General features: G+C 52.0%; 1 protein-coding gene across 1 annotated transcript; it reads right to left on the reverse strand.

The window, feature by feature from the left end:
- Window positions 1-13,168: 13,168 nt before the first annotated feature.
- Window positions 13,169-48,901, reverse strand: LMO1 (LIM domain only 1). The gene is made up of 4 exons (XM_068555434.1): window positions 48,861-48,901; window positions 18,154-18,367; window positions 15,473-15,598; window positions 13,169-13,470 (listed from the first exon to the last, which is right to left on the reverse strand). The coding sequence occupies exons 1-4, from the start codon at window positions 48,883-48,885 to the stop codon at window positions 13,365-13,367; spliced, it is 471 nt and encodes a 156-aa protein (XP_068411535.1). The 5' UTR covers window positions 48,886-48,901; the 3' UTR covers window positions 13,169-13,364.
- Window positions 48,902-67,074: the final 18,173 nt, after the last annotated feature.

The following is a 67,074-nucleotide window of genomic DNA, read 5'->3' on the forward strand; positions in this document are numbered from 1 at the left end:
GACATGTGACGTAACCTAGGCAAGGTCACTGATGAAAGTAACAGCACCAGACACCAAACCCCACTTTGCCAGACACCACTTTTGACAACTCTACTCTCCAGACAGGAACACCATGGCCTGGAGGCTGTTCTTCTGTGGTTAACAAGCTCAGTTGCTGGGAATTCCCTGGCGGTCCAGTGGTTAGGACTCCGTGCTTCCACTGCAGGGGCTCAGGTTCGATACCTGGTCGGGGAACTGAGATCCTGCAAGCCGCTTGGTGCGGCAAAACAAACAAACAAACAAACAAACAAACAACCCCCCCCCCCCACAAAAACAAAACAAACAAACAAACGAAAAAACAAGCTCCGTTGCTGCAGATGCTCGTCATCTAGCAAGGTCTCCCTTCTCCCTGCTGTCCTGGACCTCCTTTCCGATGTCCAAAGCACAGAGGTGGTCTGGCCAGGAGAGAGCAGAGTGAACCCATCACCTTCCACATTTTAGACACTATATTGTGTTAATGCAGCCTAGCTGGCAGTAAGTTCTTAGCAAGGGGTCCCACTCCTCCCAACACCTCCTATCCTCCAAGGTTCAGATTCATTGTTTTGAAAAGGAGCCAAAAAGAATAAAGACACCAGAAATAGGGCGTGCCCCAAGTATGTACTTCCAGCAGCTTAATGAAGCCATCAAGGACATAGGGGTTTCCATTCCTCCATTCTGCCTTCCTGAGTGTCAGCTTCATTCTAAGGCTGGTTTCCTTTGCGGTCATAAGATGCTTCCAGTGGCAAACAGAGCTTCCTCAAGACATCTTGTATACCTACTCACTCTGGGCCAATAATAGGGGCCAGGTGTACTCTTTTGATTTAGACTGATCGCCTGTGGGACAGAGATTGGGAGTCAACCAGATGTCCACCATATAGGGTGTCTCAGGGAGCTGCTCCCTTGTTCCTGTGGCAGAGAAAAAGATGTTCAAGCTTTGGCTCCACCTCAGTCTCTCAACCAGACATACACTGCTTCTTCCTGGATTTACCTAAGAGAAATTCACCACTGCAACAAAGCTGATTCTCACCAGAGGAATGCATATTCCTCCTAATAACCTGATTTTTATTTCTCTCCAATAATTACGACCTGGAATTATTGTACTAAGGAAGTGTTTGACTCATTTCTGATCCTGCTTTCACAGGTTCCTCCATTCACAGAAAATGCTCCCCCCTGAGTCATTTGAGATATTGGCACCATTCTCAAGTCCTTTCTCTGTAAGCCCCAAATGTCTTCCCTGGTAATGGGGGGTTGTACTGAGGAGGTGGCCACAGTCCATCTCAACTCATAAAAAATTGTTTACCCAGTATGAACACCGTTCCTTTGGCTATCTTATTCTCTGTGCTTGCAGAAGCCCTAGGAGCAGAACATGGGTAAAAGTCCTTGGGAGGAGATACGGGAGGCTGGGTTTTCTGAAAAGGGAAAAAGCAGACCTGAGAGGCTATGGCAGGTAGAGCATTTCACCTCTGCATCCCCAGGAGGGTTCTAGTATATGGGTTTTGAATGGGTATAAAAATAAAGAATCCCAGCAGGGGCCCATGAGGAGCAAGTTATGCAAAACTCATTTCTCACCTGGGCAACTGAAACTGCAGGTGTCCCCACCCCTGGTGTCTGCTCCCTCTGATTCACCCTTTATATCACCCCAGAGTGATCTTTCACAGAGCACAAATCTGATCATGTCCTTGTTCCATTTACAAAGCTGTGACATTTCCCTGTTGCTTCGAGGATAAAGGCCCATCTCCCCTGCTTGGCATGAGGGCCCCTGCAAGCAGCCTGGCCACTCTCTCCTGAGGCCTCTGTGTTCTGTGTTGCAGGCACACCGAGCTCCCGGACGCCCTCCACCCAAGCGCACTCTCTCCCACTTCTGGGTCTTTACCAGTGCCTGCCATGCTCATCCTCCCTTGTCTGATGGTTCAAGTGTCCTTTCCTCAGAAACTCTCCTGCTTCCCAGGCTGAGTTAGTCACCTTCTCTCCCTTCTTTCTGAAGCTCTATCATGACACCGACAACTCTGAGTTATGACATTTTCACTGGCTGGCTCCTGACTCCCCTCTTTTCTGTGAGAGTTTCTGAGGGCAGGGACTTTGCTCCATTTCTTTTGTATCTCTCTTGCCTTATCCTATATTAGAAGCTCAACATGCACTGGATAGGTAGAAAAGTGGATGGGAGGAGGAATGGAAGGGGGAATGGAAAGAGGGAAGGATGGATGGAGGAATTAAACCAACCTCACTCTTTTCTGCCTGTGTCACTAGACAGCTATCAGGGATGATTTGCGATGTCTGCACTTCCGATAAATTCTTTCACAACCTCATCCGTGCCTGTGATGGAAAATTGTGTGACATGGTACTACTCAGCTCTTTGAGGAACTGCCCCCAGAGAGCACCAAATAATGGTAGCCTGATAGGAGGTGCCTAGTGACTAGCCACAGAGCTCTGTCCTAGGCCACGTCATGCCCAATCTTTAGCCAAGAGAGTGATCATCTCTGCTTGCAATTAGCATTATTACCCCTCGGGAGAGGCAGCGTTTAAAAATATCACCCCATGGTGCTGAACTCTGCCACCTGTTGAACACTTCTGGTCTATCAGACCTCAGAGTCCTCTGCAGTAAAGGGCACCCCCGATTTACCGAATCACGTGCCTTGTTCCCCAAGCCAGAGACCATCCAGGCTATCTCTGTGAACTGTAGCTCTCTACTTGTAGCCTACTTCCCTGTGTGCCATGTGTCCTGCTCAGGAACCTATTATAGCTCTCTATTGCCTTGTACATAAAGGCTTAAACTCTTCTTAATTTCTTGTCTCCCACGTCAACTCCAAACGCATTCTACCTCCCCATGTCCCGTCTTCGGTCTCAACCAGTCAACTTCCCCCGGTACCTGTAAGGGCTTCCCTCATATTTCTAGCTATTCTTTCTGTAAGAAGCAACTCTGTATCCACCTCCTCTCAGATATTTTTTTTACCACACCTCCTCTCCAGAGTTCTCACAACGTGATACTCATTCATTCATCCTCACTGTGGATGGCTTATACTGATGATGTATGCCTGAGGAAGCACAGAGCGGGCGTCCTGTCCCAAGATACAGAAGAGCTGACTTCTATTCCCTCCTCTGCACCACTTGGCCACATTACAATGTCTTTTATTTCCTCACCTGTAAAATGGGCATATGAACCTGTGCTCTCCCAGGGAGGTTGTGAGACAAATACAGCAATGGAGGGGACATGGATTTAATAAGCAGAGACATTTCCATTATGGGGAGTTGTCATTTGCGCTGTTGGGTGGATAAGTTCCCAGAGGGTACAGGCCTGTGACCTCAGGAATGTAGATGGTCCACAGGGAACAAGGGGCTCTTGACATCCTGCCTCTAAAGTCTCTTCAGGCCTAAGGGCATTATTTTGCTGGACGAAGGGGCTACTGATGAGCAGTGGGGGTAGGTAGAAATGTGAGCATTCCTTTAGGGAATAAAGGCAACCAGAAGTGTAATGGGGATCTGCTCATCACCCAGGTGGGGTCAGGAGCCCGGAATTTACATGTATTGTGGGACTCTGGGATCTGTGCCCCTTCCTCTGTGTGGAGCTTTGATCCTTGCCTGTTTTCCTGCAAAAATCAGAAGGTGAAGCTTGAAGGTGTACAGGACTGGTAGAGTAGAGGATGGGGGCTTAGGAATACGATGCTTCACTCTTCAAAGTGCTGCTGGTGGTGAGGGTCACAAGAGACAAAGCCAGTGGTGGAAGGTAGAGTCTGACCCCTGCTTGGCCTGAGTCAGGGCTTGCACTGTGGAGGCTTGGGGGTCCCCAGCAGGACAGGCCATGCCACTTTTTTTCTTATATTCCCACTTTAACAGGTTATGGGCTACACATTGGTGGACATCTACTGCTGGTGGGGCTGGGAAGAGAGCATGCAGTAACAGCGTACCACCACATGTCCTTTGACAGGGGACTCAAGGGCTCCCAGAATGTGGGAGGGGAGGGACCTCTAGGATTATGTAGCAAATCCCCCAGTGAACACAGGGGAACAGAGCCAGATCGGAGTTGGGAGCCCAAGTTAGAGGCCCTAAGTTAAGGAAACAATGTTAGGGCATCCCCCTGTATGATTTAAAATAAATATAATATCTAAAGTGCAAAAGAAAGTCGTGTTTTTGAAATGAAACAAACTTACACATATGACAAGATTAAGATTGCCCCTTGGGAATTCCCTGGCGGTCCAGTGGTTAGGACTCTGCGCTTCCACTGCAGGGGGCCCGGGTTTAATCCCTGGTCGGGGAACTAATCCCGCAAGCCACATGGCATGGCCAAAAAAAAAAAAAAGATTGCCCTTTTTTAGTTTGGTTTTTCCACCTTGCAGGTCCCAGACAGGAGGCAGAGGGGAAGAAGACAGGTCACAATGAAGGGCACTGTTGGCATCATTTCCCGGAGTTAGAGGGGCCTAAACAGGGGCATCCCTTAGAATCCAGCTGCTTCTGGAGGCGGTGAGCTCCTGTCTTCCAGGCGAAGCCCACATCATAATACTTGGAGGTGCTTTCCACCACGCCTTCCACTCTGCAGCTGATTGAGGACCAAAGGGCTCGGCCTCAAAAAGTTCAGGACCATGGAGAGCTCCAGGGAGCGCCACAGCCCTAATCCCCTTCTCTCTTCTACAGGGCCTGTTCAAGCCTTGCCTTTAAGCAGGGAAATTTTGAAGCTCCAGAGGGGACGATGGCCACAATTCAGCACTGGCTTTCCCTTTACCCCTCCTCCTCAACACTCTCTTCATCCAACCCTACCAGTTCGGGCCCATCCTGCCCGGTCTCCTCCAAGCTCAGCCTTCCTGAACTCACTGGGGCATCTGCCTGGAGGGAGAGGAGCCTCTGATGATGCTTCCACTGCTTCCTGCCCAACAGCCTGGAGGCTTCTGTAAAAAGCCACGGCCTGAGGCTGGGTGGGAGGACGAGGAGCATGGTCCCTCTTCAGATGGGGAGTGGTAGTAATTAGCCTTAACAGGGAGGGAAGGATAGCCCGTTTCATTACAGGGAAATGAGATTTTTAAATCCCATTTCAAGGGCCACGTCGGCTCTAAAATGGCCTGTGGCGGGGCCTCAGATCCGTTAGTAATTAGCTCTCTTGTTTCTAATGAAAGCAGAGGGGCGGGAGGGGGGGTCAGTTAATGAACACAGGGATTAGCTTCCAAACAGGCCCTAAACAAGAAGACAGGTGCAGGGGAGGGCGTGAAGGCCAGGCCAGGCCAGCTGAGCCCCAGGCTGAGGGGCGGCCAGCCCGTGGGAACTTGGAGAAGGGGGTCCAGGGTCTCCTGAGCCTCACGGAGCCAGTGTCCACCCCAGCCCTACTTTATGCCAAGTCCCCCGCAGTTCTTCACCGTGAGAGGGTAGGGGTGGATGGCCGCCTGGTGTCCCCAGCCTAGAAGCAAGGGGCTCTAGTGTTAGCTGGATTCTGGAAATCCGTGGCCCTGCATGAAAGGCCGGGATGAAGCAGGAGGGGTGTCCACAGGAGCCAGACAAAACAACCCTTCCTCCGGGGGGCACCTGATGGGGTGCATTGCTGGCAGCAGCAGGAGCCCCCAGCCTCAGCTCTGTGACGCACAGCTAAGAGAAACCCGCCTCCCTTGGCCCCTCTCTGCGCCAGGACAGTCCATTAGGAACCCTGAGGCTGAGTGAGCCTCAACCTGGACCTCCTCCCCTCAGAACAGCCCAGCCAGGCTGAGGGTGGTGAGGTCTGGAGAAGAGGAAAGGGAGGATTGGTCATGCTGCTCCCATTGTCCTGTGGCCCTCTGTGCATTGCCAATTCCTGCTTTTACAGCAAATCTTCTTTTTCCCTGGAAAACTGGTCATGCAGAGTCTGCAGAGAAACCTACTTTCTTGATGCCTCCTCTGTGGAGGGCAGTAACTCCAGGTGTTCAGAACAAGCAGGCTAGAATTCCCCAGAAGCCATGGATCCAGCCAACATGTCCCAAGTTAGTGGTATTATGGGGCAGGGAGACCTGTGATGGCAGCCAAGAACCCAAGCCCAGTTTCTTGGTATTTTAAGGAAAACTATTTCTTGTTAACCTGGAAAACAAAGGGAGAGAAGCAGCGAGCAGGCGTCAGGGCTGAGTGATGCTTTCTCTCCTCCATGCACTGTGTGCCCAAGTAGGACCCTTGGCTGGAATGCAGGTCTCAGGATGCAGGAGACAGAGCCCTGGGCCAGGCTGAGGGCCAGGAGGTCAGGCTTCCAGACCAGGCTGGCTACAGTGTGCCCTAGCCGTTGCTTCCTCTCTGGTCCTCAATTTCCCCAGAGTGAGCCCTTTGATTAAGATGGTCCATAAGAATGGGCCAGAAAAGGTCATTCCTTCCCACTCTGTCTAAAGTAGGCCTCCCTCTAGCCACTCAGAACTATATTTAGCTTGTTATTGATCTATTTGTTTATCATCTGTCTCCCCCACTAGGCTGTAAACTACACACAGAGAAGGACCCCTGTCTGCCTTCTCCACTGGCATTTCCATTCCTCTGCACCCAGCACCATGCCTGGCATGTAGCAGACACTTGATTCATGTCTGCTCACTGGCTGGCAGGCTGGTTCCCTGACTGAATGAATGATGATGCACTGGGGACTGCCTCCCTGAGAAACCTCCTGCTCAGGGATTGGATGACTGAGAAACCTCCAGCTCACGGATTGGATGACTGAGAAACCTCCTGCTCAGGGACTGGATGAGCTGCCTGGAGTCCCACCACTGCTCCACCCTGCACTGCCTCTGACTCCATCATCTGGAATTGCTCATCCCACTCAGCACCCAGCATAGGCCAGGACCAGTGACAGGCTCAGTTAAGATGTGCAATAAGGGACAGAAGTGCCCAAGGGCCCTCCTTACCCAAGAAACAAGTTCTCAGTTGGGGGATGGTTTGTAGTGAGAAACAGGGGTGGGGCAGGGGGTCCAGGGGCTCTGTCATGGGTAAAAGCTACCGTGCACTCCTAGACCCTTCCACTGCACAGGGCTGCCTCTAGGTGTCCATTTCACATGAGAATTACCTGTCTGGAATCTGGAGTCAGACCAGACCTGAATTCAGATCGAGGTTCTATTACTTTCTAGAATGGCTCTTTGCGCCTCAGTTTCTTCAACGGCGAAATGGGGATGATGATAATAATAGCACCCATAGCAACGGGGGTGATAAAAATAGCACTTCCCTAATGGAGTTACAGAGTGGCTCAAGTGGGTTAGGCGTGTTCTTACTTATGAAAGCCCACTGAGTTTGTCCCACACTGGTCCCAGGGTGCAGTGCCCTTTCCAGAAAGCACACACCGATGCCCAGGAACTGCCTGTGGGGTGCAGTTAGAGGCTGCTGTGGGGAGCCCAGGCCTCCTGTGGGAGGGTCCCAGGCCTCAGAACAAGTGGACCTAGAGCTGGCTGTATAGAGTGAGTGTTCCAGCAGTGACTACACGTTCTGGTGTTTACCACGAGCCAGTCGCAGTTGTGAGTATGTGCTGTCTGTGGGACGACTCAGCTGATGTTCAAGGCAGCCCTGAGAAGTAGGTACCATCAACACGCCCCTTGTAAGGATGAGAAAACTCCTCATCTGTAAGATGGGAGCTAAGTAAGCTGCCCAAGGCTGTACAGCTGCCAAGCACAGGAGCTATGATCAGAACCCACGTAATCTGGCTCCTGAGCCACATGCCACCACCATGCCACACCGTCCTTTGCCACCACGGTCGCCCTCACCCCACGCCTTCCCTGAAGTTAGAAGGTTCTTCCCAGACACTTTGCCCACTCTCTCTCCCTTCTCTCCTGCCCTCTGTCTCATCTCTCCCACGTCCCCTTTCTCCTCCCTTTCTTCACTCTCTCCTTTCCTCCCTCCCTGCCCCCTCTCTCATTCCCTCCCTCACCTCTCCCTGTCTCTGTGCCCCTCTGTCTCAGGTAAGTGGTCCCTGATCTGTGCTGGCAGATGGGGAGGGAGGCGGGAGAAGGGGAGCCTGGGTCATTTGTGGGAAGCCTTTGGCCCCCTGTGGGGAGAGCTCCCGTGGTCCCCAAGTGCAGCAGGAGACCAAGTAGAACGAGAGGTGTGGCCTGGGAACTGCCTCAGTCCCTTTAGCACCTCAGACTCTGGAAGACAACAGTGTACCTGCCGTCCAGAACCATAGGGAACTCTGGCCACCACAGGGCTTCCCACTGCTCACAGAGCAGACCCAGGAGGTGTGAGTCTGTAAGTCAAGCTGAGGGAAGAGCCCCTGGCCCAGCTCTCCTCTGGAATCTGGTTGTGCCTGCAAAGAAGGCAGGGGCATGGGGGGATGCAGACCCCCAACCTGGGCGCCACAGGCAGCCAAAGGGCGCCTGAGCCCCCGAGGGACTCACGCTTTCCCTGCAAAGGCCATAATCTCTGCCAAACCCGGTGCCAGTGGGATAGACTTGGGACTGGGCTGCTTGTCTTGGGCTCCGAGCATGTGAGTTCAGAGAATCGGGGTCTAGGCAGCACCTACTGGAAGCCTTGGGTAGGTGCGCAGCCTGGGGTCTGGAGAGAGGGAGAAACCAGTGTTTTGGGGAACCCAGCAGCACAGAGGGTTTCCATCAGTTCTCAGAAAGACAGATGCTGCCCCTGAATAGAAACCATTTTGTAGGGCTTCCCTGGTGGTGCAGTGGTTGGGAGTCTGCCTGCCGGTGCAGGGGGCGCGGGTTCGGGCCCTGGTCTGGGGGGATCCCGCATGCCGCGGGGCGGCTGGGCCCGTGGGCCACGGCTGCTGGGCGTGCGCGTCTGGAGCCTGTGCTCCGCGACGGGGGGGGGGGGGCCGCGATGGTGGGGGGGGGCCCGCGCACCGTGATGGGGGCTGGCCCCCGCTTGCCGCGGCTGGAGAGGGCCCTCGCACAGGGGCAGGGACCCAACACAGCCAAAAATAAAATAAATTAATTAATAAAAAAAAAAAAAAAGAAAGGATTCATATCTTTAAAAAAAAAAAAAACCACCATTTTGTAGAGTCCAGAATATTTGAATCCAGGTCTTCTTCCCCCCACTGGAAATAGGTTTTAAAAGCTAATTTCTCTCCCTCCTTTCTGAGGCCTGGCCCAGCTTCTCCCTCTTCCTGCTACAGCAGTTTCATAGTAAAGTGCCTCTCGCCTCTGCCCTGCACCCCTGATGAATGCCCGGAGCAGCAATGGCGTTCCCCTTCCTAGGTGCAGCCCTGAGCCCCTAGAGAGGGTCATGAGGGTCTAACCCAGGTAGAAGGAGCCCCAGCAAGGGACGTCCCCTGATCCAAGAAGGGGGTGCAGGTGGTGAAAGGGAGAAACCACATGGTGGAAAGAAGTTTGATGTGAAACTTATTATGTGAGCACTGGACCCAGCCCCGAGGGGAGAGTTGGTGAGTGTGATCTCACTGGAGCCTTGGGGCTCAACATGGCAGCAGAAACAGAGGGGTGTTGCTAGGTTGCGGGCAGACCCACTGGTTGGAGGGGCTATTGCTGGGTGACGGAAAATGGCCCCAACAGGAGGGAGCTCAGGAACAATCTACTCTGGAGGTACCAAGAGTCTGAAGAGATCTGGACACCCTTCAACCTCATGTCTGGGGGTAGGAGGTTGCTACCTTTGCTGGGATAAAGCAGTATGAGAGTCTGCCCCAGGGGCCAGGAGCAGAGATGAGGTTTGCTCATGAGGTGCTGATGAACCAGCACTCTTTTCTGGATTCTAGCTGTGTGTGCACGTGTCTGTGTGCGTGCGTGTATGTGTTTGGTTCATCTGATCATTTTCTCATGATAAACCAGTCTTGATCAAGTATTTTTCTGGACCAACTTACCTTCGTATCAGCTCATCTTTATTCATTCATTTTTAGCTACTTATAGTTTGGGAGGTAACACATAGCTAAATATTGACTTGCAGACTGACAGAATTCTCTCACTGGAATTTTCACCAAGAGTGAAGCACAGTCACAGCTACAAAGCATCTTTCCTTAACCTACCCTCACCTGGTGGCAGCCTCCGCAGATGGGTGGTGCTGGGGATCACTCAGTGCCGGATTTAGTCTGGCCTTGACTATCTCTGACAGCTTTAAGGGAGAGAGCAGTTATCTCCATGTAGAGATGAGATTTCCCAGGCAGGAATTTCACGTGGATTCCACCTGTGGCTCCTACATGTCTCATGATGTGGGGCATGGTTTCTGGGACCAGGCCCAGGAGAAGAGGACCCATATGAGATTCCATGATGGGCCCTGCAGCAGTGTCAAGGTTAGAATCAAACTTCTTTCCAAACACAGACTATGTGGTCCAGCTTCAGACCAAGGAGTGGGGGCATAAGCAGGTGTCATGTTCCATGGGTCCCAGGCCCCTTGTTAGAGTATCTCTGACACCAGGGCACTAAGGAAAGCAGGTGGGGAGATGGGGTCCCAGGGGCTGGCTGGGGATGAAGGGGATTTGTGCATAGCTAGTGCAAGGCTTTCCACATCCCCACTACCCACAAGCCCCAGGCTGAGGCTTGAGCTGCTACAGCCTCTAATGGTTCATGTTCAGTGCTCCCTGGCTTCCTCAACTTCAATCCTCTGTGGTGAGCTACAGCCTCAAGGAGAACCAGGTCAGGACCATTCATGCCCTACACTTAAACAAGTTTCTCATACACAGTGGCTGGGGAGGCAGGGGAGGTCAGGCTTTTCCTGGGTTTCCTCTGGGGGTTGCAAATCCTCTCCAGGTGCATAATTCCCAGCCCCCAGTAGCCATTCCAGCCCCAGCTTGGTTGCCCTGCTACAGAGAGAGATTGGTCTCCTCTCTGGCTCTCTCCCCTCCCCCCCACCATTGGTTCTACACCTGCCAAGGCAACGCCTGTGTGGCCTCTTCCTGGGGGCAGCTGTGGACTGCTATGGGTCTTCCTGTGCAAAGGGTTTCCTACTCAGGACCTCATGATATCCAGGATGGTGACCCCAGCTCATGTAAGCACAGCACTTCACAGTGTAGATCTCAGCCTTGTGGCTGTCCCAGGAAACAGATCATCCCCATTTCCTGGATGAGGATGGTGAGGCAGCAGTAAGTGGAGCCATGATGCTGAACTTGGAACGTTCCATGCCATGTTAGGCTGAGGAAGCACCCCGTCAAGGTATGGGGCAAGCAGAGTGGGGCTGGGGTCATCTTAGAAGGCCAGCTCTGCTCTGGGGGGCTTTCAAAGCCCGGCTGCCTGACTTTGAGTCGATCTCATTGTGAGTGAATTAATTGTTGTGCAACCTAGAGTGTGAGACAAGTTAATTACATAATTACTGCAAAATGACACGTTATTTCATGGCTGCAATATGGTAACTCTGTTGGAAACAATTGTAATTGCCCAGAAACTGCATTCGAGTGGCTCCGTTATCTCTCGATAACCATGTAATTAACTTGTTACAACTTTATCTGCAGCAGACTCCGAAGTTAGGACTTGGGTCCTTGGGGTGGGCACAGCCATCCTAGACATAAGGGCCCAGGGAGGGTCTGGCATTGAGGGCTCTGCTACAGTCCAGGGAAATAATGTTCATGTTGAGCGAGAAAAAAGTCCCTCATTACAGACTCCAGCCTCAGGCTCATGTGCTCAAACCCATTCACAATCTCACATGGTCACACACAGACGACAGCTCCCTGGTCTCACCAGACTCACTCAAATATACCCACTGCAGCCTCTCTTTTCTCTCACATACACGGGTGCAGCTCCTTCATAGACGGTGGAAGCCCCAAAGTAGAGAACTCCTACCCCAAGATCCTTGGCCCTAGAGATCCCTTCCCACGGACTGGGCCACTGGCCACAAAATCGTATCTTGGAGACGTAGCCTCCTCCAAGTGCCCGTAAGAGCTCAGCCATCCTCCCGCTTCACTCAAGCGGAGAAGCAGGCCCGGGGGCAGGTGACGTGAGATGGCAGTGCATCCCCGCTTCGCCCAGGCAGCCAGTTCCCTGCCCAGGAGCAGGCAGAGGCTGAGGCTGTTGGCTGACTCCATCTGGGCTCTGGTCTGTGGCCAGGATAAAAACCGTCCCTGGGGAAGGAGGAGTGAGTGGCCTGCTGGTCAGGGGAGCCTGTCCATATAGCCTTCTCTGTTCAGGCTTTGGACCCAAGGAGCCTCTCTTTTTAATACTGTTCAGTGACACCTTTTCGGTTCCGGGCTATGTGCTCGGCACTATGGCTTCAGCCATGACCAAGATTCCCTGGATTCCCTGCTGGCCTGGGTGAGCCTAGCTCAGCTACTGGATGTCTGGCTGTCTTCCAGTCTGAGTACCTGCCGGCTTTCTGTCTGTCCCTACCTATTTCTGCCTACACATCCATCTACTTGTGTGTCCATCTCTCCTGCTTGCCAGTACACGTATGTGTCTGACTGTGTGTCTGTTGACTTGTCTGTCTGACTCTGCAGTCGTCACAAACGGTCCCATGTCTGCTGGAGGGAACCAGCCTGTCCCAGGTCTCCCCATGGTGTTCATCCTCACCTTGATGTGCTCTGTTTGTTTTCCTGGCTTTCCCCCTTCTCCTCAAGGGCACGGACTGTGTCCAGTCCATGATTCATCCTTGTGTCTGGTACTTGCAGCGCAGGGCTGAGACAGACAGATTTGCCGACTGAATGAACGAAAACCTCCCGCCTGCGTGGGCTGAGTTACAGGGAAACAGAATTGTTCTCACTCATCCAGGGGAGCAGAAAGGCAGGCCCCAGGTTGGGCCCAGGCTGTAAGGAAGAGACAGCAAATGCTGTCTGTCCCCATGAAGGTTAAGAGGGGTTTAAGAATGGTGCTCCCATGGCAGGGAGCTCAGGATTTGGGGTCCTACCATGGAGGTAGACCAGAGCTGGGTCCCTGTCTGGGCAGTCTGGGAGGGTTTCAATGGTGGATGTAACACAGGAGCCCAGGAAAGGGAGGTTTTCATCTTGGGGACCAGGGTATATGCTCTGCCAGGGGAGGGGGAGGACAGCCTAGCCCCCCCTTCTGGCTGAGGGGGTGCTTGGGGTTGTCCCCTCCCCTCCAGCTTGTTCCTGCTAAAGCCCACCTGGAGCCGCCCTGCCGGCAACGGCATACGCTAGAGCCCCGTGTCCTGCTCCAGGGCCCCTCCCCACCAAGGACCAAGGGGAGGGTGTTGTTTTACTCCCAAGCCAAGGGCAGGGTCCCCAGGTCTGTGTCAGTCATGTGATCAATGCAGAATAACCTCCCCGGAAACATTCATAAGTTTAATCCACGCCAGTAATAAAATCGCATTACATTTCTCATAAAATAAATGTTCCCATTTATATACAGAAGACAGACTGTACAGGCCCAGCCTGGCCCCAGGAGGGGTCACACACAGACGGGCGGCGGTGGAGGAAGGGCCATTCCTCCCATCGAGGACAGAGGAGTTCTAATCGGCAGGAGAGTGGCTGGCCAGCCAGGCGGGTGGGCAGGCGGGCAGACGGACAGACGGGCCGGGAGGCCAGGTGCCGGGCGTTACTGAACCTGGGATTCAAAGGTGCCATTGAGTTGCCCCTCCTCATAGTCCATCTGACACAAGATCATGTTGTTCTTCAGGAAGAATTTGTCTCCCACACAAAATCTGGAAAATCCAAGCAGGAGAGAGAGGCCATGGAGGGGTCCCAGTGGATGGTGGAGGCTCCAGACAGGACCCCACCCGGGCCAGGAAGTGGACGTGTGGGAAGTGAGGTCCCGGGGAAGTCTGCTCCTCGAGCTTTCCGCAGGGCAGCCCTGAAAGTCCCATGCAAACCCGGTCAATCCAGAGGGGACCCCTGAAAGTCCCATGCAAACCCGGTCAATCCAGAGGGGACCCCTGAAAGTCCCATGCAAACCCGGTCAATCCAGAGGGGACCCCTGAAAGTCTCTCGGCCAGGCCCTGCAGCCTGGGGTGTAAGACAGACAGGTAAGCCCGGGGCACAGCCCTTCCACATAGTCAGAACTCCTGTGGAGGTGGGAGCAGGGGTGGGGTCGGAGGGGAGGTGTAGAAATAATGTACCTCAGTGCCAGAGAGGGAGAAAGAGAGAAGGAACAAAGAAATAGGAAAAGACCAACCGAGGAGAGGGAAGGAGAGAGGCAGATGGAGCAGGAGGAAGGGATAAAATGGCTGACTTTTCCAACCCTTTGTTCCCCTCCCCAGCTTAAGGAAATGGCTCAGTGAAGGGCACTCTTCCCCTAAACAGAATCTGTGGGCTTCCGGGAACATCCTTCCAGGAGGAGGTGACCCTGTCCCACCATCTTCCCTCTAAGCCAAAGAAGGCCCTGCTTTGCTTCTCTGCCCCTCCCAGTCCTCCTCAAGCACTGGAGGACTCAGCCCTTCCCCCAAAGACGTCCCCAGGGTGTCTGAGGCTGTAGTGGGACCCCAGGGTCACAGGCTCAGTCCCAGCAGATCCCACTTCAACCACCAGGTGGCGCTGCAACTTCACCGAGCCCTCCCGGCAGTAGGTCTGGGCAGAGCCCCAGCCAAACCAGCATTCCCTGCAGGTCCCTCTGGACCTCACCCTCTGGGAACACTTGTATGAGCTCCTTCCTCACCTGGGGGCTCCTGAGAAAAGGGCCTGCCTTCTGGGGCCCGGCCCCCAGCCAGGGTTGAGGGCTCTGGCTCCTTAGGTCCCTAGGGTCTCCCATAGGGCTTGGGGCACAAAGTAGGGGCCAAAAGACCAGAAACAAGGCTGGGCTGGAACCAGAATCACAGAAGTGAGTGACTGTTCCCAAGGGGATTTCACCCTCCAGGTCTGGGAATCTTTTTTCGCTAGAATGTCCATGTGTGCTCCTGCATGTAGCACACACACAGGGCACAGGACATGCATACAGAACCCTTGTGCACACACATTTAAAACACGCATGCACAGGCATACTCATTTATTATGCACACACAGACACCCACCCCGCCGCGCCCCCCCCCCCCCGCCCCGTACATGGACATTTAAAAATACATGCATGGGACTCCTCTGGTGGCGCAGTGGTTAAGAATCCACCTGCCAATGCAGGGGACACGGGTTCGAGCCCTGGTCTGGGAAGATCCCAGATGCCGCGGAGCAACTAAGCCTGTGTGCCACAACTGAGTCTGCACTCTAGAGCCCGCGAGCCACAACTACTGAGCCCACATGCCACAACTACTGAAGCCCGTGCGCCTAGAGCCAGTACTCTGCAACGAAGAGAAGCCACCACAATGAGAAGACCGCGCACCACAACGAGTAGCCCCCGCTCGCCACAACTAGAGAAAGCCTGCGCGCAGCAACGAAGACCCAACGCAGCCAAAAATAAATAAATAAATATATAAAAAAATAAAAAATAAAAATACATGCATGGACACTACACACACTGCACACAGATCATGCATGGCCCCGTCCATTACATTTGCACAGAGCTGTACTCCACAAACATGTACATGCGGTATTGGAGGGCACACATTTGGCTACGGGGCTCAGGCGTACATAAAACACACACGTGAACATACATGCCCACAACATGCACACACAGAACCCGCATTTGCATGCGTGTCTCCATGGCACTCCTGGTCTGTGGCAGCAGGTGTCAGCTGGGGTCTGCTGAGTGTGTTGGGTTTGTTACAGGCCAGCACTCACCTCTGGTTGCAGAGCTGGCAGGCGAAGCAGTCGAGGTGATATACATTGTCCCGGGCCCGCATCACCATCTCGAAGGCTGGAATCAGCTTGCTGCAGGCAGCGCAGTTTCCTGTGGTGCCGAAGAGCCTGCAGAGGGAAGGGTGCAGAGGGCTCAGGGGCCTGCTGGGGTGGTGTTGGGGACAGGGGAGTTGCCTCCACCCAGGGCCCCACCTGCCCTCCCCCTGGTTCAGCAGGTGGGCCTGGGGAAGAGGGAAGGAGCACAGATGACAGTGTCTAGATTCTGCTAAGAGAGAAGGCTTCAGAGAAATTGGCACATTCACCCAGGAAGGAGACTCTGGGGACCCAGGTGTTGGCTGACACTGCCCGTCCCCCCGCTTCACTGACAATGTCCCCTCCCAGGCTTCCACTGGGGTCCCTCAAGTACCTGGGGTCACCAGAAGAACACTGGGCTGGGCCCTGAGCAAGGACTCCAGACTCACACAAGCCTGAATTTAGAGACAGTCTGTTGATCACGGGCTGTGTGTCCTCAGGCAAGTTACCGAGTCTCTCTGAGCCTCATTTATTTCAACGGTAAAACGGGGACCATAATACATTCTTCACAGGCTTGTTGTGAAAACTGTAACCTCTCAGTCACAGCTCCTTTCGTAAATGCCTATGTAGCGTTTGCTACGTGCTAGGCACTGTTCTAAGGGTTCTCCAAAGACCAACTCATTTAATCCTGACAACAACCCTACGGGGTGGTCTTTTTCTGCTACCAACTCATGGTGTGACTTGCCTAACTCCCTTTTCTTGAACCTCAGTTTATCCTTCTTTAAAATGGGAAGGCTGGACTAGATGATCTTGTTCAAAGATGCTTCTAAAACAGGACTGATGCCAAAAGGAAGTTCCAAGGCCATCTGGCACAACGCCTCTTTGGGGCAGGCACCCCTCCTCTTAGCTGCCGGTTGCAAAGCTCTAAGGACAGGGAACTCACTCCTTCCCCATGGAGGCCAGTCCTTGGCTGAATGTTCCAGGGGTCTGAGCCAGCCAGGCCTCTGCTCTGCGTACTGGCAGAGCAAGCCCCAAGTGAGGCAAGGGGGCTGAGAGGCGGGCGGGAGGCCCTCTAATCCCTGATTTGTCCAGCTCAAGCTCGGGCGCCTGCAGATGAGCTTGGCTCCATTATTCATCAGCCTGAGCTGCCTGTGGCTCAGATTAAGGCAGACAAAGGCCGGGCCAACAGCATCTGCTTGCCAAGAGGGGCCTTTCTGGCCACCAGTCCAATGAGAAGTGACTGCAGAGAGGCAGGCTCTGGACAGCCATTCTCTGGGGCTGAGCAGCTCAAGGAAGCCCCATACCCACGCCCACCCTGGCCCACTGGCCCACCAGGCCCCGAAGTCATTCCTGAGCCTCTGCCAGAGTCCAGGAGAATACCTTCAGGCTCCAGTAGCTGGCAGGGCCCGGGATGCTTGTGGGTGCATCAGCTCTGTAGATGAGCCCATCCTGCACTGTGGTCGTCCCTCTCTAGGTCCTGTGGACTCGTCAGATGGTCTGCCACCTCCCCTCAACCTGGTAGGTTCAGCCCCCAGGTGATGTCCTAAACCTCCAGACTTGGAGACCCCTTCCAGGTTGTCGAGGGGCGAGTCCCCAGAGCATCCTTAACCCCTCCTCCTGGCCTCAGCATCTCTCCTCCAGCCCCAGTCAGGAGCACTGAGTCACACATCCTGGTTTCTAGCACCAGGATGCTAGAAAACTCCTGCAAAGGCAGAAGTTAAAAGCGAAGGTGCAGGCAGGTAAATCTTAGGCTCTTCGGGGAAATAGGGGAGCCTCTGCTGATAATCCCACCCTCCCCCCAACATGCCCAGTCCTGGGCAGAGGGAGCCCCAAGAAGCCCTGGCCATGACCTACTAATTAACGCGATGGGCCTTCCTTCCCCACAAGGCCCTGCCGCCACCCAGCAGCCTGCATGGGAGCCAAATGCAGATGCTGGGTCTCAGCCAAGGCCCCTGCTTTGTGGCCTCCCTCCAGCCTTGCTGATGTCATAGATGGCCTAAGGGAGGGTTAATTGGGGAGGGGGAGCCCCAGGGAATAGGATCCAGGTTGTGGAGGAGGGTGGGTTAGAGCTCGGAGGAATGAGAGGAGGGGAAGCGTTAGTCTTTTCACCATTCGCAGAGGGGTAACCTGAGGTGGGGGAAGAGGTGCAGAACTAGTTCAAACCCAGGTCTTTAAGTTCCAACATCAGCATCTCTTCTTCTAGGGTCTGGCTACCTACCAGGCTCCCCAGGCGTGGGGGTGTTTAATCCCAGGGCCCACCTGGAAGATGGGGAGCTGGGCCCTGGGGAGATTGAGAAGGAGACCATCAGGCCAGAGGGGCCCAGGGAAGTCAGAGCTTCCCCACCTGCTCCTGGAAACCCCTCCAGGGCGTCCCTTCCCAGATTTCAGGGATGGGGTGGGTCAAAAGCACCTGGCAAAGGCAGGGCCAGAGCCAGACGGGTGCCCTCGGGAAGCTTCTCTTGGGTGCCCAATGGTAACAGACGTGCCCGCCCAGGACCCATGCTGGGCACTGAGTCCAAGGGGCAGGGCAGGGGTGGGGATGAGTGTAGGCAGGACGCTGGGGCTAGAGCAGGGCAGAGCGGTGCCAGCCTTGGAGGATGGGGCTTTCTGAGCAGAAGGGCTGGGGTGCAATGGGGTGGGAGGCCGCCCACCTCAGGTAGTCGCGCCGGCACAGGATGAGGTTGGCCTTGGTGTAGAGCGTGGAGCCCACCTCGCCCAGGCGGCAGTCACAGCAGGCGCACTTGAGGCAGTCCTCGTGCCAGTACTTGTCCAGCGCCTTCAGCAGGTAGCGGTCCTTGATCTTGCGGTTGCAGCCCGCGCAGCCCTTCTGCTTCCCTTTGGGCTGGACGGAGAGCATGGGCATACCTGCGGATGGACAGACAGATGGACACGGTGGGCCCTGCGGCTCCCACCTCAAGGTACATCCCTCTGCTTCTCTCTGCTGCCCCCTTCCAGGAGCCCTCCCTGTCTCCCCAGCAGCTGCCTCTCCTGGGCCTGGGTCCCGCCCTGTGTGGGCTGCATGGCACGGCCTCCTCCCCTGCCCCGTGAAGGTCCTCCAGAAGCTGCGGGAGCCCCCCATCTGCTCTGCTGCAGGGCACACAGCTAGTCCTCAGGCCCGCCTCCCTGAGTGGCTCCTCTCCATCCAGCCACTGCCCCCTGTGCCACGTGATCCACGGTGGGCCTGAGGCCTCCTCATGCAGCCATCATCCATTGGCTCTTTCGGCCGCCCTGAGAATGGAATCTCGGGCTTGGGGTCCACTAGAACTCCCAGATCTTTTTGCCACCTCAAGACTTCCTCACACTGCTGTGTGCTTGACCATTTTAACCTAACACGTCAGGCTACAGCCTCTTGATTGTGGAGGCATCAAGAAGAAAGTGAGGGCTTCCCTGGTGGCATAGTGGTTAAGAATCTGCCTGCCAATGCAGGGGACACGGGTTCGTGCCCTGGTCCGGGAAGATCCCACATGCCGCGGAGCAACTGAGCCCGTGCACCATAACTGCTGAGCCTGCACTCTAGAGCCTGCAAGTCACAACTACTGAGCCCGCGAGCCTAGAGCCGGTGCTCCGCAACAAGAGAAGCCGGCAATGAGAAGCCCGCGCACCGCAATGAAGAGTAGCCCCCGCTCGCTGCAACTAGAGAAAGCCTGCGCGCGGCAACGAAGACCCAACATAGCCAAAAATAAATAAATTTTAAAAAATTTAAAAATAAAAAAAAAGAAGAAAGTGAGATGCCCCTGTGATACTCCCAGGGGGCAGCAGGAGCTCTGGAGCTCCTGGTCAGTGCTTGGGGAGGTAGCTGGGCCTGGCCTAGTTGACGCTTTCCTCCGGAATGTTTCTAGCTAGATTCAAACTTCCTACCTGCCCTAGCCTGAGGAAGGGGAGCATTGGTGCCCCAGCATCCTTGCTCATCCTACAAGGATAAGAATCTTGGAGACACTGGCCCTCTCCCAGGGCCCAGATGAGCTTCCCGACATACAAGAAAGTGGTAAGTACAAAAGACAGGAATCGCAGCATGGCCTTGACCGGAGGGAGGGGCAGACCTCCCAGCAGGCAAGCATGTACACTCACGCATACCCTGTGCACACAGGCAGGGTGTGCAGGCGTGGGCATGTGTGTGCACAGAGGCACAGGCTCCCAGCCCCCGGCCCGGAGGCCATAGGGAGGGGCAGTTGAGAAGGAGGTGGGACACATGTTGTCTGGGAACCTGGACATCCACGTGGAGTCCTGAGGCTCGAGAGTGGTGAAGACTAGGCTTGGAGGGAAGTGCGGAGAGTCTCAGAGCCCAGCTGAATGGTGGGGTTGCCTTGCACTTGTCTAAGTCTAAGCGACCCTCACAAGGGCTCAGATGAGTTGAGGGGTCACCGCTGGGGGGAACAGCCCACGCCCTCCTGCCTCCTCTGTTTTCCAGCAAGCCCCCGAAGACTCCCTCCCCCTGGGCCCAAGGTCTCCACAGGACCCCTGCACTCTCCAGGGCTCTGGGTTCAGCTCCCATTCCCTGGCATCCCTCCACTCCCTCCCTCCCCCTCACTGCCCCCAGCCCGGAGTCAGACCTGCTTCCTTTCCCTTCCCTCTTCTGGGTTGTGACCCTTCCTCAGGCTCCAGGAGAGAACCAGCTTCCAAAAGACCTCAGTCTCAGAATCCACAGATGTCAGGTGAGAGGGGCCCCCAGAGTTTGTACAGGCAAATGCTGTCATTCTACAAATGGGGAAACTGAGGCCCAGACGGTCCACAGAGCTCGTGTGAGCCACTGATCAAGCTGGCCTCTGGGGTTCTTCCTCCCTCCTATGCTCTTTCTCAGCCTCGCTGCCTCCTCAGACTTCTCCTGGAGAGGGGGCGGCCCCCCGGCCCCCAGGAGCAGCAGGACAGGTGAGGGCAGGCAGGAGGCAGAGCATACTCCCTCCTCCAGTGCCCGCGGGCCCATCTGTTAGCTGGCAAGTTTGCTGCCTAATTTCCTTAATGCAGCTCTAAAGGTTAATTGGTCTGAGAGAGTGATGGGGCTCAGGATGACTGTGTCCTCAGGCCCGCCTGCGTCTCCTCTGACAGGGGCCAGCCCAGTCACAGAGTCAGAGCAGCCCAGAGAGGCCGCTGGGGAGCAGGCCCACCCGAGAGCTAAGGGGGGCCTGAGAGGGTCCTTCCTCGGCCTGGCCTACGGGGATCAAATAGGGGAGGGGTTCAAAGAGCTGGATACGGAAAGGTCTGGGGGCTCCCAGGGTAAAACTACTGTCCCTGGGGCCTGTGGAAGGAGCACCCAGCCAGCATAGCTATGCATATACATTCCAGCTTGGAAAACCCCAGACCAAGCCTCTCTCTAGTCCCCCCACGGCTGATTTTCCCCTGGCTCCCCAGGGCTAGCAAGCAGGCCTGGCTCCCTTCCCAGCAGCCCTGAGCCCTCCCAGGGCTCTATACTTGTGCTATCACTGGGAGGGGGGTGAGTGGCTGGAACATCATGACTCAGGGGATACATCTGGCCCACTAAGTTATGCCCCCAAATGAAGGGGGATCCCAGCACTAGGATCGTCTGTCCTGCTCCATCTTCCATCTGGCCTGGCTCCTAGAGAGGCTGAGCCTGCAGGGCTATGGACCACATGGTAGCCGGTCATTCCATCACCAGTGGGACCGAGCACCTAGAGGATGCAGGGAGGATATGGGGAGCAAAGCCACACGCTGCCCCAGGTCCCCCACCTGGCATACAGCGAGTGCTCTGTAAGGCCTGAATACCCTGCTTTAGGGTGCTGGACTCTGCTTCCTGGGCCCCAGAGAACTCTTTAAGAAGCCACATGGCTTCTGCCAGTGTCTGATGTCCATTGAGACACGGAACACCGGGCCCAGCCTGGCTGAGGAGGTCCCAGAGCATCTGGGGACCTTGAGCTTTCTTCTCCTGGGAAGGCTGAGGTCCTGGGAGAAGTCTGACTCACCCCTCCCTTCTTTACCGAGCACCCACACTGTTTGCTCTCACTGGGCTAGTCCAGGAGACTTGAAAACACTCCTGGAAAGGTGAAGGGGCTTTAAGGGGGGCATCTATAGTCTCCTTCTCCCAAATAGAGCAAGATGTTCCCAGAGGGTCTGGGTTCTCCCTTCCTGTCCTGCCTCCCCAGCTCCCACCCAGCCTGCCTGTCGGCCCTGCAGACACCTCTTCCCTCCCTCCCTCCCCTGCCCGGCTCTGGGAGCTGAGCCTCGGGCCATGCACTTTCCATTAAGGAGATAGCATCCCTTTGCTGAAGTCCATTTGGGACCCATTTTAGTGTTATCTAAAAATCAAATCTACATGGTAATCCTTTTAATGTACTCCTGACTTTAGAAAAAAACAGCTTTGCGCTCCTTCAGGAAAGGTTTTAAAGCATTACCCAGTAATTACTACTCACCCATGAAAACACTGATCTTTTACAATGGATGATGTTTGCCCCTGCATGCGCGTGTGGGCTCACGCTCAGACGCACACACGGGACCCAACAAAATAAATCAATTCACTCAGCCCCGTGTGTTCCCCCAAATCTCGGGGTGTGAGGGGGACGACATTTGCGAGGAGATGGGCCAGACTCCTACCCCGCCTCTACTCTGGGCGGGCTGATGGTGGAAGGAGGCAGCCTCCCAGTCTGACTCATCCGGCTGCCAGACACTTACCCTCAGCTCTTTAATCTGGGGAAAAGCCAGACAGTCCCGGTGACCGGGAGGCACTGCCAGAGGTCATTCAGCTCTTCCCGCATCCCCGAGAGTGGTCTGCCAGGCCAGACCCAAGTCCTCAGCAACTCCTGCCCACCTATCCCAGGACAGCGTGTCCCTCAGATGGGACTTCTCTAAGGTGCCAAGGCCACTGGCTCCCGGTCCCACCCGTGCCTCCAGTTTGGACAGCACACTGAGCCCGGCTGTGGAGCACTCCCTCTGCTCAGAGTGAGCTCCTCTGAGGCAGGTCCTCCTCCCCAGAATGCCCACCCCATCCAGCCCCGTGTCACTCCAGGTCATGCCCTGTGGCTCCCCTGCTGGAAGCCACTGTGGCCACCACTGGGAACTCTACCTGGCATTCGAGGTCCCCTCCCACATGCCAGCACCTCCTGCCTGGCACTGCTCCCTGTAGAATCCCAGGAATAATATCCCTTTCCACCCTGCAAACGGATCTCATTTCTTCTGCCCTAGAGCCTTCCCTCCGCCATTGCTCCAGGAAGAAATGCCTTGTCCTGCCTGCCCCACTCTTCCCCAAAGGTCAGAGTCAACAGTGGAGTTGAGGCTAAGAGCACAGACTTTGAACTCAGAGAACCTACTTTCCAATCTGGGAACTGTCCCAAGCAGCTGGAGGGCTTGGCACAAACCCCTCTACCTTTCCAACTGTCATCTGTGAAATGGGGCCATACTAGCCTCCTTCCACCAGGCTATAGTGAGGGTAGAATAAGGTTCTGCAGAGGAAGCCACAGCACAGGGTCTGGCAGCCAGCTGGGACCAACAAACAGGAACTGGTATATTGTTAACATGCACCCTGGGATGCCTTTCCTGTTCTGACACTTGTTTTTTTGCTCTTTTAACTTTTTATCTTGACATTTCAAACTTCCAGATTTTGCAAGAATAGAAAGAATTCCTGTATAACCTTTACCCTGATTCTCTAAATATGAACATTTTGCCATATTTCCTTTATCCTTCTCTGTTTATCTATCCATCTACCTCCCTCCCTCCCTCCCTTCCTATAATTCTTTTCCTGACTCATCTGAGAGTTGGTTTCAGACATGAAGCCCCTATACCCCTAAATACTTTGGTTTGATTTCCTGAGAGCAAGGACATTCTCTCACGTAACTCCAGTACAATGATCAAAACCAGGAAATTATCATTGATCTAATACTATTATCTATCCATTCAGATTTAATCAGTTCCCCCAATATCTTTTATGGCAAAATAAAAGTCTGGATCACACATTTCATTCAGTTGTCAAGTTCAGTCTACTTAAATCTGGAAGAATTCCTAAGCCTTTCTTTGTGTTTCAAGACACTAGCATTTTTGAAGAGTACGGGCCAGTTATTATGGAGTTTCCTTCAATTTGGGTTTATATGACACCTTTGACTACATGACCTTAACTCCTCTGTACCTCTTTCTTATAAAATGAATATGAGAATAGCCCTCATAGAGTTCCCGTGAGGAATCCAGGAGCTAATACGTGTGAAGTGCTCAGGACTAACCGAACCTGGCAGTCAAAAGTTAGCTCTGATTGGTGTCACCCCATTCAGCACACGGGGAAGGATGACCTTAGTCACAGCTCCATCTCAGGCTGCTACAACAGTGATGGGCACGTTTGGAGGAGAATTACCTGATTTGAATGTGCAACCGTGGTTAAAGTCACGCAGGCACTGGTTAGAGCCCAGTCTTACCCAAAGGATAGTCTAGTGGCCACTGCAAATGTGTGCAGGAGGTCAGCCCCATCTGTCCCACAGGCTGCTTCAGGGACCAGTCAGAGGAGAAGGGGGCTGTGGCAGCTCAGGGCAGGTCTCTCTGTGTGCCCTGGGAGGCCTGGGGCACAGGCTTGGGATTTCTCATCATCTCTCCATGTGCCTCAGTACTGTTCCAAATCCGTGCCCACATAGCACAACACAGCTGCCCAGCACAGTGCTGGGGCTTCCTTTTCTCACACTGGGGGACAGGCAGGGAGCCTGGGCTGGACTCTCCTGGGGGCGAAGGGCATTCTGCAGGGAGGTATCACTGACTGAACACTGAGCAGTGCTCAGCTCACAACTGCTTTATGAGACGGGTACCATGCAGGCCCCATTGCTGTCTACTGTTGACACGTTTCCCCCCCTGAGCCTGTCCTAGGCTCTGCTGGTAATGTGGGGCACCTGCCCCTCCTGCAGGCAGATAGAGCAGGGGCTCCATGGATCAGCTGCTGTCCGGCCTCCTGTGTGGAGCCCTGTTCTTGATCCTGGATAAATCACTGTGTCTCTCAAGGCCTGTCTGTCTCCCCACCTGCACAGTGGGAACGATTCTAGCATGTACTTCTAAGGATGTCCTCAGGCGTATGTAGGATAAGACCTTGCATTAAATGCACCTCTTTCATCACAGAAACCAGCAAATACCCTTCAAGATGAAACCTATTCCCATTTCAACAATGGGAAAACTAAGTCACAAGAAAGGTTGTGACTTGTCATGGGTCACACAGAATGAGGCAGAGCTGGGATTTGAACCCTGGCAGCCTGTCTTCAGGGCCCGAGCACTGGACTCATCTGCTCTGATGCCAGGCGGGGCGCTGCTTACCTTGAGATGCTAGTAGACCGGGGAGGGAGACATCACAGAGATTAGGAGACACAGAAGGTATGCACATGCAGGTCACACGTGCAAACATACACAGCTGCACACATACTTTCACACATACGTGTAATCACACACATGCGTACAAGGTCCACGAGAGGCGGGACTGCGTCTGCTTATTCTCCCCAGAACAGCTTTATTCCAGGCTCCAGCACAGCGCTAGCATACAGTAGGTGCTCAGTAAGTTGCATGAAAAGACACACCCCTGCATCCAAGGACACACGTGCACGGGTGTCACATAAAAATGTACACACATATGCCTGAGCAGTCACATGCACATTTACTGCCTTTTAAAAAACTACACTTCCAAAAAGTGGATCGTAGCTATAAATCAAGCTCTGATTTGAACTAAACCCCTGAATGAGAGGCCTGGTGCTCTGTTTTTAATTCCACTTTCCCCAGGAAACGGAGGAGCACAAGCCCTGAGGTTTCGCCCACATGGACCCATGCAAAGCGGGGGAAATTATCCAGAAGTGATCAGTCCCACAATGGTCACACCCATGTCAGCTGCTGGAGGGGTAGGGTCTGGGTCCCTGCCACCTGCAAGGTGCTTGTACCCAGCGGGGCCCACACCCGGGTCTGGAACTGCAGAGTAGGATCCCAAACAGAGCCAGCCAGCGGCCCCTCCTCGGCATCAATCCTGTTTAATAAGGAAATTTGAAAGTGTAATCTAATTTTGCAGAATCTCTTTAAATCTCGTTTTCTCAGAAGTAACTTCATTTCGCACGGACACATCCAGCCTCATGCGAAGGCCTCCATTTCACACCAGTTTTATCTCCACAATTTCTCGTCTCACTGCACTCCTATCCCAGGGCCTTGCCATGCACCAGGCGAGGCCTGAACTAATAGCATTTCCTACTCATTTGGAATCAAAAGCCAACGAGAACAACTGTTGAAGCGCACGGCTACAGCCACCTAGAGCACGCTCATTACTGCCCCTGTGCACAACCCCTCGCCGGTAGCTGCTCACTGGATTTGATGAGGGAGGGAAGTGGGGTTCCTGTGGCCTCCAACTCCCCTAGGGGCTGGGGGGCTCGGCTCCCGGGATGGCGGTCAGCGCAGGGGGGGTGGGGACTGGCCCCTTTGACTCTAGCAGTGCCCCTCAAGGGGCTCCGAGAGAAGAGGCAGGCAGGTACACGCTGACGGTGGTCCCTGCAGACAGATGGCCTCAGCTGGAATTCTGACTCCATCACTCCCCAGCTCTGCCTCAATATACTCACCCGCTAAATGAGAACAGACTACTTTAAAGGATTATTTGGAGGACTGAATTAGATAATGGACATGAAATACTTATAACAATGTTGGACACAGTAGCTTAAAAAAAATCAACTAAGAAAACTTTTATGCACATCTGATGACCCCCCCCAATTCTCTTCCTAGGTATGCGCCCAACAGAAATGAGAGCTTATGTCCACCAAAAGAGATGTACGACGATGTTCGTAGCAGTTTCCTTCATAATAGCCCCAAACTGAAAACTACACAGATGTCCATCAACAGTAAAATGGATAATAAATTATGCTATGGTCATACAATAGAATAGTACACAGCAATGATAAAGAATGAATCTCCAGTACACACCACAATATGCATTAATCAGACAATATAATGTGGAACAAAAGAAGCCAGACACAGAAAGGTACATACTGTACCATTCTATTTATATGTAATTCCCAAACAGAAAACCGATCCATGGTGATCAATGTCAGAATAATGGGGTGTATCATCACCTGGCAGGAGGTGTGAGAAAGCCTGCTGAGGTCCTGGAAATTGTCCTTTATCTTTTTTTTTTTAATCAAAGAAGCCTTTCTCTCTTTTTTTTTTTTTTTTTTTTAATTTTATAGCTACTTTTATTTTTATTTATTTATTTATTTTTGGCCGTGCTGGGTCTTCGGTTCGTGCGAGGGCTTTCTCCAGTTGCGGCAAGTGGGGGCCACTCTTCATCGCGGTGCGGGGACCGCTCTTCATCGCGGTGCGCGGGCCTTTCACTATCGCGGCCCCTCCCGCTGCGGGGCACAGGCTCCAGACGCGCAGGCTCAGCAGTTGTGGCTCACGGGCCTAGTTGCTCCGCAGCACGTGGGATCCTCCCAGACCAGGGCTCGAACCCGCGTCCCCTGCATTAGCAGGCAGATTCTCAACCACTGCGCCACCAGGGAAGCCCTGTCCTTTATCTTGATCTGGGTGGTGTTTAAATGGGTGCATACATGCAGAAAACTTCACTGAACTGAACATTTGAGACTTGTGCCTTTTACTGCATATATATGATACCTCAGCAACAACAAGAAAACTAAGAAGGGGACCCCTCAGTCTCCGTCAAGACTTTATATGCCTCTTCATAAAACCCACCATTTACCCACTGTTCACTACATCTGTTGTCTCAGTGAATTCTCATTTTAACCCTGAGGCACTAAATGATTACCCCACTCAACAGACGCCCAGAGAGGTTCAGGCTATTACCCGAGGTCACACAGCTGAAAGGTGGCAGGGGGAGGATTGGAGCCCTGGCCTGCCAGAATCCAGAGTTCCGTTTCTCACCCAGAACACACCCCGTGGCCTCCCTGAACAGCCCAGGTGAAGAAGGCTTGCCGGGGCAACATCTGGGTTCTCCTGTGCAGCCTGGACACAGGTGATGCTAGGGCGGGACTCTGGGGGGCAAGCTTAGAGCAGGGCCCAGACTAAGACCCGGAGGGATGACAGGCAGTGCACTGTCTCCAGGCTCTGGTGGGTCACAGGCTATTGCTTCTCACCTGTTGTTCCTTCAGAAGCTATTGCTGCTGTAGGATCCTGAAAGGGCTTCTGGCAGGGCCAGAAAGGGGACACAGACCAGAATCTAAGGACAAAGACGGCACAGGGGCTGGGAAGGGAGCAGGAAGGCCATGTAGAGGCAGAGCAGAGATGTTTGCATTGCAGCCTTGAGAGAGATGAAGAAGCCTCACTGGGGAGAGCCGAGCTGTGAGGGGAGAGCTGGTGGCTCCAGACCCAGAGCCACAAGGGTCGGGGAGCCTCAGTCAACAGCCAGGGGCTCTGTGTGAATGAGGGGAGAGGGGAGGGTGTGGGGGGAGCTGGAGAGGGGCCCCGCTAAAGGTAAGAAATTTAAAGGGACTCCAGCAAACGCTTGCCTTCTCTGAAGTGCCAAATTTCTCCTGGTCTCCACAGATCACCACAGTAGAGGCGGAAGGAAAGCACTGTCCAGTCCCATCCCCAAACAACTGCGGCGTTTGACCACATGACAACACCTCGCACCGAATGCCTACTACGGGCCAAATGCTTTATATTCGTTAACGCTCATTCTCATCATGACCCTGAGGTCAGGGAAATCACACAACCTGCCCAGGGGCATCCTGTGAGTGGCCAAGCAGGGCTTTGGATCCAGGCTGCTGGCCAGGAAGTGCCCCACCCCCTTCCTGCTCTCTCTAGAGGCAGCATCGTGTCATTTTTTTCCTAAGCAATGGGGAAAGTGAACTTCTGCTTGGACCCAAACTGGGCCCTGCCAAAAGAAGGCAGCTCTGAAACACACCTTACAGGGACAAATCAGGGAAGGATGGGCCTCTGGTCCCCAGTATCCCCCCAGAGGACCCATTTCCTATGCAGCAGTCCGAAGCAGCAGGCATTTCTGCAGCAGGTTCTGGCAGAGACAAACATCCTGAGGAATGGTGGGTCCAGAAGCCTGAGCCCGCGGGGACCTTGCAGTGTGGAGAGATGGAGGGGCTGAGGCGTTTCCACACATACCTCACGGGTCTTCCTTGCTGAGGGAAGCTGAACCCAGCACAGCCTGCTGTTAGGCAACGGCTTTAGGGGACCCAGTCGATAACTTGAAGGGGACCTGGCAATGCACCGAGAGACATGGGAGCAGCTGCAAACAGAATCTGAGGGGCACTTTGAAACATCAGAAGCTGCATGTGCTCTTTGGAGTTTGTCACAGGGAATGATGCCTACGTTAACTGCATGGTTATCTGCAATGTGTGCTCCTCCGGCACGGGTGTAGGCCTTCTCTTCTCATCCTCAGGTTGTCTCTGTAAAGCCCCAGACACATCTAGAAAGCAACAGATCCAAAATAGGGCTCTAGATCTCCTCCCCCAAAACCTGTACCCTTACCCAGGCTTCCCCTCACGGTCCTAACACCATCATCCAGCCAGGTGCTCAGGCCAGAAACTCAGAGTCATCTTCAGACCTTCCATCATCCTCATCCCCTCTTCCCTGCTTGGTCCCCACCCCGTCCCACCTGCTTCTTTCCATTTCCAGAGCCACCACTATCTTTCACTGAACTCTCAGCTAAGCACCCCACCAGCTTCTTGTTTAGTATCTACAATCCAGCTTCAAACAGCAGCTGGAGAAATCTTTCAAAACAAAGTAGGTCAGGTCACTGCTCAGCTTGAAACCCTTCCTTAACTTCCAGTGGGCTGGGAATATCATCCACACTCTTCATTAAGCCCACGATATCCTTATGTGGTCTGGCCTCTGCTCCTCCACCCCCAATGTGCTTCAGCTACACTCCAGATCTCCCTTCTGCCTCAGGGCCTTTGCACCTGCTGTTTCCCTCTTCCCAGAACACCCTTCCTTGTCTCTTCATGTGCTTGGCTCCTTCTCATTTGGGGGCTTCAGCTTAAATATCGTCTCAGAGAGGCCAGCTTTGATCTCTTTATTTCCTTATTTAAATGACTCCCTGGTCATTTCCTTCTCAGTTTTTTTACCACAATCTGTAATTGTTTTACTTTTTTGTGATTTTACCTAAGAAAATGTTTAAGAATTTTATTATAAGAATGTAAGTCCCATGAAGGCCTATTTTGGGGGCTCTGTCTTGTTCACCACTGTGCCCCCAGGGCTGAATGCCATAGCGGTCACTTTTTAACCAGTTTTTTAATCAGTTCAATTAATGAATGAAGAGACTGAACGGAATCTATCCAGATATTACTGGCAAGAGCCTGCTGGGCAGAGTGGGCTGACACAGATAGGCAGGCTCCCCAGAGATGGGAGCCTTAATCTGGCTTGGTGCTGCCCCGTGCCACACACCTGTAGCTATGCAGCTCTAAGAAACCAATGCAGATTCAACTGTGACAGTGCCTAGGTCCTGCCTGCCACTATCTGGAATTTGAATAGGCCCACCCCAGGGCTCCAGCTGAGAAATGACTGCTCCTGTGCAAATATAAAGCCTCTACTCCTTAGATAAAGGGGCAGCAATCCTGTCCTTCAAGCCTGCAGACCCATGAGGAATGAAGCCCCCCTCGGTGCCTCTCCTCATGCGTAAATACTACATCCCAACTCTCCGGTTGCAGTGGAGTCCTGGAGCTCAGGCATCTGTGTAACCTTGGCAGTTCAGTCTTTCCCTTTGTACCTGTGGCCAGGGCACCCCTCCTCCCTGGCGTAGACCTAGGCCCTGCAACTCTCCACTTGAGGGTCCTTTTGGCTTAACGATGTAACCCACTCCCTGTTCCCCACCTAGTCTGAGCCTCTGAGGGCCAGTAGGAGGAAAAAGCCCCTGAAGTTTGCTACAGAAAATCCCCAGGTCCCAAGTCTTTCTCTATCTGTAGCCTCCTCCAAGCCCCATCCCATCCTGGGCTGCTGCAGCCAGCCCCCAGAGCCCTTGGCAGGATGCTGTTTGGAGCTGCACAGCTATGGGAACGAGCGGGGAAGCGTCTGGAAGCTGCATTCCCCAGACAGCAACTCAGCTGCTCCCTGGGCACCCGGAAAGCTCGCGTCACCCATCTAATGAAACATGGCTCCCAAGGGGCCTGCAGTCTCCACAGAGGAGGAGGAAGGCACCGACTCTCAGACGAGTCTCAATTTCACAGCAACAGAGACGCGAGCACCAATGCGCTGAACCAGAAAACGAGAGTCTGGCAGGAGCTGCAGACACACCATGAGCGCCAGGGGATCGGAGATTAGGGCCCTTCAAAATCAATTTTGAATTCAAACTTTTAAATGTGTTCTCTAGACGCAAGGAGGGGACCCTCCACGCAGGCTTGGTCTAGCCAGCTGCTGGGTCCTGCTTGCTTCTCAAAGCAGCCAGGGCCCATCTGCTAGCCACTGGGCTGCATGAGGGAGGGGAGGGTGAGGGAGCTGGGAGAAAGACCCCGGGAGCCGCAGGGACAGGAGCGCCTTCGGCTCCTGTGGACCCAGCACAACCTTGGGGTACTTGCCTGAGGTGCCGTCCTGGGGCTTCCTGTTGAGGCCTTGGGGGCTGCTCCCCCCTCCTTTGCAGACCCGGATGAAAAGAGCCGAAGGCAAGGCCCACGTGAGCTAGATCCCCATGCACCCCCAACCTGGCTGAGGAGGCTCATGGGGCCCCAGTGGATGAAGCTGTTAAGAACATGAGCTTTGGAGTCAGACAGGCAGGGATTTGTATCCTAGAGCAGCCATGGGCTCCTAGGGAGAAGGTATTGGTTCAGAAGTGAATTTCCCTTCAAGAAACCTGGTGGGAGAAAGCCTGCTGTGAGGGTCTTGGAGTTCAGGCCCTGGGAAGTGACAGGTGGTCTGAAGCCCCCAGTGCAAAGGGAGAGAAAGCATCACAGGGTAGCCAGGCTGCTGGGAAGGCTGCTGTGGCCACAGGCTGCATGATCTGAGGCATGGTATCTGTAGCCAGGGAGCTGACAATCATGCTGCCTGTCACCTGTCAGACCATGTACGGCATACCGAGCACCATCCTGGCCCTGCGCTGTGAGGTGGATGGGGACACACGGGGCAGCGGGCCTCAGCAGGAAGCTGAGCAGGACAGACTGCTTCAGCCAATCCTAGGAGGAGGTCCCAGGGGCCGCAGGAGGGGGGCCTTGGGACGCCTGCAGGCAGAGGATGCTCCTGGCAGCCCCTGTTCCTGCCGGGGTTCCTGCTCAGCCACGTTGGTTCCTCTAAGCGTACGATCAGCCTACCGCTGATGCCTTTCCGTCTCCGGGTGGGGAAGCTGGTCCACAACAAGCCTGTATGACCTCAATGACTCACAGCCCCTGCCCCTCAGTTCTCCAAACCCGAGGCTAAACCCCCAACTGTAAGCCACACTCCCGAGACAGAAACACGATCGACTGTGAACCACTCTTCCTCTGAGAGGCAGCAGGAAGGTAGCCAAGGCCTTGGGCCTGCAGAGACCTCAAGGGGCCCCTTCTGGAATGAGCAGCCCTGGGAAAGGGCTGGGGTCACCAGACCACTTATGGGCGAGGAGGCAGGGCTTCCCCAACCCCTCCCACCCCCTGGCTTGGGAGTGGGCTGTCAGCTCTGTAAGGAAATTACAACATGGGCCTGGGTAATGCTCCTCTTAGTTACAGCGTAAACTGCGGCAATAAAGCGTACCTGGGGAATGTTTAGAGAAAGCACTAATGATTTCTTCCCCAGTGGTTAATAAATTCACTTCCAGATCAATTTGTTTGCGATAGAGCCCGGAGAGCGGAACCTACGTGGCGGGCACAGCCGACTGTGTCTTTTTCAGTATAAATGATTTATTACGATGATTAGCGGCACATAAACAATTTAAAATACAACGCTAATTAGTTTGGGGAAGAAAGGAGGGGAAAAGCCACCCTGCCTCTCTCCCCATTATGTTCTACTTCCCTAAGTGTGTACTTTTTAATTAAATCCAAATGTCACAATAAATTTAAAGTGTTTTCTTACCATTTGGGTTAACTTAGGCAGTCATGCAAGCCCCCCTCTCAGGCAGCTGTGGGCTAGGCTGGGGGTGAGGACTGCTGGTGCCAGCAGGGCCTGTCTACAAGCTCTCCTGGAGACGGGAGGTTTTTGTGAGATCCCTGGAAACCTCTCCTGGTTTCTGGCAGCCCCAGGCTGGAGAAGTGGGCACAGCCCACTTTCTCTCACCTTCCCTCCCTAACACCGGCTCTGACCAGCCCAGAATCCAGCCACTTCTCCTCAAAGGTCCCGCAGCACTCTGCACCCTCTTCCAGCCCTCCTCGGGTGTTCTATAACCTAACACCTTCTCCCTGCCTGGCATCGTGCTTGGCATTTCCTATACAACATCTTACCATGTTCCCCTTCCAGTGCTATGAGTAGTAATTACTGTTTCAATTTTGTGGATGGGGAAATTGAGGCTCAGAGAGGTGGAGCAACTTATCCAAAGTCACACAGGTAAAAGGGGACTTTTGCAAAGTCCTGATTCCTAGAGCACCATTCTGCCTCAGAGCCCACACCTTGCCACGTCTGGGCCCTGACTTCCCAGCACCCAGGATGGACAATAGAACGTGATGGCTGCTCAGACAGGGATCTCCCTTGCATAATGCCCTGCTTTGCCCAGAGACACAGGTGAGACAGGAGTTCAGGCCAGGGACCTGAACTCTGATGAGTCTGGGTTCAAGTTCAGGTTCTGCCATTAACCCACAATGTAAACTCAGTCAAGTCCTTTAGCCTCTCTGAGCTTCAGCTTCCCCATCAGCAAAACTCGAGTAATAATACCCAAATTGTGGGGCCAAAGAAGCAAAGCAGCTAAAACAAGCGGAGTGCTTTGCAATCCCTGACACGCTATGTAAGTAGTAATTACTAACAAAGGCCCTTGAGGCGAGCAGGGATCCGTAAGAACCCCATTTCACTGATCAGAAAACTGAAGCCAGCAGGGGAAAGGACTTACCCAAGGTTCCGCTGACCCTTAGGAGCCCGGGGGACCAGGCTGCAGGCAAGCTCCTTTCCCAAAGCTCAGACAGCCAAGGATGCTTTCTCTCCTAAACACTCTTGTACTGTTTATTTAAAGTGAAAAACAAATATCCCTAAACATAGAATTACCATATGACTCAGCAATTCCACTCCTAAATATATACCCAAGAAAAATGAAAACATATGTCCACACAAAAACTTGTATATGAATGTTCATAGCAGCATTACTCACAATAGCTAAAAAGGAGAAACAACTCAAATGCCCATAAACTGATGAATGGATAAATAAAATGTAGTATATACATATAATGGAATATTATTGGGCAATGAAAAGAAACGAAGTATTGAGACATGCTACAACATGGATGAACCTTGGAAACATTATGCTAGGGAAAAAGTCAGCCACAAAGACCACATCTTGTATGATTCCATTTATATGAAATATCCAGAACAGGCAAATCCATAGAGACAGAAAGTAAATTAGTGGTTGCCAGGGAGGAGGGGAATGGGGAGTGACTGCTAATGAATATGGAGTCTCTTTTTAGGGTGATGAAAATGTTCTTGAAATAGATAATGGTGATGGTCACACAACTCTAAATATACTAAAAACCACTGAAATGCACATTTTTAAAAGGTTAATTTGGCGGCATGCAAATTATTCTCAATAAAGTTGTTATAAAGAAAGGCAAAACAAACAAACAACAAAACAAATATTCCTTTGAGAACAGGAGAAACCAGTTCATAAAAAATTAAGTCCTGGGATCAGGAGAGGGGTCCTGGGAGGTCCAGCAGCCAGCCCTCAGAGAGGCCGGGCCCTGGTCACCCTACCTCACCCCAGCTACTTCATAGGGAAGGGCTCCAGATCACCCCCTTGCTTCCCTCCCCAGTCCCTCCCATCCAGAAATCTGACTGTGCCCACTCTTCCAGCCCTGCTCCTAGGCAACTCAGACCCTACTGGATCCATCACTCTTCTCTGACCCATTTGCTTCCACTACTAGACTCGTGTTTTGTCTTCCTAGATCTCTCTTTGTTGAAATTTCTGCATCCTCTGAGGCCTATGCCCCACCTGCAAACTGGGCACACTCTTGGGTAGGGTCCCTGTTTTAGACCCCAAGCTTGTCCTACATCGGGTACCACAAGTTACGGTACATGCAGTATGAATAGGATCAGAGTGAGGTCCTCCAGGCCCCCAGCCGAGGTTCAGTAAAGAGTGCTATCCTCTCCCAGGGCCTGAGAGCCCCGCCCAAGACAGGGTGTGCAAGCTCAGATCCAGGCCACATAGGCCAGGAAGGAAGGCAACAAGGCTGCCTTTGGGTCAAATGAAGACTGCTGGAGGGAGAGAGCTCAGTGCCCAGGCTAGGGCAGCACCCTTTGTGGCTAATCTGAGAGGGTGACTCGAGATGAAGCATGTGGCCGGCAGAGGGAGTCAGGCCTGCGCTGTGGCAGGGTGCACCCAGCTGCCCCTGAATCTGGGGTCTGGATGGACGCTATTGGGGTTTCTCTCCTCTTGAGGGAAAGAATCCAAAGCCTTCACCCTGGAAGGGAAGGCAGAGCACCTGGGAATGTGGGCCATGGGGAGAAGAGTGTGGCCAGTGTGGAATGGGCTGGGTGGCTCTCTAGGCCCTGGGCAGCCAGGCAGGAGCGGTGCTGTACACAGATGCCGAGGGACAGTTCACTGCAGAGGCAGGGCCTTAGACTCAGCTCCCCACGGAAGTGCGCTTAGACACAAGTTCTGCTCTTCTCGGGCCAGTCCTACTCACATATATAATCAGGGGGCGGACTGTATTAGACACAGATAAGGGTAGGGAGACTTAGCTCTTTCCCAGAATCAGGAGCTTTCGTGGAAGCCAGTCTGAGAAAGAAAACCGGCCCAGAGCTGGGAAGGCCACGAAACATTTTACAGACAGATCACATGAGATCACAGGAGTTCGGAAGTGGGTAGCTGGGCAGGTCTGGACTTGCTGTTTCCCTGCCCTGGTGTGCTCCCGCCTGCCTCAGGCCTACAGGCTTTGGCTCACTCCTTTGGAGTCTGGAAAGCCAGGATCTTGGTCCAGTCACAGGGCAGCCACAGAAGAGGACGTGTAGGGGCTGCGGAAGCCTCAGGCCAAAGCTGGGCAGGGCCAGCAGGGGCCTCCGGGACAAGAGTGGGTATGGACAGGCTTGCAGTCAGAGTCTGCCTTCCCTGGGGCTCAACTCCAGAAACTCGGGCCCTGCTGCTGGTAGCTGAGACGCTCTAGCCAAGATCTTGACCACCAGGAGACTTCAGAGGAGCCCCCCACATTCCCAAGGCCACAGCTCTAGTCATGCCCTCCACCATTTCTTTCCTGGACTTCAACTGCCTCCTCTCTGACCATCTGGACCCCCATCTGCATCCCCCCGCCACTGCCCCAGGCCCAGACTGCAAGCTTGGAAGGAAGGAAACTGCAGGAAGGAGCAGGGGGCAGTCTGAGGCTGGAGGTCACACTACAGTGGTCACACTATAAAGCTCCAAAGGAAGAACGCTTCCCTCCTACATCATGGCTGTTTTTTATTTTTATTTTCTGCCCCTAGTTTTATGCCCTCCAATTATTCTCCACAGAGTAGATGTAGTATAATAATATATTTGGTCTTTGTTCCAGGTTCCTGGCACAGAGCTCCTAAAAACCTCGGAATTTCCTGAGTGATAGGAGTATCTTTTGTTATTCATAAGGAGTCCCTTTTGAGCACCTCTGAGTTTACGCTAATGAGGTGACTTAGGGTGAGGGCCCTAGGTAGCCTCAGGATGGGGCTGGTCACCAGAAAGACCAAATGATTAGAGGGTTAGAACTTTCTGCCTCACCCACTCACTTCCAGGAAAGGCTGGGGAGTGGCCAGTGATGATGTTCTATACAAAGTCTTGAACAGGATTTGATAAGGTCTGGGTTGGTGAACATGTCCACCCGTACCCCAACTCCACAGGGACAGACGCTGCTGCTGTGCTCGGGACCCTTCCAGACCTCACCCTATGTACCTCTTCATCTACCTGTTCATCTGTATCCTTTATCATTTCCTTAGAGTAAACTGGTAAAAGTAAGTCAATGTTTCCCTGAGCTTTGTGAGCCATTCTAGGAAACTATCTCACCTGAGGAGGGGGTGAACCCCGATTTACAGTGTGTTGGTCAGAAGTACAGGTGACAACCTGGACTTGCGATTGGCCTCTGAAGTGGAAGCAGTCTGGTGGGACTGAGCCCTTAACCTGTCATCTCTAGGTAGATAGTGTCAGAATTGAGTTAAATTTGTAGGACACACAGTAGGTGACCATTGAGAATTGGAGAATAGCTTGGTGGTGTCGAAAAACATTCCAGAGTAGCCCAAATGATCTTAATAAAATGGAAATGTGCCCTCTCTCTGGGATAAAGGAACTCTTATGATCCTCTCTGCTCTCCTCCCGCCCTCCTTCACCTGTTAACTCATTCACTCACAGGTCACTCAACAAATATTTACTGAACACCTACTAGGGGCTAGCCCCTAACACCTATATGTTAATAAGAATTATATCAACGTTGATGATTTTTCATCAAGAAAGTAGTTCTTAGGGAGCTTCATTAAGTCAGTTCAATGCCTTGATCAATTTTCTATTCACTAGAGTTAAACCATTTCTTCCTCTTTCTCCATTTTCATTTTATTGAAATTATTTTCATTGGGATAAATTATTTTTAAATTTTTAAGTGACTATTTGGTTAATGATCAGCTTTGGGTTCAAATCAAATCTTACAAATTAGAACTTCCATTTGCTGCTGAGACTTCTTTTGTAGTAATTATTTCTACCAGAAAATATTTCCTGAGCCAACTTCGGCAGATAAATTTTATCAGGAAGATTTGATTCCTCTGTCAATTTTTAGTCAATAACATATTTTGCCAGGTGCAGTCTTAGCTGTTGCCAGTTTTGCTTTGTGTTAATTATTTCAACCAATTTAAGTTTTTTCCTGGATCATTTTGTTCCTTTACATTTTCAGTAATACTAATGAGATGTTATTCTCGTTATATAAGGCATATTTTAGCACCGCTCTGATAAAGCATTCTGAGGATCAAAGAGTAGCGTGAACACATCCTCGGGGCAAAAAGGCAGGTCAAAACATCACACTCTGCACTTGGGCTGAGTACCAGGTCAGGACCTGGTGCCCGAGGTAGCCCTGCCCACTGCTCTCTGCTCCTCTGGAGCCCTAGCCCCTGCCAAGATGCCTGGCAGTTGGGAAACAGCTTCTGGCTGGGGTGAGAGCAGCCACCTACAAGAGACAGCCTCTGATTGACAGGCAAAGAGATGGGGTTCAGCCCTGATGTCCCATCCCAGGTTGGATGCAGCCTCTGCTGGGCCCCAGACTTTTCTACTCAGAAAGTATCTCAGCTGAGATTTCAGCTGAGTATCTCAACGTCAGCTGAGAGAGGAAATAGATGCTTCTTGGTGCCTCAGTCCCCCCACCCCGCAACCATTGATAAAAGGAGATAATTGACCAGGGTCCTCTCAGGTCTGAGGCTGTGACTTGCTCACTGGCTTCCAGGCTTTGGGCCTACTCCAAGGGTCCCCTCTGCCTCCTAGTTGAGGCTCTGCCTGGGAACAGCCAGGGATGGGACCGTCCACCTGGATTCAAATATGGCAAGACCAAGTATGGAGGGCCGGAGGCCACAAATGCTCTCACCTGGGATCTCTACTTCTCCTGACCCCAGGAGACCAAAGAAAGACACAGAAATGTCAACAGGGTGGTTTCTTTCTCCTGGCCTTGGCCTCACCCCACCCATTCCCCACCAGTGGTCACGTCTCCATGCACAGTACCACTAGGCATCAAGCAGCCAGCGACCCTTGAAACATCAGTGGGAAAACGTAAACCCAGAGAGGAAAAGAGGCCTGCCCAGGGACGTACTGGGAAGTTCCCAAGGAACGTGAGTTGGTGGCAGAGCCAGGCTGAGGATGCATGAGTTCTGGTCCCAGCCCAAAGGAGAGCCTCCTTCAGCCCTGTTCCCACGTGAGGAACTGCTGAAGTGGCCTCTGCCCAGGCCACCTCAAAGACACCGTCTCCACCTGGCCCGGCAACAGCCAGAGAGGGGTTGAGGCTCTCAGTCCAACAGCTGTGGGGAGGCTGGCTCAGGAAGGAACCACCCTCAACTCCTCTGAGTCAGAAGAGAGGCCCTGGAGTAATGGATGGCTGCTCTGCAAGCTTGCCCTCTCTGGGCATAACCTACTCCTCTGCAAAATGGGGCTAGTGTTTGATCTCCAGCCTCCCAAAGGTGCTGTGAAGATGAAATGAAAGGCTTTGAGACATCTGTGGCCTTCCCTGGGGTGAGGTGATGCAGAAAACAGAGGTACCAGGCCTCCCAATACCTTGGACACCTTGGGGCCTAAGATGCTGTTCCAGAGGCTGACCTCTCACAGTAGGTCAGTTCCTAAAATGGTCCTAATGATCCTCTGTTACACAGGGTCTTCACACCCTGTGTAACCCCACCCCCTCCACTTCCTTGAGTATGAGCTTAACCTACAGACTTGCTCCCAAGGAAGAAAATACAGCAAAACTGATGGAATGTCACATCTGTGATTACATGTGTCACATCTTATAAAAGACTGTGACTTCCTGCTTGCTAGCAGACACTCTCTCGATGGTTTTAGGAAGCAAGCTGCCCTAACGGGGAAGCCCACGAGGCATGGAACTGAGGGCAGCCTCTGATCAGCCGTCAGTGAGGAATGGAGGCCCTCAGTCCAGCAGCCCATGAGGAACGGAATCTCACCAACAACCACATGAGTGAGCTTGAAAGCTCACTCCCCCAGATGAACCTTCAGACGAGACCACAGCCCCGGCCAACGCGTTGATCATCGTCTGTGAGAGACCCTGAGCAGAGGACCCAGCTAAACTTACCTGGACTCCTGACCCACAGATGCTGTGAGATTAAAAAATGGGTGTTGCTTTAAGCTGCTAAATTGTGAAATCATTTGTTATGCAGCAAGAGATAACTAATACACCACCACACTAGCATACACACACAGGACAGTAGGGACCTTTCTTCAGGCCAGAGAGACAGAGCCTGTGGACAGATCTCTGCCCCACAACCCCTGCTGCTGTGAGCTTCCTTCTGGAGCCCCATCCTTGCTGTGTAGTGTTGTAAGGAGAGGAGAGAGGACAGCAGGCTCCCTGCTCTCCACTGGGCAGACCAGGAAAGTGGGTGGAGCTGACCCACTTCCTCATGGAGCCATCACCCTGGGTCCTCTCCAGAGAACAGTCCTGCCAGAGTTCTGAACCCCAGGCATGTCTGGAGCAGAGTAAACGTTCCAAAGCCCACCCACATCTGCTTTCTCCCTTGCTCCTCCTAAAACCCTAGGAAGGGTAGGGAGACCGCACCAACCATCTCTAAGACCAACAAGAGATGTGCTGGGTGAAGGCTCAACAGACCTAAAAGGTGTTCATGATCATACCCATTTTACCAGTAAGAATTACTATTCAGTTTACTATCTAGAATTATTCAGTGGCCGAGGCGGGATTTGAACCCATGCTGTCTGACTCAAAGCCCGAGCCAGTTCCACTTGTTTTACAAATGGGAAAACTGAGAAACAGAGAGTTTAAGAATTCATGATGGCACCCACAGGCAGCCCTCCCCGCCCCAAATCCTTCCTGGACAATCTGTCACCAAGGGATCAGGATTTGGAGTTTTTAAAGATTCAGGGGAGAGGAAAGACAGGTGCTCGTGGGAGCCATCGGAGCCCAGACCAGAGCTGCTCCCACTTACCCGAGAAAAACTGGCCTCCCTCCCCTTCTCTATCAAGTCATTGTGCCAACCAGCAAAGTTGAATTATTAAAACTCCCTTCTGGGGTACCACATGGATTTTTCTCCACTGAGACTCAGAGCAGAGGGGTGGCCGCTCCTACCACACAATATTAAAACGTCAGGAGTTTAAGGCTTGCGTTGGTTGAGTCACAAGTTATCAGCACCCAGTGAGGGCCGACAGAATGCCTCCCTTAAATTATTAAGCAGAAAGCGTCAGACTGTAATATTTTGCTAAACCAAAGTACAGACACAGACAAAGATGTCATTTCAATATCTGAAACCAGCAAGTTTAATTTAAAATAAGAGCAAACCAATAAGCTCAGCACATAGCGGCGTATGAGAGGAAAATTATACTGAGAGAGGAAAAAAAGTGGAAGGACTTCAGAAATTTATAAAAGTAATCTCCAAGTGGAAATTAGAAATCAAGGCCTAGAAACAGAATAACACAAAAGAAATATTACTGTCCACTTTCTAAATCAATATAACACTGCTCCACGCTGGAATTACCATGGTAACTCAAGTAAAAAGAATCAAGCAATTCTTATTATTTCAAAATAAAATCACAGCCTGAAGCCTGGGTTTTATTACAACCACTGATAGATCGCTGGCTTGTATTTATCTGAAATATTGCTTTTCAATCAGCTGGTTTATGAATGTACACGGGCCTCTCACCAGCCCACCTACTGCCCTGCTTTGAGGCAAGGGGCTAACCAATGAATTGATTCTCGCCTGGCTGCATCTGCATGTATGTCCAGGTTTCAATCAGCTCTGGGAACCACGGAGCTTCACGCCCCTTCTAACCAATCGGTGGCTTTGCAGGACAGAGGAAAAGCCAGAGAAGGCAGCAGGGACTGACCTCACTGTGGTCCCCCTCCAGGCTCGCCCATGGAGGAATGGGCCAGGGCTCTGATGTCAGCCCCCAACAAGTGCCCCACCTGCAAGCCTCCCTCACCCCCACCCCAAGTCATCCTCTTGCTGGCTCCACCCCTCTCCCATGAGCTCCCCCTACCCTGAGTGTCCTTCTCCCCATCCAAGACTGCCAGCCACAACGGGGGAGCTGGGAGCCGGCAGAGCACAGAGGAGAGCAGATGGCCTGGGTTCCCAGCCCAGCCCTGGGCTTGCGAGTTGTGAGACCTGCACACGGCACCACATCTCTACCCCTTCCCCTATCCACTCCCTTTGCAATGTGACTTTCCACCTCCTCCCTTCAAGGATAGAATCTGTTTCCCCATCCCTTGAACTTGGGCTGGGCTTGTGATTTATTTTGGCCAACAGAATGTAAAGTGACAACATCCCAGAGCCAAGCCTAGGTCTCAAGAAGATTTGCGTCCATTCTCTCTCCTGGACCTGCCTCCAGCCTGAGAACAATCTGGAAGAGCCTGATGGATGATGAGGGACACAGTCTTGTTATCCCCAGCATCCAGTTTGATCAGCCATCTCTCAGGTATGAGTGAGTCTAGCCGAGACCCGAAAAACTGCTTAGCCAAGCCCAGCCTCCATCACTGACCCACAGGTTCGAAAGCTAAATAGATGTTTGTTGTTTTGAGCCTCTGAGTTTTTGGGTGGTTGGTTAAGTAGCAATAACTAACTGATACACATGCACAGTACAATGCTCACTTTTAACTAAGGGTTCACTGAAACAAGAACTGTTGTGTAAAGACTGAGAGGCTGAAGCCAAAAAGATCATCCTGTAGCTGTGTAGAGAGCACTGTCACTTCACATAGGCATGAGGCTTCCAGGCCTATCAAGTGTGTACATGGACATTAGGTGTCAGTTAGGTGTTGCTCCCATTGTAGAGATGTGAAAACTGAGGCTCAGGAAGTTGTCTGAAGTCACACAGCAGTCAGCTGGGACTAGAAGCCAGGTCTCCTGACTCATGCTAGCAGGCTACACCTGAAGACAGTAGGCCATTCAAGAAAGCCCACTTAGGAAGGGGCAGGAGGTAGAGCTAGGGACCCAATCTGACCCGCTAGGCCTGCACTCTGGGGCATCTGCCTCGGCTACCTGGACCAGCCTGCTTACTCTTCTCTACCATCTGCTTTTAATTTGCCCCCAGTTATGTCAGCCACTGTAGGCTCCTGCCTTAGCCAGAACACAAAATACACATACTCCAACCAATGAGAGATGAGCTTGCTGCTAGGTTGGGTGGATGTGACTCTGAGCAGGACCTGGAATGGTCTGTAAGAGGCCTTGACCGCCTGTAGGCTCCTACGAGGCCAACCAAAGGGGAGAGGATGCGGCAAGGGGACAACATGAGCAAGGGTATAGAGGCAAATGCCAGGTCTGCATGGGACACAAAACCAGAGTGGACATATTAGACCTGCCCAGCTTAGTGTGGCAGCAGGTCTCAGGCAGAATGTCAGGGTAGCAGAGGCTGGGTCCTCTGAAAGGAGGTAGATGGGATGGGAGAAGGGTGGTGGCAGAACAGAAAGAGCTGGGTCCAGAGTCCCAGATGAATGCAATCCAGTGGTATGCTGACAGATATCTCACAACCGATTCTCTGGGGAAAAAACCCTTGATTTGTAGTGTTTGCCAATTTCCGTGGTGTTCATACTTCCACTATGGCTGATGTCAAGCTACCCATGTGATATCACTGAACTCAGAGCTGGGAAGAGATGTGCAAAATCAGCTCTTGCAAGCCAGTGCAAGTTGACTCCCCTGGTGGAGTCTTATCTTGAGTACAGACCTACCAGAAAAACTCACTCTAGCAGCACCACGAAAAGCTCAGCCTGAGGGGGGAAGGATGCCCTGTGTGCCTCAATGTCTTTCAACTCCAGGTAGGGCAGGAAGGCTGCAAGGGCTACAGGCCACATGCACCTCTGGGGCTTCTCCAGTCCGTGAAGTCTCAGGCCACGTTAGCAACCATCAACACCTACCAGGAGGACCTACATCTGAGGACAGAACCATGCGCCCTGGGCTGTCAGTAGGGCCGTGAGTGGGATGCCCAGACACATGGCCTTCGTCCAGCTGACATTTCTCCTCATCGGAGATTTCTACCATTCAGCCTTATCATGTTTTGGGTACAGGCAGAGGGCATGGAAGCCGGGCATGGAACACTGAAAGATGCAGAAGCTCTGGGCTCTAACTCCCTACATAACCCTGGGCAACTCTCTTGCCCACTCTGAGCCTCAACCATGCCCGTATAAATGGAAGGGCTTGCAAACAGTGATCTTGGAGCCTTCTTCCCATGGTGCTACCTGCCTTGGAAATCTGGACAGGGGTGAGTAGTGAGTCTACACTGCTTCCTGGACAGTGGTGACTGATGGCCATTATGGATAAACTAGAAGAGGGAGGGTTAGGACCCAGTGCCTGGCAGTGAGCAAGGCACTGAACTGGGCACAGGACTATTTCAGATCATATTGTGGCTGTGTAGAGAGCACTGTCTCTTCACACACGCATGAGGCTTCCTGGTTTATCAAGGGTGTACATGGACATTATCTCATTTAATCCTGATAACAATCACGCCGGTTAGATGTGGTTGTTCTCACTGCAGAGATGAGAAGGTATAGAGGCAAAGCAATCTCAGCATTGGGTGGGCACAGGACACAGAACTACAGTGGATGTACTGGACCTGCACAGTTTAGCACTATAGCAGCTAAACCAGTCCCAATCCCGTGGTACTTGACACACTGGGGTACCCAGGTCCTTTTATCTACCTTCTTCCCTAACTCCTTCCAAACTTCCTAATGTGTCTGATCGGGGTTCCTGGGAGGCCCTCTGGCCCCTGGAGATGGACCCCAACTACAGCTTTGGCCTCCTGGCTACATGTGGGCAGCTCTGCCCTGTGTCGATGCAGCTCTGGAGGGGGCCTGCATCTGCTGAGGACCCCAGCCTGGCTTGGGTCACTCCCCCATCAGCCTCTCCATCTCTGTCTTCTGCTCAGAAGGCCCAGCCAGGACTACTTCCCAGGTCCAGCAGCCTTGCTTGCCCCAGCAGCACAGCTGCACTGAGGCTAAACCTCGTGTCTCCTTCGGCCACAGAAGGTCGGCCGCCAATGCTTGCTGGCAATCATCCATCTGTTCCAAGGGGGAGAGACCAAAATAGACCTCCCCTTGGTCCTACTCTCAGATAGGGCTGCTGAGTGGCTCCTTAAATGGAAGTGGGTGGGACAGCCACCCCATCTGACTCTGGGACCCGGAGTGGGGTAGGAAATCAATTCTCAGGAGGGATGAGAGGCAGGCCCCGGCTCTAGGAAAATGCACATTTCCATGTGCTAAAAGCATCACTGTGGGACGAGGGAGAGAGAGAGAGAGGCAGTTCCTATGGCCACAGAGGCCAAGTGAGTGGCCAGGCCAGCACTGAGCCCCGGCATGCAAAGGGTGAAGCTTTTAGGCGAGCAGCGGCCAGTGATCTCAGCTTCCCCCAGTCCTAATGCTCCCAAAAGGCTCTCTCCCACTCCCTGTAATTGGGCATCAGTAGTTAATGCAGTATTGACTGCATTACACGCTCCCGTGCCTCCCCTTGCTAATGCCAATTGCATCACCTTGTACAGTCACTGGCTTGCTTAGCCAATAGCCGTTAAAAGCAATCCAAATCATGAATCATATGGGAAACTTTTAGCAAGACACTGCCATCCGAGGAGACAATTTACAGTTGAGTTAATCTGGGTACATTAGCAAGACACGGATTCTGGACGACAGACCAATTTATGTTGTTTCCCTGTCCCCCCACCCCCCGCTTAGTGCTCCGCGTGGGCAGATGAATGGAAGAGCAGGGAACAGACAGAAGCACCTGCTTTTTTACCCCAGGCTCTGGGAGCGGGTGGGGGAGACCCATCTTTACAGGCTCCTTGCCTGGCTGAGTTCAGGCAGGAAGGGGACACGGCTGTACGTGCTGCTCAGGTTCCGTGATGCCTTGTTTCCCTGTAGTGAGGAGGTGGCTGCAGCCCGGGCTGGCCTGGTAGGTGCAGATGGAGACCTTCCTCTTCCAGGCATACAGTGGGTGCCAGGCCTGGTCCCTACCCTGCCAGCCCCACAAAGCCTTTACCAGCCCTCAGCAGGCAGCAGTGTCCACTGGGCTCTGCCGTCCTGCTGATGGGCTGGGATCTGTGGTGTGGAACAGCATCAGGGCCCACTCCCTGCCTTCCCCCCAGGGCTGTGGAGGTCCTGGCCACAGGAGAGGCCGCCAGTACCCTCTGTGGTCCACAGCATGACGGGATATTCTAGGAGGTCCTGCTGGTCAGTACCCAAGCACAGCTGAGAGCCTGCCCTCGTGGATCAACCGAGTCAGCTGTGGACGCTGCACTCAGTAGTCGTTGACAACTGAAGGTGCACCGTCTGGTCCTCCTTAGCCCAGCTCCAACCTCTTTAGGTGTTTTTGACTTTTTAAAAATGCCCTAGGAATTATGTCTGATGTTTAGTTCCACAGCCTGCCTGCTGCTTCCTGTGGTCACCCCAGCCCTCCTGCTGGGCCTCTGCAGAGGCAGCTTACACCCGGACCTGTCCTTCTGCAGCATGCACCTGGGGACACCCCTTGGGGGTGCCCTTGGCATCCTCCCCTGCCCAGTCCCTCACAACCCAAGGCTCTCACAGTTCTTGGGGCTGCTCAGACCCTCTGCTGCCTGCCCCTGCTCAAGGGCCTTTTCTCCCACAGCGTGAGGGCTAATTTGCCTCTCAGGACTCAGGGCTGTAACTCCCCTTGCTCCCCTGGGGCTGCAAACCTCCCTGGAAAGCCCACAGCCTGGTGCCAGCCCAAGAGCAGGTGCCAGGGGAAGAAGGGCTGTTTCTCCAGGAAAGTTGGAGCTGGGCTTCCGTTGCTGACAGGCAGGCCCGACGGCATGTAGAAAGGCAGGACCCTGAGTTCCAGTAAAGTGGAGCTGCCTAGGCCAAGAGCAAGCATCCAAATGAAAGCAATTAATCTTAAAACCTGAAGTTTAACCGTTTGTAAAACAGATCTCTCCTCTCTGTGGTGGCCCTTCACTGCTCGACCTAATGGATTACTTTATTAATAATGCACTGTGCTTAAAAGCAAAAAAAAAAAATTATTTTCTGACGATTCAATACTTCAGAAAGTCTCTTAAACCCGTTGCTACGGCAAAGCGATTGATATTTTATTATCTTTCAGAAGTGCAACATGAAAGCCCTGCAGCCCAGCAGAGCAAGAGCTTTGGTCCTCAGCAGCTGGCGGACCTGACTTCAACCAGAGGAGCCCCGGCCTCTTCCGACAAGATGCTGTCAGGTGGAGAAAAGGCATTGGGGGTGGTTAATAGGAGCCTGAGTTCCCGCTGCAGCCAGACAAAGGGTGCAGTCCGCAGCCCTGAGGAACACACCCCTTGGGGGCCCTGGGGACCAATGCTGACTCCCAGCCCAGACGGCCACCTGCTGGGAGGGCATAAGTGCAAGGAAGGATTTAGGCAGCAGGTGTGGGGGGAGGGTGAGTATATCCAGAGCCTTTCTCCCTCCCCCAACTGAAGGTACCACCTTCAAGGTTTCCTGGAACCAGGAGATGCTAGACTCCAATGGGGAGTGGAGGGTGGATTTTATGAGCAGAAAGGTTGCTTTTGGAAGACAGCTCTAGGCTGAGCAGGACAAGAATCAAATGGCTCCTCAGGACCTAAGCCAGCCTTCTTCCTTGTGCTGTGATGTGTCCCAGAGCTCAGTGACATCAACAGTACAGAGCACCATACGGTTTAGCCTGGACAGGGTGGGGGGCTTGTGGGGCAGTGTGAGCTCTCCTCCACAGGTCTGGCGAAGACTAGGGAAAATACATATGCCCAGGGTGTAGGCAGGAGACGGGCTAAAATGACCTCCAGAGAGCCATTCCCATTCAGGGCTCATCTGGAAACCTTTAGTATCACAAAGCCCGGGGCACTCTGGGTGCCTGCACAGAGTGCAAGACCCGAGGTGGTGGTGGTGGTGGCGTCGTCTTATTGGCGGGAGACCAGTCTCCCTGCCTGAGGCTGCCCACGTATAGGGCCTGGGTCTTCTGGATTTCTGGCTTGGGCCTGGGGAGCCAAGCATGCCAGACAATCTCGGCTAAAGACATACCCTGATTTCCACATGCTCCCCATGGTGGGAGTACCTCCAACCACCAAGGAAGGACCCTCTGCCCTGGCTCCTCATTTTACCAAGAGGGAAAGTGAAGAGATGGGCATGACTGGTCCGAGATTACACATGGAGTTAGTGGAGAAAGGAGCTAAATCAAGGTCTCTTCCCTCCTTATCTGGCCTGACCCCAGACCCCTTCTTCTCTTTTTCAATCTGTACACAACTGCACCAGCCCAGCCCTCTGATGGCCCACATGGGGCTCCAGGGGAGGGGTCCATGAAGAGAGAAAAGCATACAGGAGATGGATGTCACACCCCAGCCAGACCCTGGACAATGGATTCTTTTGGCCAGAGCATTTAGTTCCCCCTCCCTCTCTTTCCACACTCACGCTGCGAAATGGCCTTGCGGGCCACAGGGCTCCCGCACATGCCACCCCCAGGCCAGATATTTAAAATGTCCCTCCCTGCTGGAGGTCTCAGAAGGTGGGAGGGGAGGCTAGGGGCATCAGCACATGGTGGCAGCAAAGTCAACATCCTGTGTGACCTTAAGTCACTTAACTTCAGATTTTCACCAAGTGACCATGTCAGTAGCACCACTGACCTGGAGGGCAAGAGGGCACAGACCTCTACTACTCACTAGTAGAGGTCAGAAGATGTCACTCTAAGAGGATTCCCGCTGACTCACAGAAAACCCACCTTCTCAGTTCCTTACCAGTAGAACCCAGGTGATGGCGTGGGTGCTAACAATTAAAATCACATCTCCCTCCCGACAACACTAACAAACTTAACAAGCCAGGTAACCTTCACCTACAGGGCAGGAGGGCCTGGAACAGCCAGGGAATGGCCCCTCTTGACCCTGAGGGCTGCCCTTGGGTCACAGGGCACCCCTGGTTTTACCCTCAAGGGGACTGGGTTCTCCAACCTCTCCTGCACATACCAGGACAATTACTGCAGGGCACTCCCAGTCAGGAAGGCTTTGGGGTGTGTGGGACCACCATGGGTCCCTCTGTTCTGACCTCCCGGGCGCAGTGAGGCTCTTGACCAGGGCAAGTCCATGCCGCTCCTGCACTCGTGCTACTGGCCGGGAGCAGGACACTTTCTTCCTCTGGGCCAAACTCCTGCCTCCGATTTCAAGAGACAGGGAGACAGTGGGAATCACAGGAGGCAACCCTTTTTCTCACCGAGCTTTTGGGCAGCTGTCTCCCCGAGGGTCCGGCCGGCCTTTCCCCTCGCCTGCCGGGCACCCGGCGGCCACCGTCTTTCCCCGCGCGCCCGCTCTCCGCAAGCTCTGGAGTCCGATTTCCCGAAGCCACTGATTTGCTCGGCGCTCAGCGCCTCTCGGGTTACGCGGGCGGCGCGAGGCTGATGGCTGCGGTGAGAGGAGCAGCCGCAAAGACGAAAACGCTCTACGTGAACCACCGCTGCGCCGAGATCGGAGGGCAGCCGGAGCCTCCACGCGGCCCCGCAGAGCATCACACGGCCGGCGCACAGCTCGCCCTCCCGCGGTTCGGTCCGGCCTGTCCCGGCCCCGGGGCCGCGCAGCCCGGGGCTCCCTCATCTCCCCACGCCAGTCCCACTCGGTCCTCCCCCCGCCCCCGGCTCCAGCCCCAGCCCTCGGCGGACCGCCCGCCCGGCAAGCCCGGCACAGCCCGGCGTGTGCGCGCCGGTGTCCTGGCGTGTGTGTTCCCGCGCGCCGTGGCGGGGGGCGCGGGGGTGCGGGGAGTCGGGACCCCCGCCCGCCACCTACCGTCCTCCTTGTCCAGCACCATCATCTCGGGCGCTCCGTGTCCAGCCGCAGCTCGGCTCGGCCGGGAGAAGGGCGCCGGCTCCGGGCGCGCTTCGGCGGGGCGGCCGGTCCTCGGGCAGCTAGCGGGCTCTAATTACCCGCTTGCCCTGCTCTTAACCTAGATTGCACTCAGCTAGAATTACATTCAGGAGTGAAGCACTTCGCAGATACAAAAGCAGTCTCACCTACTTTTGTGCCTCAGAATTGCAAGGAACTATGAACTGCAATTTAGAGAGAGAGAGAGGGAGAGGGAGAGAGAAGGGGGAAGAGAGGATCAGAGCCGTTTCTTTGATTCTCACCTTCTAAATGGCTCAATTTGCCCAGTATAATCTGTCTTAATGTAATTGCATTTGATAGCTCATAACCCTGGCTCTGGCAACGACACAGCTTTCAGCCTCATAAAGTGTTTTCCCCTCGGATTTAATCTGAATCTCAATCTAAAATTATATTCAAAGAGATGGGGGAATCTCGGCGGCCGTCTCCCGCTGCCTTTCTCCCTCAATGTATGAGGTTTGCACTCCTGCTACTGAATAAATGCACACATTTCCCGAGGCCCCCCTCCCTCCCAGGTTAACGGGGAGTGGAGACGCGCGTCTGCCCGGCTCCGCAGCGCCGCCTGGAGGCCTGTCGGCCCCAACTCGGCGTGTGGCTCTGCTCAGGACCCAGGGTCCTCATCCCCATTAACTGCCTGGTGGACCACACCTGTCTGTCACTCCCAGCCCCTCAGCCTTGATTTTGCCCCCCTCCCACGGGGCAATCTTTCTCTGACCTCGTGCCCTCCCTTCCTACTTCCTCTGCCCGAGGTTTCTGGTTGCTTCCTGGATTGTTTGGCAAAATTAACCCTCTGCAGGGCACAAATTTTCCCACTGTCTGTCTTACAGCACCACCTTTACCCCAGAAGCCCCTCCCAAGAGCATCCTGACTCCATAGAGAATGGGATCCTGTCTCAACTTCTCTCTGAGCAAGCACAGCATGGCCTTAAAGGTTTTTATCATTCCACAACTATTTATTGAGCATATACTATGCACCAAGCACTATTCTAAGGCCCTGGGGATATAGCAGTGAAAACAAAGATTCCTGCTATTGCAGAGTTGACAATTCTTGCTCTGTAACTCAGGAGGCAGGAAGGGAGACAGTGTTCATCTCCTCTCCCTCTGACCCCTGCTTCTCTCCCAGAGCCCTGGGTCTGGTGCCCAGGCTGCCTGCTCCAGGAAGGCCACTCTTCCATATCAAGAGCATTATTTTCTTGACAGTACAGAGTTCCAGGATGGCATGAAAATCTTAATGGCTTTTCTCCAGACAGATGTGTCAGAGGCTCATCCCTGCAGTCACTTCTGAGGACTAGACCCAGGCAAGGAGAAGGAAGTTGGAGTCCCTGGAGGGGCAAAGGGCCACCAATTGAGACTTCATCCCATCTCTGCCTATTACCAACAGTGGACCTTAGCAAGTCATTTTCTCTCCCCAGGCCTCAGTTTCCCTGTTTGTGAAGTGGGAGACCTGCTCTGCTATCTCCAAGGTTGCTGTGGGGACCAGAGGAGATAATGCATGTGAATGTGCTTTGTGAACTGTGGCACCCCAGACAATGGAAGGGTACGTAGTGGGTACAAAGGAGACTTGGAGGCCAGGTCATACCCCTTAAGCCCTGGGAGGCCCCAGTGCAGGGTGCTTGACTGGGGAGGGGGATGGGGGAGTGGTGCCGCAGCCTATGGTCCTCTATCTTAGGCAGGAAAGTCAAGCTTTGAGAAAACAGAAGAGAGGCTGCTTCTAATGAGCTGCTTCATCCGCAGCTCAGAGAGCTTCGCTTTCCCCTTCATCTTGAATACTTAATCCTAATAGTCCTTGAGTATATTTGATGTTAAATATATCATTTTGCTCAGACTCACCATCCCTCAGGACTGCAAGCTTGATCTCTCCCCTGCCACTGCAGCTGAACTGTACCCTGAGGGTCTGAGGGAGGCTTTGGCACTGCTGCCGCTGGCACATTTAGTGCCAGCCCCTCACCCCAGCCTGAGTGAGGGGCCCACACAGTGTAGCAAGCACAGGGTCTGACAGGCTGGCAAGGGGTAGCTTCTTGCTGTAGACACCTCTGTGCTACCTGGAGGTATTCACTCCACAAGGGCTGCAGCCCTACTCCTGACCTCCAGGGTTGCTTCTCCTGACTTTCAGGGTCTGGCCCTGACCCACAAACCTGGACTCCATTAGCTGGGGCCACTTGCTCACTCTTTCATCCATGTGTTGTGCTCGGGACTCCGTCCCAACACCAGCTCTTCCCAGCCCCCAGGGTGCCCAATTAGCAGCCACACAGCCAGCATCCCTCTAGGGACTCAGGGGCCTTGCACCCCACCCCAGGGACTGGTGCAGCCTTGGGGTACTGAGCAGGTGATCGGTGCTGTGTGTGAAGGGCTGGCTGCTTGTGCCCACAGGCAGCTCTCTCTGCAGCCCCAGTGGTGAGCACTGAGTTCCCACACTCACCTGGAGAAGTGCCTCTGCAGAGGCCTTCTGCTTCACAGAGCTACCCAGCAAGCCTTGGACAGTTCGGGTGACTTGAGCTCCCAGCCAGGAAGAGGCCTGCTGGGTTTACAAACCCAGACACGAGCCTGGCTCATCCAGCGGCCTCCCTCTCAGCTTGTGGGTAATTGCTGTGCAGGCAGGTAACTCCTGCGCCCACGCTCACTCCTACGCCTCCAGGTCCAGGGGCACGCCCACAACACCAGGGTGCAGTCCTCGGATCCCCCGGGGCTGGGGGAGGTTGTCTGCACCTGACACATTCCACAGGTGATGAACATATACTCTCACTTCCATACTGCCAAGAGTGCTCCAAAATGCCCTTGAAATGCCTCTGGGGACAGCAGAGGGAGGCCAGTTGATCAGTCCCCTAGGTTACGGTGAGGGAAGAGGGGGTGCTCCTGGCTGCTTTACAAAGTTTTTGTCGTTGTACCTGGCAGTAAAGTCCTGAGGAAGGATTCCTGCATCGGGGTTGGGGGTTGGGGGGGAGGTTGGAGACTTGGTGCCCGAGGGCCCAGGCAGACCAGATATTCCAGAACTCTTCAGTAGAGCCTGTCAGATGTGCCTCAGCCTGAGGGCCCTGCTCCCAACACAGTGCAGCTGTCTCCAAGATGGGGTTACAAGCTGGCCTCACAGGTGACACTCAAAGGGGTATTTGGAATGACAAAGGCCATTTCCCTGTGGCCGCCACAGTTGACAGGACAGGGTGAATCTACAGACTTTGCAGAACAATCAGGATGCCTGCTGGCCAAGTTCAGATGCCCTGCCCTGCCCTGCCCCCTACTCACACAAAAGCAGCCCATGCACAGAGATTTGCAACCAGCTAGAGTGGAGAAGTACACGGTTGGCAAACTTTTCCTCTTTTGGTTTCTGGAAGCCCTGGACAGGCCTTCTAGGAAGCTGCAGTTATAACTTATTAGGCTTTGTGGGTGCCTAGGCAGAATCTGCACTCCAGAAAACAAGTCTCCCCACTCACTTGATGAAGTCCAATCCACCCCTGCACAACAGCCCAGAGAAGGTTGTCGATATAGGCTGTCGACCAAATGTCCTAGTTTGCCCTGGGACTGAGGGGTTTCCAGGATCCAGGACTGTCAGTGATAAAACAGGGACGGTCCTGGGCAAACCAGGACAGTTAATCACCGTAGTGGGATGTGGTAGGGTGGGACAAGGGACTAGTGGGGCCGGAGAGAAAGGCCAGGCAGCCAGACCCTTCCCTGCAGACCAGCAGCTGCCTCCCAACCCCAAATTTCCCAGCCTCCTGCCTCAGGGCTCCATCTCCTGGGCACCAAAGAACTGCCCTAGCAACTGGCAATGATCCTTGGGCCAGCAGCGCTGTGAGTTCTCCTGAGAGACTGGTAGTTAGAATGGGAAGGGTGTGAGTTGGATCCAGGGGTGGTCCAGATTTTGGGAGAGCCAAGCTTCCTTATGCAACTGGGGCGGGGGGGTTTTAAGAAAAGGAACAGTAGATCACTAATACAAATTACAACAGAAGGACTCTGAAGCTTAAAATTCATTAGCTTCAAGGTGAATCCGGCCCTGTTATCTTGGATATACGGCCCATCCACGGGCCCTAGCCAGCGGAGCACCTCCCAGCACGCTGGACTGGGGGAGCTGATGGCGAGCGTCCTCCCCAGCCCTGCCAGGGGTGAAGCAATGTCACCCATCCCGCAGCTATGAAGTTCCAGACCTGAGGGACCCCAGGGCAGTGCCGGGTTCTCCGGGCATCCCCCTGGGGGAGTCGTTCCGCAGTCGGTGCAGAAGGGGTAGGGCGTGCAGATACCCAAGTGGGAGGCGGGGAGACTGGGGCCAGCGGGCACTGCGAGGAAGCCCGCGGCGCGGATCGGAGAGGCGCTCCCGTGTCTGCGAGGCGACGAGAGTCAGTGAGAAAGTTCCCGGCCCGAGCGTGCGGGGCTGGCGGGCTCGGGGTGGCCCGTGTGACTTCCTAATCCCGCTGAGAAGCCTCGGGGGCTGAGCCCGGCACCCCGACACACACCCGCGCGCACCTCCACCGCCCGGCTTCCGGGAAGCAGCCTAGCGGCCCGAGGCAGCCGGGAGCCGGGGGCGCTGCCGCCGCGCGGGGTGGCCTCGGCCGGGCCCGCGCCGCCGCCCCCACCCTGCGGCCCGCGGGCCCCCGGGCACCTACCGTCCTCCTGGTCCAACACCATGGTTCCCCCCCCGGGCCGAGGACGCGGAGCGGCGGGCGGCTCGGACTCCGCCGCCGCCCGCCTGCGCTGCTCCCGTCGGCCCCGCGCGGGCTCCGCGCCCGGCTAGCGCTGCCGCGGACGGACGGGGGCGGACGGACGGGCGCCGGGAGCTGAGCCCAGCGGAGAGGGAGCTCGCGCGGGCGGGCGCAACCCGGGGGCGGGGCGGGGCGGGGCGGGGCTGGGGCGCGTCCGCCGGGCCGGGATCGCAGAGCCGATCCGGCAGCCGCTGCCCGAGCCGGGCCGCCGCCGCCGCGCGCCCTTCTCTGCGCGCTGGCAGCGCTCGCGCAGCCGAGTGAAGCCTGCGTTTCCCAGGGCCCCTCAGATTTCCCTGTTAATTAAATCAATTCATTATGCTCAGATCTGATTAGCGGCCCTTCCCCCCTTTGAATCAATTATTCAATACACAAACATAATTGCTTGGGCCAGAGGTGCCCGCCATTAGCTTATTTAACTCCAAGGACACTAATTACCCGCAGGGCACGGGAACTTTTCTCATTAATTCTGACAAAACACAAAAGCACAGCCAGAGTGTGTGCGTGTGAGGGACTGTGTGTGTGTGTGATCACATGCCAGAGTGTGGGCTGTGTGGGGTGGTGAGCCACTGTGTGAGCTTCAGCTGGGACTTGGGGGTGGCGGAATGTGTGTGATTTCGGGTGGGAGTGTGTGGGGTGTCGTTTTGAGTCTGTAACCCTGTCCTTGTGAGTGTGGGACTCCACGTGTGCGACTGTGAGTGCATCGGGCTGGGTGTGGCTCTGAGTCTGGGGACTGAGGGCGAGGGTCCGAGGCCCAGCGCAGGAATGTATGAGATTGTGCGAGTGCTTCTGTGTGTGGCTGTGAATGTGACTCCCTGGCTACTGTGGTAGGCACCCATCCCCTTTCCTTTTCGCCTAATTGCCTGGCCATTGCCCACTGCACGCTCAAACCCACAAGGGCAAGTGCAGACCACACAAGAGAAACCGGAAGAATCAGGAGGCGGTGCCCAGGCTGGGGCAGTGTCCCGCTCCCCCCATCACCTGTTTGTGCACCGACTGGACTATGCTCCCCCTCCCCCCAGTTATAAACCTCAGGTTCCCATCATCCCCATCCCTGGCCCTCTCACTGCACATTCCTATACTTCCCCCGTTCTCCAGCGTTTATTCCAAAGCCCTCCCCAGTCCCTCCCATTTCCACAAGTGCTTGATATCTAGGCACACCCCCCCCCACCCAACTCCACAAACCTTACTTCTTTGCCTCCTGTCTGTAAGGCTGAACGGAGGGTGCGCCTATGGTCGACCAACTTCTCCACATTTTACCTCCCAGGAAATCTCTATTGAGAGAGAGCCAGTGAGAGAGCCCACAGAGGCAGGGACACAGAGGGTAATTGATTCCCCCAAATTAGGTTTCTGCTTTCTAAAGACCGGTATTGTTCCTGTTCTCAATGTGCACAGAGGTATTGAAGATTTCCTTTTTGTTTCCTCGGGCAATGAATGAGCTTAATCCATTTGGCTTTATAAATCAGGAAACTAATATTCGGTCCTTCCATAGCCGCTTTTTAAAAAATTTAATTGGTGGGGGAAGCACAGCTTGTCACCCTTATGCTGTCCCCAAGCCCCCACTTATCAAAACACATTCTGATTGAGGGGTGGAGAGAGGGCTGGGGGGAAGGGAGGGCTCATCCTGATTCCTCCTGCCCTCCTCCATCCTTGCACATGGACCCACACAGTTCATACTGGGAAAAGTTTGTGAAATGATTGAATTAATTATATTCAATTCAGTAAAGAAAAGTGGACTGTTCAGAGGTACTCTTCAGGATGATCTCCCAAATCTGCTGCTCTCAGTCTCCCATGAGCACTGAATATAGCCATGCCATGACTAGGTCTGGCAAATCCTCCTCCTCACCATCCAGCACAAGCTGCTAGAGTCATCTTCCTGGTGCCAAGACCTGACCCTGCTACTCTCCTGCTCAAAAAGCTTCCATGGCTCCCCTTTGTCCATAAGACAAAGCCCTAACTACTTATCCTATCATTTCAGGCCCTTTGGGAGATCTGGGGAAGCCTTTGTAACAACCACTGCCCTTCACTTCAATTCAATTGCTATCTATTGATCTCCAACAACAATCTCACACTTCTGCCCCTCTGGACCGCTTTACTGTAATTGAACACACCCTGCAGGTTCTTGCTCTAGTGATTCTTCTCATGGCATCCCTCTGCTTAGAAAGCCCTTGCCCACCTCTCAAAGCCCTCTAAGGAAACATCTCCCCTACGTTTCTCTGAGTGTCTCTATGTGAAGTCTGGATTACTGAGTGGTATGTGGATTATTCCATTGAGCCCTGGAGTATAAGGTCAGCCCCTGAGGGCATAGTTTCAGCTCTCCTCTGGAGTGGAAGGACAGATATCATATGAAGAGTCTACACTGGGTCACCGGAGAAAATGGGAGCTGCAGAGGTAGGGGAGGGATTCAGATATAAGAATGGAGGCTCAGAAGGAGAGAACCTTGGGTACCATCTTTCCTCCCTCCCCAGGATCTCAGATGGCGTGGGACCAGAACCCAGGTGCATGCTTCCTCTGGATCTAATATTTGGATCTCCATGCTGTTTAGTTCTCTGTGTTGCTGGGCATGGCCACTGCCTGGATTGGTGCCGGCTGTTCCTGGCACTAGGGCATCTGGCCAACAGGACAAGAGGGGGCTGAAATTCTGCCCTCTCTCTGCTCTCCAAGCCATGTGTCTGACATGGGCTGCACCCACCAAAAGAGGGCACTTTTTGCTAATTTGCACAGAGGCGCCATGTGGACTAGTGTGGCCCTGCAAATGAGTGATTTGCTCGGCCAGATCTGAGACTCAAAGAGGCCGGCCTGAGGGGTTGAGCACCCAGCCTCCTCTGCCCCCACCCTCACTCACACCAAGGGCCTGTGTGAGCTCTTAGAAGACCAGCCTCCTGGTTTTCATAGAGGAAGAGAAAATTCAGAGAGTTTAACCATGATGGGTGGTCAGGGATACTGAAACAGATGCCCAGCCCATCTCTGAATTTATATGGGCCCCAAGCACTGGTGAAGGACACTGAACTCAGTCCATGTCTGAGATTCAGACATGGACAGACCTACTGTAAGGATCAAGGTCCCCAATGGAAACCACGCTGGAGGAGAGACAGTGAGCTTCCTGAAAGGAGATCCTCATGGGCATCTAGACTGAGTAGCAAGGCCTGGAGTTTGGAGGGTCAACAATTCCAGGTATGGCACAAAGCGAGGCCTGACCCACTTCCACCTGGCACTCCCATAGGAAGAGGGCAATGGTGCAGATGAGGAAGCAAGTCAGTAACGGCTTTACTATTGAAGCCTCCTCTGAAAGAGCTGGTCACTAGGAACAAAAGGTAACTGTAAAGAGGGACAAGAGCAACTGGGTCAGCAGCTCGGTGGCATGGGTGGCAGCACATGCATGCAATGGACGACAAGACGGCAAGAGTATTGGGGAGCAGCTCTAGTTATATGGGAGGCATCTGTATCCCTAGCCCATCAACCCTACCTCCCAACCCTGGGACTGTTAGAGAGAAAATGGCTTTATCCAGAACTCCAAATCTGATAGTGTCCAGAGGGCACTTGGATAACACATGTAAGCATTCCTAGAAGGTCTTACACCTTTTTGGAGAAGAGGATCCAGAAGAAGAGAATCAGAGCATGAGAATTTAGGGCTAATTGCAAATGTGTAAGATCTGGTACCCAGCATAGGTATGGGCTCCATATTCCAACCTGTTTTAGCTATGTGACTGGCATGAAGGGAGAGGCTGTGGGAGCAGGAATGGGCCGGAACAGCCCCCACTGCCAGCTTTGCCTGGTGGGGGTGGAGATCAGCAGGAGACGCAAAGGGCATCATTAACATCAGGCCAACAAAGGCTTTGTTCCCACTGCCCCTCGCTGCCCGGAAGGTCTCCTGAAGCCACACATGCTCTCCCATGCTCCTGAACTTCTGTTTCATTTCTCTTCTTGTCTCCCCAACTGTCTGATTCATCCCCCTGCTCCACTGCAGTCTCAGCAGATGATGTCACCTCCTACCTTATGAGATGAGAGGTGTTAGACAGAAAGGCCCACCTCCCCCTGCCGAACACCTTCCCCTGGGGTTCTGTCCACGGCTGTTGGGGTGTGTAGCCCTTACTCAGGATTTCTCCTTTGAGTTCTACTCCAGTATTTCCAAATGTCCCCTTGATATTTCCACTTGGCTGTTTCAAAGGTATCTTAAAATTTAAAATACAAATTGAGCTCATGATTTTCTTCCCAAATCTTTCTTCATCTTGTTCCAGTAAACCAGCCACTCAGTTCTTAACACCAGAAATCTGGAAGTAAAGCAGAATTTCAACCAAGCCAGCAAAAGTAACCAAAAAGAAGTGTGTATGTGTGTGTGTGTGTGTGTGTGTGTGTGTGTAAGAAACAGCAAATATATGGAATAAGATGGAATAAGTAAAGTATATCAGTATATTACACTAAATGTGAAGAGACTGAATTTCCCTATCAAAAAACGGTTTGTCTAAGTTAAAACATAAAATATAGCCAAATGTTGTTTACAAGAAATATTCCCAAAACAAGGTGACAAAGAAGACTGAAAATAAAGCAATGGGCAAAGATACACCTAGTAAATGCAATCAGAGAGGGAGAAGGGACAGCAATATTAATGTCAAATAAGACTAATTTCAAGGCCAAAAGTATATACTGCTTGGTAATTAAGAAACACTCCCTTAAATTACTACTGGATCAAAAATAAGATCAAAACTGAAATTATAAATCACCTAGTATAACAGCATACCATACAGAACTTATGACACACAGCTGTACTCAGAGGAAAAAATATAGCCTTAAATGCTTTTTTACTTTTTCTATATATTTATTACAGTTATAACAGAGGTCTTTTAAAATAGTTGCATCTGGGCTTCCCTGGTGACGCAGTGGTTGAGAATCTGCCTGCCAATGCAGGGGACACGGGTTCGAGCCCTGGTCTGGGAGGATCCCACATGCCGCGGAGCAACTAAGCCCGTGAGTCACAGCTACTGAGCCTGCGCGTCTGGAGCCTGCGCTCCGCAACAAGAGAGGCCGCGACAGTGAGAGGCCCGCGCACTGCGATGAAGAGTGGCCCCCGCTCGCCGCAACGGGAGAAAGCCCTCGCACACAAACGAAGACCCAACACAGTCAAAAATAAATAAATAAATAAATTTAAAATAGTTGCATCTTAAATGCTTTTAACATTAAAAAAAGACTAAAAGAAAATTTAATTTATATTTAATCTAAGAAATCAGAAAGAGAACAAAGCCAAAAGAAAATAGATGAAATTAACAAAGTTAAAAATCAGAAATTAATTCAATAGAAAATAAACAAATAATAGAAAAATAATTAAAAGAAAAAATGAAAGTCCAACCCTGGTTCTTTGAAAAGACCAACAAAATAGATAATTTTTTTCAGGCAAACCTGCTTAAGAAAAAAAAGAAAGCAAAAACATACAATATTAGATATAAGAAAAGAGGTATATCACAGGTACAGGAAAGGTTAAAGAATTATAACAATAATGTATGTAAGCCTATGAAAATAAATGTGAAAACCTAGACAAAATAGATGATTTCCAACCAAAGTAGAAAACTGTGAAAAATTGAGCACAGAAGTTGATATCTTGAATAGGCCAATAGCAGAAGATTTGTTTTTTAATGAACACTCTGCTATTAAAACATTACAAGATACCACATGATCCAGCAATTCCACTCCTGGGCATATACTCAAAAGAATTGAAAGCAAAGTCTTGAAGACATCTTTGTACACCCCTGTTCATAGCAGCATTATTCACAATAGCCCAAAGGTGGAAGCAACTCAAGTGTTCATCACTGGACAAATAGGTAGACAAAATGCCGTATATATATGATGGAATATTACTCAGCCTTAAAAAGGAAGGAAATTTTGACACATGCTACAACATGGATGAAACTTGAGGACATTATGCTAAGTAAATAAGACCATCACAGGAAAACAAATACTACATGACTTCACTTATATTGAGGTATCTAGAATAGTCAAATTCATAGAGACAGAAAGTAGAATGGTGGCTGCCAGGGGCTGAGGGAAGGGAGAAATGGGGAGTTTTTGTGTAATGGGTATAGAGATTCAGTTTTACAAGATGAAAAGAGTTCTGGAGATTGATTACATAACAATGTGCATGTACTGAACCCTACTGACCTGTACACTTAAAAATGGTTGAGATGGTGGATTTTATGTTTGTGTATTTTACCATAATTAAGAATAAAATTAAAAATATCTCAAGCCACAGATTATAGTAAAAATGAGGTTTACATAACCTTTAAAAACAGGTGATTTTTAATGTTACCTAAACTATTTCCAGACAAGAGAAGAAGTTGGAAAGTTTCTTGGTTTGTTTTATTAGCTAGCATTTTCTTAATTCCCAAAACTTATAAAGATTGAACTAAAAAAGGAAGAAAAAAATCACAGACCAGTTTGAATGAGTGCAAAATTTGAAATAAGATATTAGCTACTAGATATGGGAAAAGTATCAAAAGTTTACACCATACAAAGAAGGGTTTATTTTAACACCAAAAACATAATTTGGCATCAGGAAATCTATCAATATAAGTCAGTGCATCAACAAATGAAAGGAACAAAATATGATTATAGTAATAGATGCCAAAAATCATTTGATAAAATTCAGCAAATATTGCTAATAAAATACAAAACAAAGAAAAATAGAAGAAAATTACTTCAATTTGATAAAGACTGTTTACCAAAACCCAATAGCAAATATATGACATTCAGAAGCTATTTCCAGAAATTGGGAACAAGACAAGATGCTCATTATCATCACTAATGTTTAACATTTTTTGGAGATTTTAACTAATTCAATAAGACAAGAAGATAAACTAATCGGAATAAATAGCTGATTTTTTTAAAAAGACAAGAACATGTTTGCTTACAAATGATGTGATTGTACGTCAAGAAAATCCAATAAAATTTAGTTTAAAAGCTACTAGAATTAGTTAGATAATTGGGAAGGTGGCTAAATACAAGGTAAATAGAAATCTATAGGTTTTTTTTCTCAATGCAATGATATAATAGAAATGGAAATGACAAAAAAGATCGCAATAGTGACAAAACTGTAAAATACCAAGGAATGATTTTAAAACAACAACCATCACAAAGATAAAGTTCTTTAAAGAAAGTTATGAAATCATATTGAAGGACATATAACAAGATCTGAACTTACAGAAAGATAGCCATGTTTCAAGAAAAGACTTATTCTCATAAAAAGCGAATCCTTTCAAAAACAGATTTAATGCAATTTCCATTAGAATCCCAAATTAAAAGTACTTTAGAAGTGTAAAAAATTAATTTAAAGTATACTTGAAAAATAAATATCTGAGGCTAGTTAGGAAAACATGAAAAGAAAGATTAGTTGAAGGGAAATTGCATTATTAGATAATAAAACATACTGCAAAGCCACCGTGATCTGAACAGTACAGGATTAAGCTAGGAAGAGACAAATAGATCAGAGGAACAAAGAGCCAATAAATAGATCCAAATTAGAAAGGAATTTAATATATGATAAAAGTTTCAATTCATCAGAGAAAACAAATAATAAACGGTACTACTATCTGAATAGACAGTTCTCTAAGGAAGATATACAAATAAGACAATAAGCACCTGAAAAGATGCTCAACACCATTGGAAATGCACACCAAACCACAATAAGATACCACTTCACACCCACTAAGAAGCTAAAACCAAAAAGTCAGATAATAACAAATGTTGCTGAAGATGTGGAGAAATTGGAACTTATAACTGCTGGTGGGAATGTGAAATGGTGCAGCCACTTTGGAAAACAGCCTGGTAATTCCTCAAAAGCTAAACATGGAATCACCATATGACCCATTAATTCCACTTCTGGGTATATAGACAAGAGAACTGAAAACACGTCCACACAAAAATTTGTACAGTGATGTTTATAGCAGCATTATTTATAATAGCCAAAAGGTGGGAAAAAACCAAATGTCCATCAACTGACAAATGGACATTACTGGGCCATAAAAAGGAATGAAGTACTGATACACGCCACAAAATGGATGAGCCTTGAAAATGTTATGCTGTGTGAAAGAAGGCAGTCACAAAAGTCTACATGTTATATGAGTCCATTCATTCAAAATGTCAAGAGTAGGCAAGTCAGTAGAGACAGAAAGCAGATGAGTGGGGGTAATAGTGGGATGACAGCTAAAAGGTACAGGGTTTCTTTTTGAGGTAATGAAAGGTTCTAAAGTTGACTGTGGTGATTTACCCATCTATAAATATACTAAAATGCATTATATTGTACGCTTTAAATGGGTAAATTGTATGGTATGTGAATTATATCTCAATAAAGCTATTTTTTCAAATGGTGCTGCCATAATTGGTTATCCATCTGGAAGAAACAAATGGGATCCCTACCCGCTCCCATAAAGATTATGTTCCAAATGGGTTAGAGATTTTAATACAAAAATGAAACAATGAAAATATTAGAAGAAATTTAAAGGAAAAATGGAATAGATTTGGATAATGAAAACATGAATAAATTTGGTGGGAGATATCTGCAAGAGTAGCAAAAGAAAGGATAGACATTATACTAAGTTAATTTTTAAAACTTTGATGGCAAAAGATACCATAAGCAAAGAAAAAAGACAAATGATTTACCAGAAAAATATATGCAAAATATAAAACAGTAAAAGGGAAAATGTCGTATATACAAAGAGTTTCTATAAATTGTAAAGAAAAAGACAAATGCCCAAAAGAAAAATGGAAATAGGGTATGAACAGGCTGTTGTGGGAGGAGGAAATCTAAATGGCCAATAAAATGCTTATCCTCATTATTGTTTAGGAAAATGCAAATTAAAGCAAAATAAGTTTTCATTATTTTAATTCATCAGATTGGAAAAAAAATTAAGAGTAAATTTAAAGTCTGCTAGAAATGTGAGAAAATGGGTGCTCTCATTTGTTGCTGAGCAAGTCATCAGGCACTATCTGTTACAATTTGGGGCAAGTAACCTGGTGCTATTGATTAAAATTAGAAATGCACATACCTTTTGACCCAGAAATTCTCCTTCTGGGAATATATCTTATGGAGGAAAATCACCCGTATTTAAGGATAACCTTATAATGTCAGCATTGTTTGTGGTGGCAGGAAACTGGAAACTATCTGATATCAATGTCACTCAATGATCAAATAAACTGTCATACAGCCCAGCTGTAGAACATCATGCAGCTGTTAAAACGGGAGTGAGACCCACAGCTATGGAATTGCGAAGGGTGTCTGTGATGTACTGTTAAGCGAGAAAAGTAGGTTGCAGAGTAAGTAGCAAGTAATATCCCATTTAAAAGAAAACCTCTCTCTGCTTAGATGAACACAAAGGCAAGATGTGCAAGGCTGCTCCTGTTCAGGCTGTCAGCAGGGTGGCCTTAGCAGGTGAGAGTGGAAGGCGGGACTTAAGGGCAAAGTACCAACTTTCTTCACTGTGTACCTTTAGAATCTTTTCATTACTTATAATGAATAAGTAACTTGTAATTTTAAAAAATTTAGAAATAAATTGGAGTCATTTTTGACACTCCCTCCAATCACATAGTCACCACGACTGCACTAGTCTGAGGGACCATTATCTTTTGCATGCTGCTGCAAGAGCTCTCTGCTAGCCTCCCCGCATCCACCCCGAGGCCCACTAATACAGCCTCCATACCCCGTATGCAGCCAGGAGATGTCTTCAAAATGCAGATCAGATTTTGTCGACCAACCATCAGAGCTGTAATGGCTCCCCGTTGCTCTCCGCAGAAAGCCCCCATCCGCAGCCTGTCCCTTGGCTCTGCACAAGTAGGGTCTCCTGAAGCACCTCCCATCACGGGCACCCACCACTTGCTCCCACCTGCAGTCGCTGCCCTTGTCATTGTCTGAACCACTGCTTGCCTCAGGGCCTGCAGGCTCGCTGTTCTGTCTACATGGAACGTTCTTCATTTGGACCACCTCTTGCTCACCCCGTGGGTCTGGGATTTAATGTCACTCTCTTCGTCAGGGTGGCCTCTCCCCTCCAGACTAGGTTAGATCTCCCTCTTATAGTCTGGCAGGGCCCTCTGCTTTTCCTCCATAGCTTTTATCACAACGATCTAGTTAATTACATAGTTATTTGTATACTTATTTGTGTGACGGGGATAAAAGAAAAACTGTTATGTTGTAAGTGTTTGCATCTTCTCTTCCAACTCCCTGCTTTGGGGGAGAAATGGGTCAGACAAGAAGGCCCAGGGGTCTAACCCAGCTCTGGGATTCTGAGCTTGTCCTTGCCCTTCTCACAGCCACCACCCTAACCACAGTTGGGAGAATCTGTCTCCTCAAATATTTCCCTCCACTCTTTTATCTATCTAGTCATCTAGCTTGTTCTGAGAACTGGTGATGACAGGGCCCTCTGCGGTGCTGGTGAGCTTGCAGTCTTCCCCGGCAGTTCGAGTGCGGCACACTCAGTCTCCAAATGGCTTTCTTCTGCACCTCCCACCCATCAGAGAGCCTCACCACGGGGGCGTCCTGGAGCCCCACTGTCCCCTCTGAGGTCACAGCCACCCCAGCAACCAAGCTCCAGCCTGATCGGCAGCTTCAGAATCCCAATCCCAATCCCAATCAGAATCCCGAATAATCATCCCGCATGATTACGGTCCTCTGCTCCCTTTCCCGTCCTCCTAATCACCTGTCCACCGAGGGCTGAAGACCTGGAGTGATCCTGGGCTGGGTCTCCGAAGGCGCGCATTCCCACGTACTCGTGGGGCTGGGGCTGGTCCCAGAGCTTCATGGACTCCTGCTGACCGGCCCGTGGGCTGAGCACTGTGATTCAGTCCCAGAGAACAGACAGTTTCCCGACAAGCTTACCAGAGTGAACACAGCCACATGCAGGTGGTGCCCTTGGAGCTACAACCGCATGTCCCAACAGCACACGCATCCCAGAAGCCGTCCTCCCGATGCTGCAGGCAGGGGCCAAGGTACATGAAACTGATGGGGAAGCGCTCCTGGTCTGCTTCCTCCAGATTCTATCTAGTGGGGTCTTTCTGTCCTACCCCTGCTGCAAATTGAAGAGGCCCAAGTGGTTCTTTGTCACGCTCAGCCTGTCTGAGAGGCCCCACCAGCTCCCAAATGATACAAGTTTGGAGAAAAACCAATCACCCTGGAAGCACCTAATCCTCTATGGCTGCTGCTACCCAGGACCTGCCTGGGTTTCTCCAAGCCAGGCATTGAGCCCTCACACTTGGGCCCCTCCTGTGGTCAGTCATAGAAATATCTGAGTCCTGTCAGGGCTGGAGGTCACAGTCCGCCACTACTGAGGGCCTGCACTAAATATGCCCCAGCCCAGCAGACTGAGTTACCCACAGCCTGGAGACTGGCTGCTAATTCAGACCCCCAAAGAGCCTGCGGTGCTGCCCTGAGGCCTCTCAGACTTGGTGCTGACTGCTCAGGCCTGGATCCTGATGCAGTTTCGAACACTACTTCATGCAGATCTCAGGCAACTTCCCCTTCCCGAGCATGGCTGACTGCTGTTGGTGTCCCCTGCCTCCGTTCTCCCCTCCCTCCGGGGCAGCTGCCCAACTGGAGACTATCTTTCCCAGCTTCCCTTGCAAATAGGTGTAGACATCTTACTATTTTCATCTGTAGGCAGGAGAGATATGAGCTACTTTTCCCTCTCTTGTGTACAAGGACGTTGCTTATCCAGGGCTTCCTCTCTTCCCCCCTTCCCATAAGCTAGAATACAGACATTCCAATACCCAGATTTGACTGTGCAGGTGACAACACCAGAAAGGATGCAGGGAAACAAAGTGGAAGGAAGCTGGGTCCCTGAGTGACCTTGTAGAGCAGCCGTGACAACCTGAGCTTCTTACCTCCTGTTATGAGAGAGAGAAATAAAGTTCCATCTTATTCAAGCCATCGCAGTTTGGGGTCTATTACAGCAGCTTCGCCTTTCCCCTAATGAATACACTGAGCCTGATTCCCCAGCAATAAAATGGTTTCTTCAAGTTCCAAGTTTCCTATTCCAGGCTTTGCTTTGCCAGGACTTTGGTTTCTAGGAAGCTGCCCAGAATGCTCCCTTGGCCTGGAGCAGACCCTTGCTATATGTCCTGCTTCATCCTTCCTTCAAGAAGTTCCCTGATGGTCACATAGGGCCTGACCCTGGGACAGATGGGGGAAAGGATATGCAGAAGTATATCTTTTTAGCTGAGGGCACAGCTGGAGCAGGAGTCAAGGCCAGCGGGATTAGTCTCTGTCTTAGGCTGCCTAGATATCCCTGGTCTGAGCCTAGTTAGGTGTTCATCCTGACCCTACCCTTGGCTATTTTAGCCCAACTGCTCCAGCTGTGGGGCCTCGTGCAGTCCCCACCCCTCACTCACCTTTTCTGCTGATTCTAAGCCAGATTCTCTGAACTTGAAGATGTGACGCAGGTCTGTGGACACAAAAAATTCAGGGGGCTGCCTTTCCTAAAACTCCACTTCCTAGGACCCAGGTGGGTCCCTGGCTAAGGTGGCACCCTCCTACTTCATGCCTTGCCTGAGGGCCCCAGCAAGTTGGCTCAGCAACTCTTAGAGCAATGTGATAACACACAAACCTGTGCCCCAGAGGGGAGTCGCCTAGGCTAGTCAGACCTAACCTGACCTTGAGCATTTGTCTGGGGGTGATCCTAACAGGAGTTCAGGAGCTGGAAGCTACTGATCTAGACTGAATGGCCTAAGATAAGCCCAGATCTGCTAAGGCCAGCAGAACCATGCCAAGGAGTGGAGGTGGGCCTGACACTTCTGCTTTGTACGTCTGGACCGAAAGCCTCTCAGCCTTCCTCATGCTCCCCTTGTCTACAGCCAACAGTGTCTTGTGCCTCCTATGTTCAGGCCCCATGCTGGGCACCAGGGTTCACAGTCACTGTAGTAGACAACTATGAGATGTCTGCTTAGCATAACCTCCCATTACTTGCCCCCATCCATCATTCCATTCGTATGTCTCCTGTGAAAGATATTCAGCTCTTAACGTAATCCCACCCCCATGGCCTGATGGACCCTGGAGTGGGCACCTGATCCAAGCTAGACTGATGGGTCCCCCCTGCTAGGAGTTTTGGACTTGGGACCAAGAGAGTTGAGTTAGTCCCTCTCTGGTGGCTGAAGCTGTAAGATATAAAATTCAAGACTCATATTCTCTGCCACATAGATAAAGCTGCTCTGTGGAGAGACAAAGACTAAGCCAGCATGTAGAGACAAGCAGAGACAGTGACAAACACAGGCCTGATAGTGTTCTGCTTCCTAATTCTATTTTTTCCCTGAGACCCAGCTCCATGCCTGCCCTTTCCTTGGATTAGATGTTCTAAGAGTAAGTTGGATTTCCATCACGTTCAACCAGAGGAAACTCATCTAACACACTCTTGGTTGCAGAAGGCATAATGGGCTCAAACCTTAGGCAGACCCACTGAGGGAAGC

Source organism: Eschrichtius robustus, chromosome 11 (genome assembly GCF_028021215.1).
Source record: "Eschrichtius robustus isolate mEscRob2 chromosome 11, mEscRob2.pri, whole genome shotgun sequence".
In the NCBI taxonomy this organism is placed as follows: Eukaryota; Metazoa; Chordata; class Mammalia; order Artiodactyla; family Eschrichtiidae; genus Eschrichtius; species Eschrichtius robustus.

What these genes read in the sequence shown, in the direction of transcription:
- LMO1 (XM_068555434.1), bottom strand. Translation starts at nt 48,885, where the DNA reads ATGATGGTGCTGGACAAGGAGGACG. An exon ending in TGCCGGCGCGACTACCTGAG is followed by an intron (nt 15,599 to 18,153) that starts GTGGGCGGCCTC and finishes TTCCCTCTGCAG; the next exon opens with GCTCTTCGGCACCACAGGAA. An exon ending in TGCCAGCTCTGCAACCAGAG is followed by an intron (nt 13,471 to 15,472) that starts GTGAGTGCTGGC and finishes TGGATTTTCCAG; the next exon opens with ATTTTGTGTGGGAGACAAAT.